At 47.2% G+C, this 72,089-nt stretch overlaps 1 protein-coding gene across 1 annotated transcript; it reads right to left on the bottom strand.

Moving 5' to 3' along the window:
* Positions 1-35,763: 35,763 nt before the first annotated feature.
* On the bottom strand, positions 35,764-70,053 carry LOC140429907 (trimeric intracellular cation channel type B-B-like). The gene is made up of 6 exons (XM_072517460.1): positions 69,740-70,053; positions 54,965-55,121; positions 43,581-43,765; positions 43,067-43,154; positions 40,792-40,909; positions 35,764-37,568 (listed from the first exon to the last, which is right to left on the bottom strand). The coding sequence occupies exons 1-6, from the start codon at positions 69,861-69,863 to the stop codon at positions 37,335-37,337; spliced, it is 906 nt and encodes a 301-aa protein (XP_072373561.1). The 5' UTR covers positions 69,864-70,053; the 3' UTR covers positions 35,764-37,334.
* Between the last annotated feature and the right edge of the window lie 2,036 nt (positions 70,054-72,089).

Below are 72,089 nucleotides of genomic sequence, written 5' to 3'. Positions count from 1 at the left end.
TGTCCTGTGTGTCGGTGTCCTGTGCGTCGGTGTCCTGTGCGTCAGTGTCTTGTGCGTCAGTGTCCTGGGCGTCAGTGTCCTGGGCGTCAGTGTCCTGTGCGTCAGTGTCCTGTGCGTCAGTGTCCTGTGTGTCGGTGTCCTGTGTGTCAGTGTCCTGTGTGTCAGTGTCCTGTGCGTCAGTGTCCTGTGCGTCAGTGTCCTGTGCGTCAGTGTCCTGGGCGCCGGTGTCTTGTGCGTCAGTGTCCTGGGCGTCGGTGTCCTGGGCGCCGGTGTCCTGTGCGTCAGTGTCCTGTGCGTCAGTGTCCTGTGCGTCAGTGTCCTGGGTGTCGGTGTCCTGGGCGCAGGTGTCCTGTGCGTCAGTGTCCTGGGCGTCAGTGTCCTGTGCGTCAGTGTCCTGGGCGTCGGTGTCCTGGGCGCAGGTGTCCTGTGCGTCAGTGTCCTGTGCGTCAGTGTCCTGGGCGTCAGTGTCCTGGGCGTCGGTGTCCTGGGCGCCGGTGTCCTGGGCGTCAGTGTCCTGGGCGCCGGTGTCCTGGGCGTCAGTGTCCTCTGCGTCAGTGTCCTGAGCGTCAGTGTCCTGTGTGTCGGTGTCCTGTGCGTCAGTGTCCTGGGCATCAGTGTCCTGTGCGTCAGTGTCCTGTGCGTCAGTGTCCTGTGCGTCAGTGTCCTGTGCGTCAGTGTCCTGGGCGTCAGTGTCCTCTGCGTCAGTGTCCTGAGCGTCAGTGTCCTGTGTGTCGGTGTCCTGTGCGTCGGTGTCCTGTGCGTCAGTGTCCTGTGCGTCAGTGTCCTGTGTGTCGGTGTCCTGTGCGTCGGGGTCCTGTGTGTCAGTGTCCTGGGCGCCGGTGTCCTGTGCGTCAGTGTCCTGTGAGTCAGTGTCCTGTGCGTCAGTGTCCTGTGCGTCAGTGTCCTGTGCGTCAGTGTCCTGTGCGTCAGTGTCCTGTGCGTCGGTGTCCTGTGCGTCAGTGTCCTGTGCGTCGGTGTCCTGTGCGTCGGTGTCCTGTGCGTCGGTGTCCTGTGCGTCGGTGTCCTGTGCGTCAGTGTCCTGTGCGTCAGTGTCCTGTGCGTCAGTGTCCTGGGCGTCGGTGTCCTGTGCGTCAGTGTCCTGTGCGTCAGTGTCCTGTGCGTCAGTGTCCTGGGCGTCAGTGTCCTCTGCGTCAGTGTCCTGAGCGTCAGTGTCCTGTGTGTCGGTGTCCTGTGTGTCGGTGTCCTGTGCGTCAGTGTCCTGTGCGTCAGTGTCCTGGGCGCCGGTGTCTTGTGCGTCAGTGTCCTGAGCGTCAGTGTCCTGTGTGTCGGTGTCCTGTGTGTCGGTGTCCTGTGCGTCAGTGTCCTGTGTGTCGGTGTCCTGGGCGTCAGTGTCCTGTGCGTCGGTGTCCTGTGCGTCGGTGTCCTGTGCGTCGGTGTCCTGTGTGTCGGTGTCCTGTGTGTCGGTGTCCTGTGCGTCAGTGTCCTGTGTGTCGGTGTCCTGTGCGTCGGTGTCCTGTGCGTCAGTGTCCTGTGTGTCGGTGTCCTGTGCGTCAGTGTCCTGGGCGCCGGTGTCCTGTGCGTCAGTGTCCTGTGCGTCAGTGTCCTGTGCGTCAGTGTCCTGTGCGTCGGTGTCCTATGCGTCAGTGTCCTGTGCGTCAGTGTCCTGGGCGCCGGTGTCTTGTGCGTCAGTGTCCTGGGCGTCGGTGTCCTGGGCGCCGGTGTCCTGTGCGTCAGTGTCCTGTGCGTCAGTGTCCTGGGTGTCGGTGTCCTGGGCGCAGGTGTCCTGTGCGTCAGTGTCCTGGGCGTCAGTGTCCTGTGCGTCAGTGTCCTGGGCGTCGGTGTCCTGGGCGCAGGTGTCCTGTGCGTCAGTGTCCTGGGCGTCAGTGTCCTGTGAGTCGGTGTCCTGTGTGTCAGTGTCCTGTGCGTCAGTGTCCTGTGCGTCAGTGTCCTGGGCGTCAGTGTCCTGTGAGTCGGTGTCCTGTGCGTCAGTGTCCTGGGCGTCAGTGTCCTGTGCGTCAGTGTCCTGGGTGTCAGTGTCCTGTGCGTCGGTGTCCTGTGCGTCAGTGTCCTGTGCGTCAGTGTCCTGTGCGTCAGTGTCCTGGGCGTCAGTGTCCTGTGTGTCAGTGTCCTGTGTGTCAGTGTCCTGTGCGTCAGTGTCCTGGGCGTCAGAGTCCTGGGCGTCAGTGTCCTGTGCGTCGGTGTCCTGTGCGTCAGTGTCCTGGGCGTCAGTGTCCTGTGAGTCGGTGTCCTGTGTGTCAGTGTCCTGTGCGTCAGTGTCCTGGGCGTCAGTGTCCTGTGCGTCGGTGTCCTGTGCGTCAGTGTCCTGTGCGTCAGTGTCCTGTGCGTCAGTGTCCTGGGCGTCAGTGTCCTGGGCGTCAGTGTCCTGTGCGTCAGTGTCCTGTGTGTCAGTGTCCTGTGCGTCAGTGTCCTGGGCATCAGTGTCCTGTGCGTCAGTGTCCTGTGCGTCAGTGTCCTGGGCGTCAGTGTCCTGTGTGTCGGTGTCCTGGGCATCAGTGTCCTGTGCGTCAGTGTCCTGTGCGTCAGTGTCCTGGGCGTCAGTGTCCTGTGTGTCAGTGTCCTGTGCGTCAGTGTCCTGTGCGTCGGTGTCCTGTGTGTCGGTGTCCTGTGTGTCAGTGTCCTGTGCGTCAGTGTCCTGGGCATCAGTGTCCTGTGCGTCAGTGTCCTGTGCGTCAGTGTCCTGGGCGTCAGTGTCCTGTGCGTCAGTGTCCTGGGCGTCAGTGTCCTGTGCGTCAGTGTCCTGGGCGTCAGTGTCCTGTGTGTCGGTGTCCTGGGTCGGCTGCGACGGGGGCCTGTTGCTGTGGCTGCCCTCCCCGTCGCTGGGTGTGGCCCGCCTGCGTCATCGCACTCGCACCAGATGTGGGGGCATCCGCCTGGTGCTCCGGGTCTGTCCCTGGCTCGTGGCCACCCTGGAATGTCCTGGGGGCGTCGTATGCCTGATGGGCCGGGTCTGTCCCCCCCTTCCCCCATATCCACCCTCCCCCCATATGCCCCCTCCCCCCATATCCCCCATATCCCCTTCCCCCAAATCACCCCTACCCCATATCCCCTCTCCCCCCATATCCCCCCTCCCCCCATATGCCCCCTCCCCCCATATCCCCCATATCCCCTTCCCCCAAATCCCCCCTTTCCCCATATCCCCCATACCCCCTTCCCCCAAATCCCCACTTCCCCCATATCCTCCTTCCCCCCTTCCCCCATATCCCCCTTTGCCCATATGGGGGATATGGGGGAGGGGGGATATGGGGGAAGCGGATCTGGGGGGAGAAGGGATATGGGGAAATGAGGGAAGGGGAAATGGGGGATATGGGGGAAGGGGGGATATGGGGGAACGGGGATATGGGGAAGGGGATATGGGAGATATGGGGGGAGGGGGGATTTGGAGGGAGGTGGATATGGGGGAGGAGGGATATGGGGAAATGGGGGAAGGGGAAATGGTGGATATGGGGGAGGGGGGATATGGGGGAAGGGGATATGGGGGAGGAGGGATATGGGGAAATGGGGGAAGGGGAAACGGGGGAAGGGGATATGGGGGAAGGGGGGATATGGGGGAAGGGGGGATATGGGGGAAGGGGGGCTATGGGGGAAGGTGATATGGGGAAGGGGTTTATGGGGGGATATGGGGGAAGGGGGATATGGGGGAAGGGGGTATAAGGGGAAGGGGTGATGGGGAAGGGGGTATTGGAGGCAGGCTGTGGGGGTCTCACTTGGCGCTGCACGGCGGCGTCCATTTTGCTGGGTCACCGGGGACGGGCGTCTTTTGTGCAGTGACGCCGCGCGGCATCACTGATTGCACGCGCGCCCTTGACGGGTGACGCCGTCGCGAATGCTGTCACGCCGCTACTAGCCCATTCCCGGCCGGAGCATTCGCGATGATTCGGGGGGTCCGACGCCGGAGTGATTCGTGCCGTTTTTGCCACCGGGTTCGGGCCATCGTGCCGATGCACGGAGAATCCCGCCCACAGTATGGATACAGTAGACAAGAATAATTGACAGAGTACATCGACAAACAGTGATTGGTTAAGTCAAGTACACCCACAGTGCTGTTCAGAAGGGAGTTCCAAGATTTACCTGATGATATATTTCCAAGTCAGGATGGTGCGTGTCTTCGAGGAGAACCCGTAGCTCGTGGGGTTCCCATGTATTTGCTGCTCTTGTCCTTCCAGATGGTAGAGGTTGTGAGTTTGGGCGTTGCCGTTGAAGGAGCCTTGCTGAGTTGGTGCAGTACATCGTGTGGATGGTACACACGGCTGCTACTGTGCATCAGGGAGTGGATGTTGAAGGTGGGGGACAGGCAGCCACTCAAGCGGGGCTGCTTTGTCCTAGGTCGTGTTGAATTTCTTGTGTGTTGTTGGAGCTGCGCTCATCCAGGCCAGTGGTGAGTATTCCATCACACTCCTGACTTGTGCCTTGTAGATGGTGGACAGGCTTTGGGGGATCAGGAGGTGAGTTACTCGCGGCAGAATTCCCAGTCTCTGACCTGCTCTTGTAGCCATTTTATTTATATGGCCAGTCCAGTTAAGACTGTGGTCAATGCCAACCTGCAGGATAGTAGGTGGTAATGCCATTACATGTCAAGGGGTGATGGTTAGATTCTCTCCTGTTGGAGATGGTAATTGCCTGGCAACTGTTTGGCATGAATATAACTTTCCGCCTATCAGCCAAAATGTGAATATTGTCCAAGATCTTGCAGAATATGGACACAACCTGCTTTAGTATCTGAGGGGTTACAAATGGTGCTGACCATGGTGGAATCATCAGCGAACATCCCCAGCTCTGACCTTACGATGGAGGGAAGGTCATTGATGAAGCAGCTGAAGATGGTTGGGGCTAGGACAATCTGAGGAACTCCTGCAGTGATGTCCTGGGATTCAGATGATTGGCCCAACCACCACCACCATCTTCCTTTTTGCGAGATAGGACTCCAGCCCGTGGGGACGGGCTCCAGTGGATATAAATACGTGGCTGGTGCTGAGCTAAATTGACCAAGGATGTGGGTTCATTTCCGCAGCCAGGATCTAAACCGTGTCAGCTAATTTCAACTGGGACAGGGATATCAATGCTGCAATGAACCTCCACGTGGGCTGATTGGGCTGGATTTAACTGTAACTCTCACCTCTAATTGCAATCCAGAGATACATGAAGGCATGTACTCCATTAAAATAGCAATCAGGAGAACATTGGGCAGCACGGTAGCACTGTGGACAGCACAATTGCTTCACAGCTCCAGGGTCCCAGGTTCGGTTCCGGCTTGGGTCACTGTCTGTGCGGAGTCTGCACGTTCTCCCCGTGTCTGCGTGGGTTTCCTCCTACAGTCCAAAGATGTGCAGGTTAGGTGGATTGGCCATGATAAATTGCCCTTCGTGTCCAAAATTGCCCTTAATGTTGGGTGGGGTTACTGGGTTATGGGGATAGGGTGGAGGTGTTGACCTTGGATAGGGTGCTCTTTCCAAGAGCCGGTGCAGACTCGATGGGCCGAATGGCCTCCTTCTGCGCTGTAAATTCTATGAAATTACTTAAAAGCAGTAACCAGTTCGTTTTTTAAAAACCAGAAGGTATTTGCAGTGAGGATAGATTCAGACTCCAATACAGTGGGCTGAAATAACTAACACTCAGTCTGCGGGTTCACTCGAGGAGAATGGCCACTCGAACATACATGAAAGAGGAAGAAAAGAGCTGCATTTCATTTTTTTAAGCAAATTTAGATTACCCAATTCATTTTTTCCAATTAAGGGGCAATTTAGCGTAGCCAATCCACCTACCCCGAGCATCTTTGGGTTGTGGGGGTGAAACCCACACAAACACGGGGAGAATGTACAAACTCCACACGGACAGTGACCCAGAGCCGGGATCGAACCTGGGACCTCTGCGCTGTGAGGCAGCAGGGCTAATCCACTGCGCCACCCTGCTGCCCTAAAGAGCTGCATTTCTAAAGCAACTTTTACATTCTCAGGAAGCCCCAAAACTCTCACAAGCAATGAGCAACTATTGAAGTCACTCTGTGGTCCCTACAAACAGGCAAATGAGTAAATGACCGCTTTGTTTATTGTGATGTTGGTCGAGGGAGTCTCCTACCTCTTCCTCGAAATTATGCTCTGGGGATCCAACTGAGGGGGCAGATGGGACTTCAATTAAGCTCCCATAAAGACAGCTCCTCCGACAGTAAAGCACTCCCTTCGTACTGTACCTAGGCTGGATTATGAGCTCAGGGGCGGGATTCTCCAATAAAGGGGCTATGTCCCCACACCCGCGAAGAAACGCACACGAATCACTCTGGACTTATCTGGAGTATTTACCAGGGTGATTCTGCGATTTGTAGTGGGCTGGCAGGCCCCCCGGAGTGCCCCTCGCAGCTCCGGCTGCCGGTACGGGCCCTGCACTTCCGGTCGGGGGTCCGCGCATCTGCACGGTGGCCGCCTGCGTCGGCCGCCCCGCTCGACATGGCGCAGCAGCAAAAAGATAGGCCCCCGCACCCAAGATCTCTTGTGCCCGCGGATCAGTGTCCCCCGATCGGTAGCCTGGTCATCTGTGAGCACCCCCCCACCCCCCCACACGGTGAATAAACCCCCCATCCCCCACTAGGGCGGCCGCGGACTCGAGTCCGCAGCCGCCACGCCGAGTGTTCGCCGGGTGGAACCATGAGAGAACCCGATTGGCGGCGATTCTCCGGGGACTGGAGAATCGCGTGAGCGGCGTCGGACTCGATCTCGGGTCTGACGGCCATTCTCCGCCCCCTCGCTGAGCGCGATTTCGGCGGGGAGGCTCGGAGAATCCCGCCCCAGGTCTCTGGAGTTGGACTTGAACCTACAATCTCCTAACTCTTAAGTGAAAGTGCTGTTGTGTTCTGTTGACTTGCTGTTGCAATAATGCACACACAACTGCTGGTGACTTAACTGGAATGATGATTTATTTATTTATTTATTTTTAAATTTAGAGAACCCAATTCATTTTTTCCAATTAAGAGGCAATTTTGCATGGCCAATCCACCTAGCCTGCACATCTTTGGGTTGTGGAGAATGTGCAAACTCCACACGGACAGTGACCCAGATCCGGGATCGAACCTGGGACCTCGGTGCCGTGAGGCAGCAGTGCTAACCACTGCACCACCGTGCTGCCATCTAGAATGATGATTGACTGATGAAGACGTGAAAGGATAACATATAGAATACTGTACAGACTTGGGGCGGGATTCTCCACTCCCGCGCCGAAGTGGCCGCGCCGTCGAAGTTCACGACGGCGCGGAACGGCCCCGGTCCCGACCGATTCAGGCCCTGACAATGGGCCAGTATCGGGGCCGCGTCATCTACCCGCGCCAGGCCTTGTCGCCCGCGTAAAAGCGGCGCCGCATAAATGATGCGGCCGGCGCCACATAACGGACGTCATCCACGCATGCGCGGGTTGGCCGGCGCGAACCCGCATATGCGTGGTTGCCGTCCTGTCCAAATCCGCCCCGCAAGAAGGTGGGGGACGGATCTTGAGGGGCCGCGGAAGGAAGGAGGTCCTCCTTCAGAGAGGACGGCCCAACGATCGGTGGGCACCGATCGCGGGCCACCCCACATTCCAGGTGAAGCCCGGTGCAGGATCCCCCCTCCCCCCCCCCCCCCCCCCCCCCCACAGGCCGCCCCCCCAGCGTTCACGCACCGCCCACGACTGCAGCGACCAGGTGTGGACGGCGCCGGGGGGAACCCGCCGTTTTGGCCAGGCCGCTCGGCCCATCCGGGCCTCAGAATAGCGGGGGTGCCGGAGAATCGCCATTTTGGGTGTCTCCGGCGATTCTCCGGCCTGCGGCCCGCGAAACTCGACCGGGCCGTTCCCGCCGCTTGGGAGAATCGCGGGAGGGCGTCGGACCGGCGACCCCGGAAATTTTGGCAGCCCAGACGATTCTCCCAACCGCCGTGGGAGTGGAGAATCGCGCCCTAGGTCACTCTGGAACTACCCTATGTGCGACTGTCCGGTTGTACGCCAACCGATCAGTGTCCCACGTCGTGTGACCAAGGCCTGACGCCACCAGCTGGTTGGAGGTCGCATTGCTAACTATGTGCAATATTATTCACAGGCACATCACCACAAGTGCTATACACTGACCGACTTGCAGCACCAGTGCAAGAAGGCATCTGTGATCCTGACCACGAGCATTAACCACCAGCCTCAGCAGAGGGGGAGGGGGAGGGGGTGCGAGTACTGCAAGGTGAAAACATACGTTATATATCTATAATTAAAGCAGCAATTCTTTTAATATTTGAATGCAACTCTGCTTCGTTCAATTTTTAATCTTGAAAGCTTGCAGAGCTTATTTACCAGACATGCTGTTAATTCTGGCTGCTGGTTCCATTTTCTAATCCCTTGAAGAAGTGCGGGGACAAAGAAGATTTCGCATGACAGACGTGATTGATGATATCAAATTCAACTTGCAACCATTTTCCTTGGGATGCATTTGTATTCAGGCTTCCTATCGCTGCCTGATCCAGATGAAAATAGGCTGCTTAGATTGCTTTTAGATTTTAATCATCTCTGGACGGTGGCAAAAATCATCGCTGTTGCTTTCTAATTTCACAATCGGTTCTTCTAATAAAAATACTAAATAAAATTCTAATAAAAATACTAAATAAAATCACAGGATTCATCAGATTAACATAAACACTGGAGCGCCTAGTTTGGTCTCAGTTTTACCGTTTTGTTAATGATAAGCAGATAGATTGGTGGTGGTGGTGACCTCACCAGAGTAGCAATCAAGAGGTTCAGCCTATTGCCCTGGGGACACCGGTTCAAATCCCACCATGGCAACTGGTGGAATTAAAATTCAGTTAGTATACCTGGAATTAAAAACTGGCCTCCCTAATCGTGGCCAAAAGGCTGTTGTCAAAATCCACCTGGTTCACTAATTCCCCACTCCTTGCAGAAGGAAATTGAAATGAAAATCGCTTATTGTCACAAGTAGGCTTCAAATGACGTAACTGTGAAAAAGCCCCTAGTCGCCGCATTCCGGCGCCTGTTCGGGGAGGCTGGTACAGGAATTGAACCATGCTGCTGGCCTGCCTTGGTCTGCTTTCAAAGCCAGCGATTTAGCCCTGTGTGCTAAACCAGCCCCTGGGCCACCTTTACCAGGTTTTACGTGACTCCAGACCCCAGCAATGTCGTTGACTCTGAAATCGCCGAGCACGCCTCGCAGCTGTATCAAACTGCTGTGAGTTTCAAAAGGAATTGAACCGGAAGGACCACCTGGCATCGTCCTAGTCATTGGAAACAAAAAGCGCAAACACAACCCTGCCGATCCTTACTAACATCTGGGGAATTGTGCCAAAATTGGTAGAGCTTTTTCATAGACGACTCAAGCAATAGCCTCACAGAATCATATCTCACAGACAATGTCCCAGAGACCACTATCATTATCCCAGAGGTGGTGACACAGTCAGGAGGGACTTGCCCTAGGATTCCTCAACATTGACTCTAGACCTCATCAAGTTTCATGGCATCAGTAACCATGGCACTTCATCGGCAAGGAAACCTTTTGCTGATTACCTCCTACTGCCCCCTCCCTCCATCCCCTTAGCTGATCAATCAGTACCTCCTCCATGTGAAACATCAATTGGAAGAAGCACTGAGGGTGGCAAGGGCACAGAATATGCTCTGGGTGGTGTCTTCAATGTGCATTACCAAGAGTGGCTAATACCACCACAGACTGAGTAGACCGGCTCCTAAAGGACAGAGCTGCTAGACTGGGACTGCAGCAGGTGGTGAAGGAACCAAAAAGAGGGAAAACATATTTGACCTCACCCTCACCAACCTGCCCGCTGCAGATGCTTCTGTCCATGACAGTATCGGTAGAAGTGACCATCGCACAGTCCTTATGGAGACAAAGTTCCGTCTTCACATTGCGGATACCCTCCATCGTGTTGTGTGGCACGACCACCGTGCTAAATGGGATAGACTTCGAACAGATCTAGCAACTCCAGACTGGGCATCCATGAGACTCTGTGCGCCATCATCAGCATCAGAATTGTATCAACCACAGTCTGCAACCTCATGGTCCAACATATCTCCCACTCCCCCATTACCACCCAGCCAGGGATCAACCCCGGTTCAACAAAGAATGCAGCAGAGCATGGAGCAACACCAGGCATACCGAAGAATGAGGTGTCAACCTGGTGAAGCTACAAAACAGGAATATTTGTGAGCCAAACAGCATAAGCAGCAAGTTATAGACAGAGCTAAGAGATTCCACAACCAACGCAGATCTCAGCTCTGCAGTCCTGCCACATCCAGCCGTGAATGGTGGTGGCCAATTAAACAACTCAGTGCAGGAGGAGGCTCCACAAATATCCCCATCCTCAATGATGGAGGAGCCCAGCACATCTGTGCAAAACACAAAGCTGAGGCATTCGCAAGAATCTTCAGCCAGAAATGCCGAGTGGATGATCCGTCTCAGTCTCCTCCGGAGGTCCCAGCATCACAGATGCCAGGCTTCAGCTAATTCGATTCCCTCTATGTGATATCAATAAATGGCTGAACGCATTGGGTACTGCAAAGGCTATGGGCCCTGACGGCAGAGTAATGAAGATTTATCTCCAGAAGTAGCAGTGTCCTTAGTCAAGCTGTTCCAGTACAGCTACAACACTGGCATCTACCCAGCAATGCGGAAAATTGCCTAGGTGTGTCCTGACCACAAAAAGCAGGACAATTCCAACCCAGCCAATTATCACCCTCTCAGTCTACTCTCGATTATGAGCAAAGTGATGGAAGGAATCATCAACAGTGCTATCAAGCGGCACTTGCTCGGCAATAACCTGCTCACGGTCACCCAGTTTGGGTTCCGCCAGGGTCACTCAGCTCCTGACCTCATTACAGCCTTAGTTCAAACATAGACAAAAGAGCTGAACTCCAGAGGTGAGGTGAGAGTGACTACACTTGACATCAAGGCAGTATTGGACTGAGTATGTAATCAAGGAGCCCGAGCTAAACTGGAGCCAATGGGAATCAGGGGGAAAACTCTCCGCTGGTTGGAGTCATACCCGGCACAAAGAAAGATGGTTGTGGTTATTGGAGGTCAATCATCTCAGACTACAGGGGTTCCTCTGTAGCCACCTAAAATGGCTGATTCCCGATTAATTTGGCCAAACCCCGATGTAAAATGGCGAACTGAAAAGGCTGATGGGAAAATCAGCCAACAGGGCACAAACGGACAGCTGCAGACAGAACAGTGTATTCGGCTCTGGGAAAGTCGGCCCAGATCGATACCTGCGACCATTAGCAGCACATCAACCCAGACATCTGCAGTTTAATCGGCTATCCCCGGGAACAATTGCAACAAATTAGCAATTGAAAGCCGATCCAGACCTCTCGCCGCCAGCAGTGGCCAAGACAAAGAAAGGTGAACGACCACCCCCCGATCAAGGAATCGCCCCATTATTGGAGCATATCGAACCCAGTGATTGGGACCAAGTCCAATCACTTGGAACCAGGGTCAAGGTCCGCCCCGAGAGGCGGGAAGCCCCTGGGAACTATAAAGATAGGGGCCAAGTTCAGATCGACCCTTCTTCTCCTACTCGCAACCTTCGAGACCCTTCGACGAAAGAACAAGTAAGTCTTACTCCAGCGATCGCTACCAGATAGGTGTTCCAGACTATCGACCCGTACCAGCCTTTTTGAATACCGCAGGCCGGACCCAATTCGATAAGCCATTCGTTTCCCTGACTAGGTGGGCCATCACCAAAGTTAAGTATTGGCCTTTAGTGGTAGGTAGTAGTCTAGAAGTAGGATTATTGTATAAGTATTTATTGCTGTATATAATAAATGATCGTTGATTTAACATTTACTAAGCGGTGTGCTGTATTATTAATCATTACTTGGACTTGAACCACGTGGCGGTATCAGAAAGATACCTGGCGACTCGTGAGCAAAGGTGACAGAATTAGAGCTAATAAAACTAAGGTTAATAAGAGCAACACCTCAGAGTAGTGTCCTCAGCCCAAACATCTTCAGCTGCTTCACTAATGACCTTCCCTCCATCATAAGGTCAGAAGTGGGATTTTTGTGGATGACTGCACAATGTTCAGCACCATTCGGGACTCCTCCGACAATGAAGCAGTCCATGTCCAAATGCAGCAAGACCTGGACAATATCCAGGCTTGGACTGATGAGTGACAAGTAACATTCACACCACACAAGTGCCAGGTAATGATCAGCTCCACCAAGAGAGGATCTAACCATCTCCCCCTGACACTCAATGGCATTACCTTGAATGAATAAAAGGAAAGAAGTAGGAGGGAAGATGGCTGGGACCTCAAGAGCAAACCATGACATCCACTGTCCACATTAGTTTGAAGAAGAGGCAAAGGGAATTCTTCCTGGTGTCCTGACCAATGTTTATTTCGCAACTAACATCAGTAAAACAAATTATCCCCGATCATTTATTTTACCGCTGTCTGGGTAAGTTTGCCATGCGCAAATAAACTGCTGCTTTTCCAACATTGCAACTTTTGACTACACTTCTAATGTTCCTCATTGCCTGTAATGTGCTTTGAGGTGGCCTGAGGTCATGAAAGATACTACAGAAATCTAACCTGTCTTTTTATTTTTCTTTGACAAAGAGGAAAATTAAGATAGAGGCAGACTTACGTCAAAGGGTTAAATCATGCTGTGTATTATTATTAGCACGTGGCGAAGATATTTGTATGAAATTCTTCTGTCTGTTATTTCAATGAAAGTATTAGAGGAATTAGTTCCAAGAAAGGACTTAATAATCAAGGCGTTTCTGTCCTCCAAAACTAAATTCTCTGGACAGACATTATGTAGGCATATTAACAGCATCAAGAAAGGAATTAGAACAACCCTTACAGAGATAGCAAGGCACACGTGTACAGGGCAAGCATTGTGTGAAGCAAAGTTAGCAGAGAAGGGAAGAACTATTTCTTCACGGCAGGGTCGAGCAGCAGCTGAAAAGGTTAGCAGGAGAACTGGTCCAGAACCACCAGGCTCATTTGAGAAACTGTTAGATGGGAAGAGTTGGTCGTCTGTAAGGATGCATTTAACTGGGCCATTTTCATCTAAACCTGTCCTGCAGGATTCAAAATTGGGAAATGAACAGACTCAACACCAATTGGACGATTCTTGACTGTCAGCCTCTTCACTCATCATCTCCTATATGGGCAGCATGGTAGGACGGTTGCTTCACAGCTCCAGGGTCCCAGGTTCGATTCCCGGCTTGGGTCACTATCTGTGCGGAGTCTGCACATCCTCCCCGTGTGTGCGTGGGTTTCCTCCGGGTGCTCCGGTTTCCTCCCACAGTCCAAAGATGTGCAGGTTAGGTGGATTGGCCATGATAAATTGCCCAAAAAATGTTAAGTGGGGGTTACTGGGTTACAGGGATAGGGTAGATACGTGGGCTTCAGTAGGGTGCTCTTTGTAAGGGCCGGTGCAGACTCGATGGGCCGAATGGCCTCCTTCTGCACTGTAAATTCTATACTGTTTTTTAGAATCAGCAAGAATGTTCTGGTCGTGTATGTTTTTTTCAATGAAATTCACCCAAAATTGATTGATCCAGTGCAAGAGATTGAGGAATTTCAAATCCAAATTATTCCCAGCCCAAATGGAGTTTCCACCATCTGTTTCACTGTAAACTGGCCACTTCCCAGGTTGAGTTAGTTATTCACCACTCGGAGCTTCTGCCATTTCCGCATTTCTTCAAGCCCCGGAAGAAGATCTTCAAATTAATTATCTTGCATTCAGGTACAAGGACCCTCATAGGCACTGTGACATTATGTGAAATGTTCAGAATACAAAGGGTTAATGTCATGTCATAATTAACCACTAGATGGAGCTAGATGCAGAACTATATAAATCACTGACTCACAGACTTCTGGGAGGAGGCTGGAGAGGGGCAGTGAGAGAGTCCAGAGTACAGTTATAGATGGAGTGTCGAGACTCGTGTTAGTAGAGTGTAGATTATTAGATTATGGTTTACTATAGGAGTAAGTGGTCGAGCTTCAATAAGTAATGTAAATAAAAGTTAGCTTCATTAATGAACTTAGCTTCTGGGGTCTTTGTGAACACTACAATATCCATCCTGAGAACAGAATCACAAAGAACACCACAGGTACCTTCTATAAGTTTTCAAAAATTAAAATAATAATTAATTTACTGAGAAACTGACAGCTCTACACTAATGAATCCAGCAAATATTTTGGTACAATTTCTTTTTAGCCATTTCCAGCTATTCAAAATCGAGTTACTTGTACACTTACCAAAAAATGCTTATTTTTTGTGATAAACCTATTTCCGGCCATGTCAATTAAGCGTCGATCGGTTACCAATCTTAAAATGTCGGGCAATATTTTTAGATGAAAAATGCTGGTTAATGGAAAATTTGATGCTGAACCATATGCAGATGTCTTTAGAATAATAGGATTACAGCAGTGAAGGAGGCTGTTCACCCCATCGCATCTGTGTCAGACCTCTGCAAGAGCTAATCACCTGATTCTTTCCACGTAGTCCAGCAATGCGTTTCTCTTTTGTTTGTAAAGGCATGACCGTATTTGCCTCTACCACACTCTTAGGCAGCGCATGACAGATCCTAACCCACCATTACCTATTCGCCGCAATGTTGCCATTGATTCTTTTGCCAATCACTTTTAATCGGTGCCCTCTGGCTCTCGATTCTTCTCCATTGAGAACAGTTCCTCTCTACCTACTCTATCCAAGAGCAAACTCAAGAAAATAAAGTCTGAAAAATAACACAAATCTTGAGAGTCATTTTGGTCCAGATTGCCAATTGCGCCCAAGGCAGAAACTCATTAGAGTTCAAAAGAATGAGGAGTGATCATATTGGAAGACATATGACTAGCAGGGGGCTTGACAGGGTGGATGCAGAGAGGATGTTTCTCCTCATGCGGGGACCTAGACCCAGGGGGCACTGTTGCAGAATAAGGAGTCTCCCACTTAAGACAGAGATGAGGAGGAATTTCCTCTCTCAGAGGTTGGCGAATCTTGCCGAGAGGGCAGTAGAGGACGGCTCATTGAATTTATTCACGGCGGAGTTGGATATTTGATCTACAAGAGAGTCTCGGGTTATGGGGCGGGAGAGGCAGGAAAGCGGAGGTGAGGCCACCATCTTATCAGCCATGGTCTTATTGAATGGCAGAGCAGGCTCGACGGGCCCAATGTCTGCTCCTACTCCTACTTCTTACCTTCTGATGATACAGCTTGAATTTGAATGGAAAGCATGGCGGCAGAAAGGGCAGCAGATTATATAAAACTGACTAGGAGCATACATGTTAACTGCAATGCGGTTACAGAGTGCTGAGGACTGCAATTAACCCCTCAAATGTTACTGTTATGAGAATTATGCCATCAGGTCCTCTTATCTCTGCAATACCTCATCGGGCAACTGCCCGGTTTTTGGCATCTTGCGATTTTTCTCAACTTATTTAATTCAGCAGCTCTATATAACATCTCTAAATACTAACAGCTGACAGCTAAGTGAACACAGCTTCAAAAATCTCAACATCAAAAAATGATGGGATGAATCCAACTTGTTGCTCAGAAATGATTAAGGAAAACCATTTGATGAATAATCCTATTGCCTGACTGCACAATAGTAACCAGCATTTATATAGCACCAGTAACATCGTAAAATGTCCCAAAACACTTCACAGGAACATTATCAAATAACGAGTGTGATACTGAATGACACAATGGGATATTAGGACAGGCGACCAAAAACTGAGTCAAAGAGTTAGCGTTAAAGGATCATCTTAAAGGAAGAGATATAGAAGGAGTTGTGGCGCTCAGGAGCTTCAGGCAACTGAAGGCATGGGCGCCAATATTGGAGGGAAGAAAATTAGGGATGTGTAAGAGGCCATGGAGAAGCTCAGGTATCTCAGTGGGTTATAGGACCAGAAGGTAACGGGGGTGAGGCAAGGATATGGAAACAAGCATTTTGTAAAAAACAATTGAGACAACGTCAGAGTTTTCCTGGGCTAGGGAATGGAGTTTGCAGCTGGGAGCGAAGACACTGGCTGCTGTTTGAATTGAACATTACTCAACAGTGCCAAACAATGACCACCTCCAACAATACAGAATGTAACCACCTCACCTTGACATTCAACTGCAATACCATTCCTGGATCCCCCCCCCCCCCCCCCCCAACCCCACCATCAACATCCTGAGAGTTACCATTGACCAGAAACTGAACTGGCCTTGCCATATAAACACTCTGGTTGCAAGAGCTGGTGAGAGGCTGAGAATTCTGCAGAGACTAAGTCACCTTCTGACTCCCCAAAGCCCGTTCAACATCGACAAGCTGCAGTCCGCAGTGTGATGGAACACTCTCCACTTGCCTGGATGAATGCAGCTCCTAGAACAGTGGAGAAGCTTCACATCATCCAGGACAAAGCAGCCCACTTCATTGGCACCCTGTTCACCACCTCAAATATTCAGTCCCTCCACCGCTGATGCACAGTGGTAGCAGTGTGCACGATGTACAAAATGAACTGCTACAACTTATCAAGGCTCCTTCGACAGTACTTTCCAAGCCAGTGACCTCTGCCATTCAGATGAAAGAGGACACGGAACACCAACAAGTCAGACACCTATGCTGACTTGGAACCATATCATCACTACTTCAGTGCTTTCGTCAAAATACTGGAGCTCCCTCTCTAACAGCACTGTGTGTACCAACATCACATTAACTGCAGTGGCTCAAGAAGGCATCTCAATATGATCTTCTCATGGGTATTTAGAGATGGACATTAAATGCTGGCATTACCCGCAATGCCCACATCCAACACATGAATAAAATAAAAACCTAGTGTCCTCTGCTTAGCATGCCAGTGGAGAGTTCTGATTCTATCAAAACGATTCATGATTTTGAACACCTCTATTCAGTATCTCTTCATTGTTCTCTTCGCTAAGGAGAAAATGCAATCAACTCAAGTCTTTCCATGTTACGGAAGTCCCTCATGCCTAGTGCCATTGTGGTAAAATTCCTCTGCATCATCTCCAAGGCTAAACTAGAGTAGGACCCCACAAGATTCAGCCAGTGGCAGGGCTGTACTGTAATTGAAGTTCTCGGGCTCCAAACTATGGTTGTGCTGAGCGAGTTAATCTCAGATGCTATTTGCAGAGGTGCTATAATTAGCCAAAGTATTCATGGGCTACGGATTGGAAAATATGTCAAGGTTCCTACATGTGATTGCTGGGCAGTGTTCTGTGCTGGAAACGTGCTCGTATTGTTGACGGATAATGAATTCCGGCTTGGCTGTGGGCCCCACCACCACAGTCATGTGACATCCTGACACTTACCATCAGCATTCTGGGACTGAGGTACAAAAGGATGAAAGTTGCATTTGTATAAGGATACTGTTTGGATGCTGCGTTCAATTCTAGGCACCACAACATTCCAAGATGGCGCCGGAGCGAGGCGACTTCTTGCAAGCTGTCGCCAGCATATCCTCTAATCCAATCTTTTACTCTCGTTCTATGCTTCGAAAACTTCATTCTAACTCTTTTAAACTCTCTAACAATGTTCTTATTCAATTACTTACAGATTTAGCGATCCTCAAGAACAGCTTCTTCCCTGCTGTCATTAGACTTTTGAATGGACCTACCTCGTATTAAGTTGATCTTTTCTCTACACCTTGCTATAACTGTACCATTATATTCTGCAGTCTCTCCTTCCTTCCCTATGTACGGTGTGCATTGTTTGTACAGCATGCAAGAAACAACACTTTTCACTGTATACTAATACATGCGACAATAATAAATCAAAAAAAAGGAAAGGAAACACAGGTCTTGGAAAGTGTACAGTACAGCTTCAAAAGTATAATACCAGGGCTCAGTGGATCAAATTATAAAGCCAGGTTGTATAATCTTGGATTGCATTCCATTGAATAGAAAAGATTAAAGGGCATTTTAAGATGATTAAAGGAGTTGATAAAGGTCGCAAGGGCAGCATGGTAGCACAGGGTTAGCACTGTTGCTTCACAGCGCCAGGGTCCCAGGTTTGATTCCCGGCTTGGGTCACTGTCTGTGCGAAGTCTGCACGTTCTCCCCGTGTCTGCGCAGGTTTGCTACGGGTGCTCCGGTTTCCTCCCGCAAGTCCCAAAAGACGTGCTTGATTTGTTATGCTGTAGGTGTAACATAAGCGGCTTCCTTGTGGTGCACTTGACAAAGGAAGGTTCAGACGTGGAGATAACTTCAACACGTTTATTAAACTACTTACACTTCTATTACTCGGGTTTGACACTACTGCTAATCCTACTATAGCTACCCAGACTGACTAACCAGTTGCTGCAATCCACGTGGTAGGTGTAATATTGAATCAACCCTGTGTCTGTACTCACTGACTGTCTCCACTGGAAAGAGGCAGATCATGTGTGTGGTGTCCTTTATATATGGGTTGGTGTATAGCCCCCTGTGGTCAACACGTCTAGTTGCGGTTCGGACTTGGTACTGCGGTAGCCTCCCAAGGTGAAAGGTTCGTCTGAGTCGTTGTCTTCCAGGACCATATCATCATTGTTTGCGTCGGAGCTGGCATTGGGCTCGCGAGGTCCAGAGAAAATGTAAAGGTCGGTTTTGAAGTATTCAAGGTCGGAATCATCGGTTTGGGCGCAGGTAACTGCTTGTTGCAGGGTTCTTCGGAGGTTTATTCTATTTCCTGGTTCAATTTGATGCATTGTGCTGTCATTCCAGGTGAAGGAAGGTTGTTTTACAGCTTTAAAAGATTTGTTCTTTAATTTGGGATGTTTCCCCTTTAAATAGGCGTGGTCCGGGGCCTCTGACGTCATGGCGCATGTGACATCATACGTGGGAAGCGTTTGCACATGCGCAAATCGCTATTCCTGCACCGATGGCCGTTTTCGTGATTGCGCATGTGCGGCGTCTCACGCATGCGCAAACGGAACTTCCCGTTCTGTGTGCTTCTCGCGCAACTGCGCAAGTGCAGTCCCTTTAGAAAGATGGCCGCCGATCACAATTGTTCTCTTCTCCGGGATCTCGGCCTCGTGGTGAGTACTGGCGTTTCTCTTACCTTTTCTTGCTGGTTGGTGTGTGTTTTCCTCACAGTATTTGCCGAATTTGTCCAGGACTGCCTGGAAGTCGCTCCTGTTTTGCCACTTGGAGAACTTGAATTTTTAAAAGATTTCTTCTGCTCTGGCACCAGCGATGGTGAGGAGAAGCTCTGTTTTTTCAGCATCGGCCACATCTTCTAGGTCGGCTGCTACCAGGAAGATTTCAAACATTTGCCGGAATACCCGCCAGCCCTCGCGGAGATCGCCGTGGCATTGGAGCTGCTACGGAACCCGGATCTCGAACATCTTGCCTGGGTATCGTTGCTGGTTGTCACTGTACGCTGAGGTATGGCTATGTGGATTGAAACAGTTCACTCCTGGTACCATGATTTGTTATGTTGTAGGTGTAACATAAGCGGCTTCCTTGTGCTGCACTTGACAAAGGAAGGTTCAGACGTGGAGATAACTTCAACACGTTTATTAAACTATTTACACTTCTATTACTCGGGTTCGACACTACTGCTAATCCTACTATAGCTACCCAGACTGACTAACCAGTTGCTGCAATCCACGTGGTGGGTGTAATATTGAATCAACCCTGTGTCTGTTCTCACTGACTGTCTCCACTGAAAAGAGGCAGATCATGTGTGTGGTGTCCTTTATATATGGGTTGGTGTAATGCCCCCCTGTGGTGGTGTCACCTCCTTGTGTATCGTGAATGCCCATTGGTTGTGTCCTATCTAACTGATCTATTGGTTGAGTGTGTGTGTGTGACATCTCCGGGCGGCGCATGCGCGGGAGCATCAGCGGCCGCTGACAGCATTCCCGCGCATGTGCAGTGGAGGGAGTCTCTTCCGCCTCCACCATGGTGGAGACCGTGGCGGAGGCGGAAGGGAAAGAGTGCCCCCACGGTACAGGCCCGCCCGCGGATCGGTGGGCCCCGATCGCAGGCCAGGCCACCGTGGGGGCACCGCCCGGGGTCAGATCGCTCCGCACCCCCCCCAGGACCCCGGAGCCCGCCCACGCCACCTTGTCCCGCCGGTAAGGTAGGAATATTTAATTTACGCTGGCGGGACAGGCATTTTGGCGGCGGGACTTCGGCCCATCCGGGCCGGAGAATCGAGCGGGGGGGCCCGCCAACCGGCGCGGCGCGATTCCCGCCCCCGCCGAATCTCCGGTGTCTCCACTGAAAAGAAGCAGATCACGTGTGTGGTGTCCTTTATATATGGGTTGGTGTAATGCCCCCCTGTGGTGGTGTCACCTCCTTGTGTATCGTGAATGCCCATTGGTCGTGTCCTATCTAACTGATCTATTGGTTGAGTGTGTGTGTGTGATGTTTCTGGTGCTCCCTCTAGTGTCTAGCTAGCCTACATTCATTTACATTGATGCACATCACCACAGTGCTTGTTAGGTAATTTGGACATTCTGAATTCTCCCTCTGTGCACCCGAACAGGCGCCGGAATGTGGTGACTAGGGGCTTTTCACAGTAACTTCATTGCAGTGTTAATGTAAGCCTACTTGTGACACTAAAGATTATTATTAAAGAGAAACCGTTTCCTCCAGTCAGGGAACTCGATAACAAGGGAGCATAACCTTAAAATTGAACGAAGGCTGCTCGGTGGTGACGTCAGGAAGCATCTCTCCACACACACTGGGTTGGATTCTCCGTCGGCAGGAGCTCCGTTTTGCCAGCAGCCCGGGGGTTTCCCGACGGCATGGGGCTGCCCCACAATGGGGAGCCCCATTGACCAGCCGGCGAAACGGAGCATCCCACCGGAGTGCTGAACCAGAAATCTGGCGCGGCGGGACGGAGAATCCAAAAAGGATTCTTCCCCAAAAAGGTGTTACAACTGGGACGGTAAAAATTCAACATTGATAAGGTTTTTGTTGGGTAAGGATATTTAATGTTATTAAGAACCAAGATGAGGAGCCACGATATATCAGCCATGATCTAACGGAATGGCAGAACAGATTAGACGGTCTCCGTTCTCCGTTCCTTGTGAATCTTCAAGCAAAAATGGGGTAAGGTATCAGCAGGTGACTAGATGATATGGAACAATAGCCCAGTAAAAAGCAGAACAGGGGATGGGTGGCACGGTGGCACAGTGGTTAGCACTGCTGCCTCACAGTGTCAGGAATCCGAGTTCGATTCCAGCCTCGGGTGACTGGGTAGAGTGTGCACTTTCTCCCCGCGTCTGCGTGGGTTTCCTCCGGGTGCTCCGGTTTCCTCCCACAATCCAAAGATGTGCAGGTTAGGTGGGGTCAAGGGATAGAGTGGTGGAGTGGGCCTAGTGCTCTTTCAGAAGGTTTGTGCATTCTTGATAGGCTGAATGGCCTCCTTTGGCACTATAAAGATTCTATGATTACGAGATGGAGTGGAATTGATCAGAAGAGAAACCCATTTATGTTTTTTTTAAATTAAATATTTTTAGTTACAGTTACAGAACTACGATGAGCATCGCTGGTATCTGTAAGAGGAAATACATAATGTAAAACATGATGAAATTGCAGCGCTTTGAACGGTGATACCGCCCAAACCTGTGACCTCTACCACCTAGGACAAATTCAACGGTCGTATGGGAACACCATCACCTGTAAGTAACCCTCGAAGTCACACACCATCCTGACCGGGAAATATATCATCGTTTATTCACTGGGTCAACCAGGCACTTCTGACCTGACAGTACCCCGAGCGCTCCTACATCAGCTGGACGGCAGTGGTTCAAGGTGGCAGCTCACCAGCTTCCTCGAGGGCAGCGAGGGACGGGGAATAAATGCTCACATCGCATGAATGATTTTATGTTTAAATGGCACATCGTCACCATGGATGGAATTATATTCATTAGCATACATTTGATATTTTATAAATATTTCAACAATTGTGGTTTATAATTCTACGCACGTTCTCTGTAAGGCTTGACAAGTTGAGGTGGCGCAACAGAGGATAAACTGTACATTAGCTCATATGATGTCAGCCTGGAGCATTCTATGAGATACTGGAGTATTGTAAGTATTTTGTTTGCTCTATATTTGTTAGTTTTTATTGCATTTTGCAAGTACCAATATGCAATATTGATATTTCCACTTCTAGCCTGGGAATGAATTAATTTGGATCTGTATCGCAGTGGACAGTTTTCTCGGATGTTACAATTACTGCATGATCTTATATTGTGGGGGATAGGAGACTGCCTTACCTTGAAATAAAAATGAATCTGATGCCACCTACAGGCATTTATTGGAATCCAATTGCTTGCTCCGATTATGGGTTTCTGGAGCTTTACCTAACACATGCAATTCTACATTAAACCGCTGGGGATAGTTTCTGCAAAACATGCTTGAAATTGCTCTGATTAGGTTACAATCCCAGTAAACCCGATTTCCATAGTCAGAAACGTAAAATCTTCCAACTAACCCAATCGGGGAACATCGGAGAATGCAATTCCTTTCATCAAAATGGACTGCTTGTTGTATTTAAGGACAGTGTTTTTTTAAATAATAATAATCTTTATTGTCACAAGCAGGCTTACATTAACACTGCAATGAAGTTACTGTGAAAGACCACTAGTCGCCACACTCCGGCGCCTGTTCGGGTACACTGTGGGAGAGTTCAGAATGTCCAATTCACCTAACAAGCGGGACATCTGGGAGGAAACCGGACCACCCGGAGGAAACCCACGCAGACACGGGGATAACGTACAGACTCCGTGCAGACAGTGACCCAAACCTGGAATCGAACCCAGGTCCCTGGCGCTGTGAAGCATCAGTGCTAACCAATGTGCTATCATGCCACCCATGTCTGATGTTGTGTCATTGATATAGGAGCAGAATTAGGCCATTCGGCCCATCGGGTCTGCTCCGCCATTCAATCATGGCTGATACGTTTCTCATCCCCATTCTCCTGCCTTCTCCCCATAACCCTTGACCCCCTTATTGATCAAGAACCTATCTATCTCTGTCTTAAAGACACTCAGTGACTTGGCCTCCACAGCCTTCTGCGGCAAAGAGTTCCACAGATTCGCCACCCTCTGGCTGAAGAAATTCCTCCTCGTCTCAGTTTTAAAGGATGGTCCCTTCAGTCTGAGGCTGTGGCCTCGAGTTCTCGTCTCTCCTACCAGTGGAAACATCCTCTCCACGTCCCCTTTATCCAGGCCTCTCAGTATTCTGTCAGTACACAGCTGAAAATGGATTCGTCGCCAAGAAATAAGTATCTTTAGTAAGTGTCTGGTTCTTCACCCACGGATAACCTGCTAGAATCACTGAGGATAACTAAAAAAGAAAAACAACCATTTTATTGATGTACATAAATATAACGCTGAAAGTTCCCCAAACATTTGCCCTGGTTTAGCCAATTCTTGGAAGGAAGACAAAAATTAGTCAAATCCTTCAGGAAACAATTATACTTACAGGTAGCCAGCATGAGACTGGTATCTGCTCACAGAGATGTGAAGCTGGCCAAAATGGTGTGAAGACTGTTGAGGTCACAGCCCGTTCCCAAGTCAGTGAAAGCAAGAGCATCCTGGCATCTACACAGAGGTTACACCTTAACAATGCCGCAATTGGAGTTGTGCTCCTGTTGCGAAGATTAAAAATTAAGGTTCTAAAAAAAAAAACTCTGGTGTGCCAAGTGGGCATATCTAGGGTTTTCCCAGCACACCACTTCCAGATGTATTGCAGCTGGTACATTGTGAAAGTGTTGTGAGTGTTGAGGTCGAATCACACCACATGCCTACATTTGATTTGGATGATCTGATCACAGAATTTCGATACACTTGCCATGTCAGCTTGAGGTGAAAAACAACCCACTGCTTAATAGGCGAGGTGTTATTTTTATGCAATAATTATTGCTGTGGCGTTCAAAAATTATCACCATAAACTCGGTGGTAACAAAACGTTCCTGGCCCTGGATGTAGCATCCAACATCAGGCAGATAAAACAATGCAGTTTAGATTTTTGGCTAATTGAATGCAGGCTGATAAAATGAGCAACTTAGGAGCAACACATATAGACAAGTGTGAGTTTACACTCATCTTATACCCCTTGAATTTCTCTCGGCTTTCTTAAATACATCATAGAAATTTACAGCATACGGGGCCATCTGGCCCATCATCACTGAATCGCAGAGTGCAGAAGAGGTCCTTCAAGTCTGCAGCCTCATGAGAAAAACACCTGACCTGCCTACCTAATCCCACTTACCAGCACTTCGCCCATTGCCGTGAATGTTAAGACGTGCCAAGTGCACATTCGGGTACTTTTTAAAGAATGTGAGGCAGCCTGCCTCTACCACCCTCCCAGACAGTGCGTTCCAGTCCTGTCTGTGATGGGTGATGAAGAGCTTTCTGGCTAATTCCACTTTCTAGCTTTAAGGTCCCTGGGTCCGTCGGTTAGAGCATCTCAAGTGACTATTCAAGTGCCTTATAACATGAGATGAGGGTTCCGAATTCCCGCTACTCTTTCAGGCAGTGAGTTCCAGACCCCCATCACGCTCTAGGCAAAAATAATTGTCAACTCTCCTTTAATCCTTCCACCAACTCAAACCCCCTGGTTGTCGATTCTCTACAAAGGCAAACAGGTCCTTCCTATCCATTCTATCTCAGCCCAGCATAATTTTATTCACCTCAATTGATTCCCCATCAGCCTCCTCAGTTCCAAAGAAACTAACAGTGATCTATTCAGTCTATCCTCATAGCTAAAAGTTTCCTGTCCAGGCAATATCTGAGTAAATCTCCTCTATACCCTCGACTGAAATCATCTTTCTTGCAATATGATGACTAGAATGGTATCCAGTACTCTAGCTGCAGCCTGACTAGTGTTTTATGCAGTTCCAGCACAGCCTCCCTGCTTTTAAACTCTTTGCTTTGATGTGGAGATGGGGTGAGCACAGTAAGAAGCCTTACAACCACCAGGTTAAAGTCCCAACAGGTTTGTTTCAAATCACTAGCTTTCGGAGCACTGCTCCTTCCTCAGGTTAATGGTTTTTCAGGACACAAGGGAGGACCACGAATTTCCCCAGTAATATAAACACTCGTCAAATGACAGGAATAGCAGGCTAAAAGCAGAATACTTTAAATCCCTTTCACGTGGACCTGATGATTCTCTCCTATTGATCTATCACAGCAAGGGGAAAGAGGAGCATGAGGATAAGTTGGGTCCCACTACTTCAGACAACAGTTTCAGCCACAAATTCCACTTTCCCGCTCTCTCCCACACACTTACCTAGAGACAGGGAGGGGAAAGGTGAGCAGGAATGAAATGCTGAGCACAACACAGGGGGAAGTGGGAGCAGATCCTACAGCAGAAGCTCCGGAGAGAGGGGGGGGAAGGTCTTGGCTGACGAACCTACAGACTCAGATCTCAAGAGTCCTGCTCTGGTCTTGCTAAACATGACATCGACAAACAGGCATGGAGGCCAACCTTGGGTTGTGCAGCAGATGACAGGAGTCACAGTTGAGTCTACGGCCGGGAAGGGTCATGAATCTGTGGAATTCGCTACCTCAGAGTGCGGTGGATGCTGGGACAGTGAGTAAATTTAAGGAGGAGTTAGACAGATTTTTAATTGGTAATGGGGGTGAAGGGTTATGGAGAATGGGCAGGGCGGGGAGCTGAGGACAGGATGAGATCAGCCATGATCACATTGAACGGTGGAGCAGGCCCGAGAGGCTAAATTGTCTACTGCTGATCCTAGTTCTTATATTCTCAGAAATAATTATTCTGTCTAATTCCACCTTTCATTTCTTAGTCTGTAGCCTTGTAGGTAACAGCACCTCATAGAATCATAGAATCTACAGTGCAGAAGGAGGCCATTCGGCCCATCGCGTCTGCACCGGCTCTTGGAAAAAGCACCCCACCCAAGCCCACACCTCCACCCTATCCCTGTAACCCAACCTAACCTTTAGGACACTAAGGGGCAATTTATCATGGCCAATCTACCTAACCTGCCCATCTTTGGACTGTGGGAGGAAACCAGAGCACCCGGAGGAAACCCACGCAGACACGGGGAGAACGTGCAGACTCCGCACAGACAGTGACCCGAGGCCAGAATTGAACCCGGGACCCTGGAGCTGTGAGGCAGCAGTGCTAACCACTGCCGCCGTGCTGCCCCTCCCTCAGTATTGCACTAGAGGTGTCAGCGTTGATTGGGTGCTCAGGGCTCCGAAGTGGGCCATGAACCCATGACCTTCTGGATCAGAAACAAGAGTGCTAATGTGTTGAGCCTCAACTTTGAGCTCTAAAATTCATCATTACAAATACTCATCGAAAATGTTGAACATGAATCTAACTACAGGTTTTACCCTCCCAGGCACAGAAACATTAAATTAAATCCACTTAAAACTTCACCTTATTTCTAAAGTTTACCAATATAAATCCCTTAAAACTATCTTTATTTTCTCAACACCTTCCCCTTAGAAAGATTGAAATCTCCATAGACTTGAAGATTTCTTTACACTGACGTTATATCCACTTCACACGAACTTAGCTCGACAAATATCTAACCACATAACCTATTACATCATACAAGTACAGTTTTCTTAGTTCACAATTACACGTGTCATATTATATAATTACAATAATTAAACCAACGCGATGATTTACCCAAAACAAAACAGCAACAGCGTCATCAGAATCAATAAATGGTAACATTATCATAACTCAAGTCGTGCTTCTTTTCCTTCTAATTTCCAGTTTTCAACTCAGAAAGGAATGTTTCATTTAAGTCGATACAGCGAAATTGTCTTTTTTGTCACTTTTAGGCATAGTTCTGTTCTCAAACCCACTTTCCAAATTCACACGTGGTAAATTTAACACAGTAAAAAGGCCACTTTTGTGCATTAACATTTCATTTCTTCTCCTGTCAAAATCTCTTTTAGTTGTTTCAAAAATATTGTTAAGGTGCTTCTCAAAATAGTAACGTGCACTTGCTTGTTTGTTCTTTGAACTTTTTGTGATCCTGTTGTTGCTCCCAGTCCCATTTCAAATGCGTTTTCAATTTTGTTCGTAGGTTGGTAGGATATAGGAGCAGAATTAATTAGGCCATTCGGCCCATCGAGTCTGCTCTGCCATTCGATCATGGCTGATCTCATCCTGGCCTTGACTCCACCGTCCTGCCCGTTCTCCATAACCCTTCAACCCATTACCAATTAAAAATCTGTCTAACTCCTCCTTAAATTTACTCACTGTCCCAGCATCCACCGCACTCTGGAGTAGCGAATTCCACAGATTCACAACCTTTTGGGAGAAGTAGTTTCTCCTCCACTCTCTGTTTTAAATTTGCTAACCCTTATCCTAAGATTATGACCTCTCGTTCTAGAATGCCCCACAAGAGGAAGTAGCAGCTCCACGTCTACTTTATCCATACCTTCTGTCATCTTTTATGCCTCAATTTGATCTCCCCTCATTCTTCTAAACTCTAGAGAGCATCGGCCTAAACTGTTCAATCTCTCCTCATACGACAAACCCCTCATCTCTGGAATCAATCTCGTGACCCTCCTCTGAACTGCCTCCAATGTCACTACATCTTTCCTCAAGTAAGGGGACCAAACCTGTGCACAATACTCCAGGTGCGGTCTTACCAATGCCTTGTATAGTTTCAACAACACTTCCTCACCTTTATACTCTATTTCTTTAGCTGTAAATGCCAGCATTTCATTTGCTTTCTTTATAATCTGCCGTACCTGCATGCTCGTTTGCTGTGACTCATTAACAAGCCATGTCAAATACTTCCTCTTTCTGAAGTTTCATAATTCATTCTCCCCTTTCAACCTTCTTGCACAAGTTCTGAACTATTTCAGTCCACTTCGCAGTATAACTTGGATGGTCTTTGGCAACCTGTTCACTTTCCGTCCTTCCAACTACTACATCTGGTGTGGATTCACTGACAAGTGCGGTAGCACAGTGGTTAGCACTGTGGCTTCACTGCTCCAGGGACCGGGGTTCGATTCCCGGCTAGGGTCACTGTCTGTGCGGAGTCTGCATGTTCTCCCCGTGTCTGCGTGGGTTTCCTCCGGACGCTCCGGTTTCCTCCCACAATTCCCGAAAGACGCGCTGTTAGGTCATTTGAATATTCTGAATTCTTCCTCCGTGTACCCGAGCAAGTGCTGGAATGTGGCGACTCGGGGCTTTTCACGGTAACCTCATTGCAATGTAAGCCTACTTGTGACAATAAAGATTATTTAAAAAATCAGAGTATCTGGTCATTGATTCAGAAAGATGGTATTGCAATTTCAGCACTTTTCGTTGACAATTCGGACTTTTCAATTCTACAGATACTTCAGGAGTTTTCTTATTGTCCATTACTGACTCTGATACATCAGTATATTACTAGAATCAGCTCTTTGCTCAACTGGATCACTATTTAACAATGAGCTTTCATTCACAAGAACAACTTTCGAATTATGACCAATCAATAACATCCATCTTCTTCTTCAGTCCCTCTGTTTTACTTTGAAGTTCCAAAATCTCACTGTCCTACTCACGATGAAGTCCTAACAAATTGTTAATTTTGTTTTTTAAGTTCTGCATTCAACCAATTATTCTGATTTACCAGAACCTCCTTTTCTTGCTCAAGGCATTTTCCATGATACTTCATGAATACCTCTGATGCTTGAAGTTCACCACGTTTTAACTATGATCAACCTTTGCTAAGTTTGCATTTTCAAGTTTATGTTCAAATCCTCCGTCAACTGTTCCACTTTTCCTGACTATTTCTCTCAATTGTTCTCACTATTCCTTTTTTTTTCATTCACCAACTCGTCTTTCATACATGAAAGTTGATTTTCAGTGTCAATCAGGTTTTCCTTGAATTGCTTGTTATAGAATCATAGCATTTACAGTACAGGAGGCCATTCGGCCCATCGAGTTTGCCCGGCCCTTGGAAAGAGCACCCTATCCCCGTAACCCAATAACCCCACTCAACCTTTTTGGACACGAAGGGCAATTTAGCGTGGCCAATCCACCTAACCTGCACACCTTTGGACTGTGGGAGGAAACCGGAGCACCCGGAGGAAACCCACGCAGGCACGGGGAGAACGTGCAGACTCCGCACAGACAGTCACCCAAGCCGGGAATCGAACTTGGGACCCTGGAGCAATAAGTGTCCCATTTCTCTCCACAGTAGCTTTCAGAAGTTTGTTAAAATCACCATGATCAACTGCCTGTTGCAATGCAGTTGCCAACATATTACGGTCTCCACAGGCCAAATCATTACCTAGTATGAAACCTATTCCTCCTACAAGGAATTCATGAATAATCCCACCATAACAGTTTGATTTACATAATTACTTCTTAAGTTAACTTCTCACAAATAAGCAGGTCCATCCCTTCCATTAATATATCTTACTACATCTTCCTTCGTAACGCTTCCTGGAATACAAATTGTATCATCAGCTACCATCTGCCCTGTATCTCTTAAAAATGTAATGTTTACTTTTTGTTAGACAAGAAGGGAAAATCGCTCCCTTTGAAACAGAACATCCAGAATCTCCACTAGCCTGACTTCCTTAATCAGTACTCAAACAATTCTCTGAACTGCCTTGTGATCTAACCCCTTTTCTCATTGATTCTGAAGGAACATGTTTCACCCGGATCACTGCTAGTTTAACAGCCATTTCCTTTTCAAATGCTTCCTTCCCTACTACTACAACTGGCCTTCCCTTGAGTTTCCAACAACCTGTCTGACTGTGTCCAATTTTGTTACAATGGAAATGCTTAGGCCTCCGAATGTCACTTCAACCCTCAGCACTTTCCTTTATGGGGTGGTGAAATTTTCTGACCATTCCCAACTGCTCCATCCCTTCCTTTACTGTGTGTTTTTTTTTTCTCCCACTTTCTATACTTCTCTTGTATAAAAGGATGATGGAAAAAAGGTTTGCTTCTATGGACCAGCTCGTGATCATAGTCATAGAGTTTTACAGTACTGAAAGAGGCTCTATGGCCCATCATGTCTGCGCCAGCCGTCTAACACCTATCTATTCTAATCCCATTTTTCAGCAGGCTATGGCATTTCAAGTGCTCATCTAAATGCTTCTTAAATGTTGTGAGGGTTCCCGTCTCTGCCGTTCTTTCAGGCAGCGAGTCCCAGATTCCCACCACCCTCTGGGTGAAAAGGCATTTCCTCAAATCTCCTCCAAATGTTCTGCCCATTACCTTAAACTTATGTCCCCTGGTTATTGGCCCCCCTCCATCAGCTAGCTCTGCTGCCTATCCGGCAATTTAAACATCTGTTTTCCTCAACATGCATCCTAATGATCAAAGGATGTGAATCTTTAAATTCTTCAAAAACAATCACCTCCCGAAGAGCTACAACTGTTCTCTCTACCTTTAACTCTCATATCCAACGGTCAAAATTACCTTGCTTCACTCTCAAATTTACTTGGTTACATAGCTTAGCAGTCAGCTCTCTCAGGAGTTGAGGCTGGGGGGGGGGGGGGGGGGGGGGGGGGGGGCGGTTCAGAGTGCTGTTATGTTAAGAGTGGAGTACTGATGAGGAAGCGGGGACATCTTCATAGACTTGCGGACGAGGAATGGATGGTTGTTCATCAGATAGCGGCACCCCCCAAATATCGTGGCGAAATACTGTGGACGACAGGACATGAGAGAGTTCGGAAAACTCAGGCATCAGTAAAGTCATTTTTCCTGACTAGGACTGCATAAAGATGCAATGCAATTCTGTTATGTAATAGGTAAACTATAACATGTGATTAGACCAGGTATTAGTAGATTGTGTAGGACCATTGCCTAACACAAGGGCAGAGCATCAGTACATTCTTACAGTCATGGATGTGACCGCCCAATTTACGGAAGCTATACCTGGTGTGATGAAAATCTTAATGCATCTATGTGCAAAAGCTGGAGTGTTGTTATTTTACTTAGTTTGGGTTAAGTACAATAAATATCCTCTTTACTTTTTAAAAACTCAAAGAAACTGTTGTGTTAGGATTATATTCATTGGAGTTTGGAAGAGAGGGGATCTCGTACAAACGCACAAAATTCTAACAAGGTTAGACAGGGTAGATTCATAAAGAATGTTCCCGATGGTAGGGGAGTCCAAGACCAGGGGTTATAGTTTAAGGATTAGGGGTAAACCTTTTAGGACTGAGGTGAGGAGAACTTTCTTCACCCAGAGAGCGGTGAATCTGTGGAATTCGCTACCACAGAAAGTAGTTGAGGCCAAAACGTTGTAATTTCAAGAAGTAATTAGATATAGCTCTTGGGGCTAAAGGGATCAAGGGATATGGGGCGGGGGGGGGGAGGCGGGATCAGGCTATTGAACTTGATGAACAGCCATGATCACAATGAATGGTGGAACAGGCTCGAAGGGCTGAATGGCCTCCTCCTTCTTCTATTTTTGATGCTTTTATGTGTCTTTTACAGTCACCGTGTGTAAACAGTTAAACACTCACTGAATTGGCAAGCATATCCTTTTAAAAACCTGTTGGTCACACAAGCAGTGGGAAAAGAGGGGAGCCAATCTACCCCCCTCACCAGATGGGAGCACATTTCTCAGGCACCTAGGACTGCCGTACTCCTGATGTGTTCAGGTGTCCTTCTGTCAAATGAACCTTGCCCTCTTCTTTTGGGGCTTCCTTGATTTTTGGGATTGAAGTTGTTCAGCACACAGCAAGCTTCAATGTGTGTCAAACACATTGTCAGTCTACAGAGCAGCACACTTCCCCACCCCAGAAGAAACCAATCTACATCTGGAGCAACTTTCAATTCCACAACCGTTCTCTCACTGATTACACAAGCAGTTGGATGCGCCACATTTAACCATAGAGAAACATTATGGTTGGCTCGGTAGCGCTGTTGCTTCACAGTTCCAGGGACCTGGGTTCGATTCCCGGCTTGGGTCCCTGTCTGTGCAGATTCTGCACGTTCTCCCTGTGTCTGCATGGGCTTCCTCTGGGTGCTCCGACTTCCTTCTACAAGTCCCCAAAGATATGCTTGTTAGGTGAATTTTACATTCTGATTTCTCACTCAGTGTACCCGAACAGGTGCCGCAATGTGGTGACTAGGTGATTTTCACAGTAACTTTATTGCAGTGTAATAAAGTTACTGTGTAACTTTGTAATTACTGTGTAATAAAGTAAATAATATAAGCCTACTTGTGACACTAATAACGATTATTATTGCTGCTTATGGAATTGAAATTCCCTCTAGTTAAGAAAAATTGAACCCATATACCACCCACAGCTCTTTATACTCCTGTAAAACAGCATTTTAATAATTAGATAATTGTTACACTGCTAGGGTGCGCCTCGAATGAATCGACAACGAGCTCGTTCCCCTCGGCATTATTTATCTAAATAATTAGATAATTGTTACAGTGAGAGGGGAACTGATAAGAGGTGCATAGGGTGGATAGGAAGGCACTTTTCCATTAGTGAAGGAGTCAATAACCAGGGACATAGAATGAAGGTGAGAGGTAGAAAGCTGAGGGGAGTTGAGGAGAATCTTTTTCATCCGGAGTGATGAGAGTCTGGAACGCACTGCCTGATGGGGTGGTTGAGTCAGAAACTCTCAGGATTTGAGTTGTATTTTGATATGCACTTGTGCTAACATAAATCACCTCCAGAGCTATGGGCCAAGCTCTGGAAAATGGGGTACGCAGTCAGATCTCATGAGCCAAATGGCCTCTTTTTGTGCTGTCAACATCTATGAATCGATATCACACCAAAATGAATGAAATGCCATTTTGTGAAGCAACCAATGGCCCAGTGAATGCAGGAAAGGAATGCATGATGACTAATATTGCAGGGATTCCCATTAAGTCCAGGAAGGAGCCAGAGTAAGCCCTGTATGTATTGTAGATAGAATACAGGTCTGCTGTAAAGTATGGCACAAAGGCTTCCTTTGTCACTTAAGCCTATGCCCAGGCACAAGGGTCTGCAAAGTAATGAAGAGAGGGGGAGTTACAAATTCCCAAAATGAAGCTGCACCTGTTGTTGCTCCCGACAAATTTTCTCTTCTTCCAATAAGAAAGCTCAATTCTACCTTTATGGCAGGTAGGAAAATGTGGGTCTCCAGGGGATGTCAGATCAAGACAGGGGGAAGGTAAAATTCAAATCACTCCAGGAAATTACTAAGGAATATTCCCTTTAAAGCTTACATAGAAACATAACAAATAGGTGAAGGAGTAGGCTATTCGAGCCTGCACCACCATTCAATATGATAATGGCCGATCATGCAAATACAGTGTCCCACTGCCGCTTTCTCTCCATACCCCTTGGTCACTTTAGCCACAAGGGCCATGTCCAGCTCCCTCTTGAATATATCCAACAAACTGGCTCCAACAGCTTTCTGTGGTAGAGAATTCCACAACTTCACAACTCTGAGAAGAGGTTCTTCCTCATCTCAGTCCTGAATGGCTTACCCCTTATTCTTAAGCTGTGACCCCTAGTTCTGGACATCCCAACATCGGAAATATTCTTCCCACATCTAGCTGTCCTGTCCCATCAGGATTTTATATGTTTCGATGAGATGCCCTCTCATTCTTCTAAACTCCAGTGAGTACAAGCCCAGTCGATCCAGTTTTTCTTCATATGCCAGTCCTACCATCCTGGGAATTAGTCTGGTGAACCTTCGCTGGACAACTTCAATAGTAAGAATGTCCTTCCTCAAACTAGGAAACCAAAACTACACACTCGTGTTGTGGCCTCACCAAGGCCATGTATAACTGCAGCAAGACATCCCTTCTCCTATACTCAAATCCTCTTGCTAAGGCCAGCATGCCATTAGCTTTCGTCACCACCTGCTGTACCTGCATGCCAACCTTCAGCGACTGTTCCATCACACCCAGGTCTCATTGCACTTCCTTTTCCTAAACTGCCACCATTCTAATAATCTGCCTTGTTTTTGCCACCAAAGTGGATAACCTCACATTTACCCGCATTATATTACATTTGCCAAGTATTTGCCACTCAGCCAGCCTGTCCAAGTCACCTTGCAGCCTCTTTGCATCCTCCTCACAGCACACACTGCCACCCAGCTTAATGCCATCTGCAAATTTGGAGATAATGCATGCAATTCCTTCATCCTAATCATTAATGTATATTGTGAAGAGCTGGGGTCCCAGCACTGAACGCTGCTACCTCACTAGTCACTGCCTGCCACTCTGAAAAGGACCCGTTTATTCCCACTCTCTGCTTCCTGTTTGCCAACCAGTTCTCTATCCATGTCAAAACATTACCCCCAATACCATTAGCTTTAATTTTGCTCACTAATCTTTTGTGTGGGGCCTTGTCAAAAGCCTTTTGAAAATCCAAAAACACAAACATCCACCGGTTCACACTTGTCCACTCTACAGGTTACATCGTCAGAAAATTCCAGATTTGTCAAGCAAGATTTCTTTTTAGAGAATCCATGCTGATTTGGACCGATCCTGTCCCCGCTTTCCAAACGCTCAGTTACTTCATCCTTAATAATGGGCTCCAGCATTTTCTCCACCACCAATGTCAGGCTAACCAGTCTCAGTTTTCTCTCCCTCCTTTTTTAAAACAAGTGGGGTTACATTAGCTACCCTCCAATATATTGGAACTCTTCCAGCGTCTATAAAATGCTGGAAAATGATCATCAGTGCGTCCATTATTTCTAAGGCCACTTCCTTAAGTACTCTGGGATGCAGAGCATCAGGCCCTGGGGACTTATCAGGTTTTAATCCCATCAATTTCCCCAATACAATTTCCTGACTGATAAGAATTTCCTTCAGTTCCTCCTTCATGCTCGACCCTCTGTCCACTCGTATTCCCGGAAAGTTACGTGTCCTCCTTAGTAAATACAGATCCAAAGCATTTGTTCAACTGATTTGCCATCTCTTTGTCGCCCATTATGAAATCACCTGCTTCTAACTGTAAGGGACCTACATTTGTCTTCACTAGTCTTTCTCTTCACATATCGATAGAAGTTTTTGCAGTCAGTTTTTGTTTTCTGCAAGCTTACTCTCTTGTTCTATTTTCCCCTTCCAAATTAAACCCTTTGTCCTCCTCTGCTGAATTTTAAATTCCTCCCAGTCCTCAGTCTTGCTGCTTTTTCTGGCCAATTGATATTCCTCCTCTTTGGCTTTAACACTATCCCTGATTTCCCTTGTTAGCCATGGTTGAGCCACCTTCCCCGTCTTACTCTTGAGCCAGAAAGGGATGTACAATTGTTGAATGTTCATCCATGTGTTTTTTAAATGTCTGCCATTTTCTATCCACCGTCAAGGTATCCTTTCGACAGCTTATCCTAGCCAATGCACGTCTCATACCATCAGTTAGCTTTCTTTAAGTTCAGGACCCTAGTTGACTTAATTGTGTCACTCTCCATTTTAATGATGTAGAATTCTACTATATTATGGTCACTCTTTCCTAAAGGTTCTTGCACCACAACATTGTTAATTAATCCTCTGTCATTATACAATATCCAGTCTAGGATGTCTGCTCGCTAATTGGGTACTTCTGCCAGAATGAACAGATGTGGCAAGCATGTGCACCTGCTTTATACAGGCAGGCACTATTACTAATTTCTGGTCTACATGAGACTTTCTACCCCAGAGAGCTGTAGAAGCTCAATTATTGAGCATGTTCAAGACAGAGATTTCTAAATATTAAAAATGCATTATGGGGTATTGGGACATTGCAGGAAAATCACACTGAGGAATAAGCAGCCATAATTTAGTTGAATAGCTGAGCAGACATGAAGGGCAGAATGGCCTCCTCTTATTTTCTACTTTCTTCCGGTTCAGTGAGAGTGAAACAAGACGCGAGAGTGAGGTAGCAGCATCTTGAATGACTGAACAACACTGCTAGAGAAAGGAAAGTTGAACTTTATTTGCATATCCTTCAGCAAAAAAACGCACATGTTTTAAAATGAGTGCATATAGATCTGTTACATTCAAGTTGCTATTAACCCAGAAGTTATAAAAAGTGATCAAGTTATTAATCTGGTGTGTACAGAATGGTGATGGTGAATTCAAACAATTTTCCCACTCCAGAGATTACCCAAACACTCAGTTAATATCTTGCTTATCTAGGCAAGGTATGACTCCTGGTAGCACATGGTTTTAAGTGCATTCTGATGTAGAGCAAGCAACCATTAGGTATTATTTCACCATGGAATATATAAAATCAAGCATTGAGAATAAATTCAGATGTTCTCTTGCATCATAGTTTAGGATGAAATTTTTCCAGACTCATCCTAAAATACATTATAAAGTAATTTTTGTCTACCTCATGTTGCTATCACTGCTTTTTTTTGCAAAACATTTGTAAAATTGTACATCTTTGAACAGCAAACAAAGAATGGTGCCACAAAATAGTGTGTTGAATTAACAGTGTGAAAAGAAAAAGGACAAACTTTGAAAGAGCAAAAGAAAACCATTTCATATTCAATGCACAGAAGTTTGAGGTTAAAGTGAATTCCTAATTTACAGTACACAAAAATATAAAAACAAATTGATGCTCTAGTAGAAAACCAGTACTGAAAAGTCCAGTTTGACTATGCCGTAAGTGTCATGGCTAAAAATTCTTTGTTTCTTTCCCAATGAATTTACGAAGGAAGGAAAGTTCAACTGGACTGCAATGGCTGACAGTCCACTTGGACATCAATGAACAAACTACTGACAACAGGAAGAACAGTACCTCAAATATTGTTTAAACATGACTATAGAACCAGAGTAAAGAATAAGGAAAGTATTAGTAAATAAGTCAGTACCTGTCTGAGCTACCCCCACCACCCTCCATTCACATTCATCAGAACAAAGAGTCAGTCTCCTGCATATTTTATTAGCTGGAATATTGGAAGAAGTGCTGCAGTAATGTCAATCCAAGCTGTATTGCCTTCTTTCACCAACAATCTACTTCAGCCTGCCAACAGGAATGTCAGAGCTGGCTCTCAGTTGGGACTAGGCTTCACTTACCAGAGTTTTAAAAGTTTGTTTTTCCCGATCATTTAGCAATTCATCATTGCATTGTGGAATGTACAATTTCAATATTTTCTGGCACTTGGAAGATTTAAAAACAGGAATAATTACGTAGGATTTCCAATTGGTCACATTTTTTGAAACAATATTTTAATCTTATAAATACTAAATTACAGCAACTTTTTCTTTCCACTAAAGGATCCTCAAATGCGGTGTGCAGGCATTTCCCACTTAAACCCATAGTAACATTGTAAAAAATAAAACCAGCACCAACAAGGGTCAATAAGTTGTTTCAATAACTTCAGTCTGTTTTATGTCTACTTGAACTCTGCAGGAATTTTCAGTGGCACCTCAAGTTAATTTTATATTGCAGATGACTATTCGTTCTGCAAGAGCTTCTCAATTTCGAAACTGGAATGGAAAGATAATGCTGTGGATCCTGCAATTCTCGACAAATGTGTTATTCAGCCTTCTTGGTCCTCCTCCTTTTGATAGTTTCACTTTCTTCAGAAGTTGCGCCCAAGGAAGCAGGGCACTGTGCCCCCAGTGCCTCCCTCTTATCAGAAGCTTCTGCTTTAAAATGCGATTCAGGGGGTTCAGTGAAAGTGGACTGCCAACTAAATGCCATATGGTACAATGCAACTTCCATAGGTGCAAAAGGGGAATGATGAATGTTAAAGAGCACCATTGCAACCTAAAATACAAAATGATATATTTGCGAAATTGTACAGAGAAGCCTGAACAATGCCAAAAGAATACAAACAAAAAACAGCATGGCAACCTACAAAAAAAAAGGATACATGTTCACGGAGCTCAAAATGAGCAGCTTTCAAATGTAGCGTAGCCTGGTAAATAAAGTCTCCAAAACAAATCCAAAAAGTTATTATGTTAGTGTTGAGGTCACAGAGTTGATCTAAACAGGTACAGTACAGTATTAATAGCAACTTCTTGAAATAAAAAAAACTTTAGGCAAACTCGGAATACGAACAATAATTTAGAAAACTGCTAAAGTTCCAAAATGTTGCAGATGCACTAAATAAAAAGGGGAGAAAATAAAATATTCTTAAATGTTATGAACTGAACAGCTGTTTATCGCAGTCTCGCTCCAGTTACACGACACTGCACTACTTATTGTTAGCTGCTCAGCTAGATTTAACAAGTCATTCAAAAATTTATTTTTGTCAATAAATTAAGTCATTCAAAACAAATAGGGAATGTATGTATCCAATGCTGGCAGGATAATACCTGCCTTCAGTTATCATCGTTTTTGTGGGCCTTTCGTTTGTAATCATAGAATCACTACAATGCAGAAGGAGGCCATTCGGCCCATCAAGTCTGCATCGACCCGCCGAAAGAACACCCTACCTAGGCCCACATCCCCACCTTATCCCTGTAACCCCACCTAACCTTTTGGACACCAAGGGCAATTTAGCATAGCCAATCCATCAAACCTGCACAACTTTGGACTGTTGGGAGGAAACCGGAGCACCCAGAGGAAACCCACGCAGACATGGGGAGAACGGTGATCCAAGGTTGGAATTGAACCTAGGTACCTGGCACTATGAGGCAGCAGTGCTAACCACTGTACCACCCCACCACCAATGAGTAAATAGTCACAAAAATAAAATCACTGAGAAAACAAATTCAGCCAGAAATGTCTTTAACCACACTTCAGGAATCTTGCAAATTGGTTTTGTTTAACATAAGAAACACATTTATCTGTACTGGGTAAACAAAACACGCACTTAGTTCAATGTGTCTGAAAATATCACCTTTTCCAATCCTTACAGCAGAATGTGCATTCACCCCAATACAAGAGCACACCTTCCAAATTGTTAGAAGCAACAACAATCAGGAGCTTCTACTCTTTAGAAGATCAAATCATGTACTCTAGAGCTTGCATTTAGAGCAGTATATGGAAATCAGCAGAAGGAATAGTGAAGAAACTAGATCAGAATGCTGTGTATCCCACTGAAGCATCTCATTGTTTGTTGAGCAAGGACTTGTTGACGCCAACGGGAAAACACATCGAGGTGGAGGACCCAGTTTTGATCCTTTAAGTGTTCCAAGTCAAAGTGGAATGTCTGATGAATATGAAATAGGAATGTGCTTCTTCTTTGGGAAATGACATAGAAAGTGATTACTTTTATTAAAGAAGTCTCCTAATCAAACTCCCAGAAATTTAATTTGATCTTTCAAAAACTGTCCCTTACGAAATTCGATAAACAAATGCACAGAAATACTTAAATTTCTATTTGTGACTTATTCTGAAGGAAAGCTGATTTAATGTTACTAGGTCAGATTATAAATACTTCAAAATATTTTATTTCTAGCACTGTACAAATTTGAGGGAGTACACATCAAAACATGTATAAATGAACACAATTACGAAACATCCAAGCAGGCTTAGTTTTCACCATGGCTGTTAAGTCTTCCTACAATCCTTGCCTTAAATCAAGCATGCTCTTTTGTCCCACAAACCTGCCAGACAAGCTAGAGCACAGAAAAGGTACATTCCAAGCTGGAAGTGCTACACCGGTGGCATTAAATTAGCTAGGCTGTGTACTCATTGTCATCGATTAATAGGGAATCTCCAGTTTGTTTCAATTAGGTGTTTTGTTGTTCTAGGAAATGCACCAATTTCAAGATAAATCCTTCGAGGTCATTTGTTTCAAGGGCAGCAAACTTAACTCTTTCCTCTCTCTCCCTCTTCCCTCCCACCCCCCACCCCTAGCAGGAACAATTTTAGCAAAACCTTATCACTGGTGAAGCTTCAGAAAAATTTTCATCTTCACCTGGCAGCATTGCAAATAAAGTTGTTTCCAAACGGGAGAGGGAAAACAACCTCCCATTTCCCCCTTACATGCTATTCTTGTGTTTTCAAAGCACCAAGCATTTATAGGGAAACATATACGGGCAGCCCCAGCGATAGCAGCATTACAACAGAAAATGCCACCACATTGTAGTAGCAGAAGTAGAGCACAGCACCCACAACTTGGAATAATCCTTTTTCACACCAGTCTTTATACTTCCGAGGGATATTTGAAAGTGGAGGCGACTAATGAACAGAACTTGAGATATATAATGCCACACCAGGGCAACATGGATAGAGGTTCTGAGCAGACATGTATTACATCTGAACCACATGCATCAAGGCTGAAAAATAGATCAAATGAACTGCAAATTACAAAATGCAATACTTCCATCATAGAAATGGCATGACATTATTTTGCCTAAACAGGCATCCAATTAAAACACTGTGCATTCCTTTACACCTGAATACAATGCCATTTGGATCATGGGAACTTTCTAGGACAACAAATTCACCAACATGAGTTATGTATTTTGTAATCAATTGAATACTCCTTTGGTTATTGATAAAATTGGTGTTCATTTAGGATTAAGGATGTGCTGTGCCAGAAGGGGTAAAACATAGGCGGGAAGAAGAAAGCAGGCATGAAACAAAAATGCAGAAGTGCTCAGCATTCTAAAATTTTCAAGAACATTGCGATTTTAGATTAAATAAAGTAAGGATAATCTTGGGACAAATCTAACTTTTTTTGTAACACTCAAGATCCAAATATTGCTGTCTACAGAAGGCTTAAGCAAACACGAATTCAGCATTTATAAATACATCAGATACTGACAGTCCCAGTGGTACAATAAAAACGAACACCTGTCTAACATCACAATAAATTTGCTAGTTTCCTGTCTGCAAAAATGTTAGAGAATACAGAAAGTCAGACAGTGCAATGCAGACTCAAATGAATTTGCAAGTGCTGCAGAGAAAAAGTGTTAAATGGTCTCACAAGTGAAATAAAAGGGATTACCTACAGCCCTATTCCTCAGTATATATTTTTCAAAAGACAAATTTATATAACTATAGCAAAATTACAAGTTTAATTACATTTACATACCTCTGTGGAAACTACAAACATAGTGTACAAAAAGATCAGGTTGTGTCTGGTAATAGGCAGATAATTCATCTGTTGTAAAGTAAAGAGTACAGCTCCTATCAGAGTTACCTTTGTTCCACTGTAACAGAAACAGGATAATTAGCATATGTATCAATCAAAGGTTGAACCCATTCCACGGTAACTCCATAAAGAGGACAAATCAGAGTTAACTCTTCCTTTGACCAACTCAGTTACATTGGATATTCAGTAGTGCTAATAAGCTATTTTTAAACCTGTTGAAAAGTTGCCAAAGCTTTTCATCTCACAATTATCAGGGCAAATGCAAGAATGCCAAATTTCAAATGATCACAACAATTTACACTGCAGGAGAAAAGGATGCCGATTGGTTGGCAAGTCAACTCTGATTGGCCATGACATAGCTATGGAGAAACAGGGAACTATAGGCTCCCCAAGCTCCTGGGTAATTCCAAAAAGACTTGAACATATTCATTTTGTTTGCAGGGAACGGGTCATTGCTATTCTTTGACCGTCTGTCACAAACATTATCCAGGCACCGCCAACATCCACAAGTCGGCATTTTCTGGTAGCAGTAGGAATCCCAGCTAACTTTCCCCCCTTTGGCACAAGGATGTTTTCAACATTATCATGCAATGACGAGATTGGTGTGTGGCACATTTGCAACACGTCCCAATTGATCACTTTACAGTTGTCCACAGCAGATGTAATCTTCCTCAGTCTTAGGTTGAACTTCAGTACTCACTTACAAATGGGAATTACTGATATCTGGGGATTGGTGGAAAACAAAGGAGAGAGATGTCATCTGGGACTGGCCCTTTTTAAGAATTTTGTTATGCAACTGTCAATTCATCATTCCCATTCTCATTGCACTTGGACCCTTATCCCAAAGAATACAGCATTTTTTATGATAATAATATTGCACAAGAACCCAATTAACAAAAACATCCCAAAGATACGCTGGGTCAGAAGGTGAAAAAGCAGAGAGGATTTGTTAATGGTTGCTCAACTTTTTTCAAAGCATGAAGTTGATCATTTGGCAAGTCATTAATATTCTTACTCTTGGTTTTAAAAGTCGACATAGAAATAGGATGTCAGTAATAAAAGTTGGCTGCAGGATTCTGAACAATAACACCTCTAGAACAGCGAACATGGCATCAATAAAACAGTTGTACCGAGCTGTCAAGATGCGAAAATAATTTCTGGCAGAAACAGGAGTGCTTCACCACGTCAGCAGAAACCCTCTACACTGTGCTCCAAAATATAAAATAAGCTCAAATTTCCCATACCATAGACGTGCATTATATACTACTGGACAATTTTCTAACCCCTTTTTAATAAAATTCTTAACCGAAATGTTGTCTCAATTGCCTAAATGCCAACCCCCATTAACCAAGTAATATTTCTCAGTGGAAGAAACACAAGTTGAGAAAATGTGCTCTACTAAAATTATGTTCATTGTCGGATTAGAGAATGGAGTCACCGTTAATATTCCTGCAGCCAGAGTAATTTTCCAGCAACTAAGTTACTTCAGACTCTTATGTTGAGTTTCACCAGGCTCCAAAAGTAGTGTGACAATGGAATATGGTGCTCAGAGAAGGGATCAGTGAGGCAATGCATGTTCGATAACTTAGAGTCAGCACTAGCTGAAGGTCAAGGTGGAGGAATCTAGCTGGTTGGGGTAAGCTGTAATGGAGAGCCCTCAACATGGCAATGGTTAAATTAAAAATACAACAGAACTTTGCAACCTGGAAAAAAAGATCAGCTTCATCACATTGGTTCAATAATATATATTTTTTTAAAAGGTCATGTTTTATGCTGTTTCTCATTGAACGAGGACAGGGCATTCCATCAGTTTGGAAACATTGATGAAATGGGGAAGAATGTAACATCTTTCACACTGACCAGAGGGAAAATAAATAACTTGAATGTAGGGTGTGGAAATAATTGATCTTGCATATGAATTTAGGATTGTCGGACTCTTGGCCAAGCCTTTTTCAGTGAGCTTTAGATCATTATAATTTTCTTTTCAAAACTCCACAAGTAATGGATTTCCAACAAAACTATACTGCCACAGTTTACAATCTTTATCACATTAAGTACGGCCAACTATGGAAAAATCATTAATTGGGCAATAAGGTCCAAAGTGATTCCTTGATAGAAGACAGCCAAAGAATCTGAAATGATGAGATTTTTCATCTTTACCTCAGTTTAAAACTGCTTAGAACAAATTCAATGCAATTTTAAAACTGCTACGTACTAGGACATTCTCAGCAACTCATTTCTCTCAGGTATCCAGACACCCCGCACTAGTTGTTCAAAATTAGCTATCAGCCCAGAACCAGCACCTGTGGAAAGAGAAATTTTGTACATACTATAAATTGAAAACAAGAGTTTATTTCGAAAACACTCTATCCAAAATTATATGCAGAGGTAATATTAACAATGTCAGTAGTGATAATAACAGGCAATTACTTCAAAAAGGTCGCAACATCTAAAAGTTTCCCACCATTATGTTATTTCGCAATGTAATTGCACCCCACCCAGACTTATTCAACTACACATTTCCTGGTGGCACAGTTGGTAGTGCATTTTGTAGGCAAAATGTAGCTGGAGTTCCTTTTCCAGATTTCTACCAGGGTGGAGGAGGCCACTGATGCCAGCTGAACAGTTGCCACAACACGAATCAGTGGTTTCAGAAATGAAAGGCAAAATAAAGCCCAGAACAAAAATTTCAAACCTGACGCGATAGAAACCCAAGAGAGCCCACTTACCTTTAGCCCAGCCAACAGCAATCACGGCCAGCCAGCCATTTCTGTAGCGACTGTGTGCATCCATTACACCGCCAACAATTTTGCGGGCTCTTGTCACTTCCTTCATACCAGCTATAAATAACTTGGATGGCAAAAAATTGCAGCATTTGTAGAACTTGTCATAGGGACAGTAGAATATCAAATACCTAAAAATATTGAAAAAAGTAAAGGGATGAGCACAGCACAATGTGTCGCCAATGAAAATTTATATTCTGCAAAATTCATATCCGCTGACATCTTTCAGGAATTTTTGGTTCAACCTTTTTGCCCATTTCATGGCGTTGTAGAAACATAGAAACAAGAAGCAGGAGGAAAGCTGGCGGCCCTGCTCTGCCATTCCTTATAATCATGGCTGATCATCCAACTCATGGTTGTACATGCCGGGGTACAAATCCACTAAAACTGGACTTCTTTTGACACCTGGGCCAAGTGGCATGTGTTAGTCCAGGACAATTATTTGACAGAAGGGAGAGTTTCAGGAAACACACATGCACTTTACAGGTGCACTTTCCTCCAAAGTGTAGCGAACTGCAGGATAGTTGCTCCCAAGTCAAATTGTCGTATCTCGACTTGGATCTTTTGGTGTCCACAGGTCAGTTTCCCCACTGCACAGTCATAATATGAAGGAGTCCCCAGTATATTCAGTTTCTAATTCAGATAAATGGTTTGATTTTCTGCTTAATGAAAGTTTTCTAAAAATAACATGCTGAAATCAAGCATCCTGGAATGCATCGGGATCTTTCAGGTGAAAGATTACGGCTATATTTTATGGTATTTATCACAGCACCGATCCTCTTTTATCAGAGATCTTTAATGCTGGGTAAAAACATTTAAGAATCCATCCAAACAGGAATTGTACAAATACTTTTCAAATTAACTCTGGGCTGCTGAACAGGGCAAATAAAGTCCTAAATGTTTCCTCTCTGCTAAACAATGGAAGCAATAAACATCTGACATGTATCAATGACCTGCTCCGGTGAAAGCATCTTTGCGCCCATCCACCACCGTAATGATATGGTGCTGGGTTTAGTGTTTCTCGGCAAGGTGAGGAAAGCAGAATGGAAACGGAATTGCCCCCGTCTTCTTTGCTCGTTCAATCAAGTGGTGGCTGGCCAATCAATGGCCATTGGGTGGGAAGGAGGCCAATTAGAAGAGTAAAGGAGGCCACGGCACCAAATTGGCACTGATGTTACACAGCAGAGCGGTACTGCCATGAACTGGAAAGTCAGCAATGGCTACAATAGTAGAGGCTCCGCGCTCTCAGAATCAGTCTTAATGCCAGCTTTCCCAGCAGAACCTGTGGCATATTCAATCATGGTCCCGGTGTTAGGCCTTTTCTACCGCCCTTGTGCTGCCTCATTATACCTGGCGGAAAAGACTCCCAACCCTTTCCTCATCTGGTGCCTGAAAAATGCACGGTGCAAATAAATATTGTATACTATTGTCTCATTAACAAGCTTCATGATAACAGCTTATTAGCGATTTGAAAATGACAGACAAGTTGCTAAGTTCCCCATCCTCTTGTCTCCATATTTGGGAGACTGGTATGCGACATCATATTGCTGACACAACACTGTCACACCAAAGTTTTAACAGCATGGGGAGGGAGCAGTGCACCCATTTTGGGAATGTAAATTCAGCCTGATTACATTTAACGCAATGGCCAAATGCATTTTTTTTTAAAAAAGGTCCTTTCTCACACAATAAACAAATTCAAAATTTGACCCGAGAGAAGTCAAGGAAATCACATGTACACTGTTAAAAAATAAAATACTGCGCTCCCAAAATAAATTAAACAACAGGCAAAAATCATCTCTGAAAAGCAGCAGAGTGCAGCGTGGTCTCACTTATTGCCCTCTCCCAGGACTCTATTTAATGCTGCAGATACCCACCTGTAAAAGCAGGAAATAGGGATAGCCAAACAGAAAAAAGGACTATTATGGAGGCTGTTCATGAGGAATCAAAGTTTTCAGTGCGAGTCAACTCAAGAGATGCGTAGTTTAACTACAGGAGCAACCCACACAATTGAAATCAGAGAAGATATCCAAAGCAAACTCAAAACATGGGCCAGGATTCTCTAAAAACACAGCTAAGTGTTGACGCCGGCATAAACACCGCAGTGTTTAACACCGGCGTCAACGGGCCTCTTGGCCCAGCGATTCTGTAGCCCACAGGGGGCCAGCACGGCGCCGGAGTGCTCCGCGCTTCCCCAGCTGCCATACGCGGCCGTGCACTGCTCGCTGCGGATCCACACGTGCGTGGCGGCCGCTTCCACGGCGGGTTCGCGCAACATGGCGGACCCACTCAGCAGGCCGGTGTGGAGGAAGGCAGGCCCCCCCGAGATCGCACGCCTGGCCGTTGTGGAGGCCAACCCCGGAGACTGATCCCCCCCCCCCCCCCCAACCAGGACGGCCATCGCAGCCGCGACGTCGAGCGGAACCGTACGTGAACCACGTGGGCGGCAACTCGACCGGTCAACCGTGGTGAATCGCTGCGGGGGCCTCTGTTAATGGCCCCCGACCGATGCTGCGTCGGCCACGCACGCGCGACTGGTGGTGATTCTCCGGTAGCCGGAGAATCGCGTCCTGGTGTCGGACCCGATCGCGGGTCTGAGGCCCCATTCTCCGCCACGGCGCCGAGCGCCATTTCGGCACGGAAGCTCGGAGAATCTAGCCACGGAGTATTCTGGAAAGTTGTTTTTAAGAAGGTTGCACATGGGATGCTGGTTGACAACATTTAAGGTGCACAGTATTAACGAGACCGCACAGGAATCCGGTTCAGGAAACAGCGATGAGCACATTTCTCTGGACAGAGATGAAGTGCCACAATATCAAAACTTATAAAAATAGGAAGCATGGTGAAGACAACTATAGTATGTTTCAGAAGGAAAATAAATTAGTAGATACAACAGGCAGATAAACTATAAACTCCATGCTCACAGTTATTATAGAAACTGTCACACTGTAATTAAACTCTCCAGACAGTGATAGAGTTGTGCCATCGCATCCTGCTATGTATGCCTCAAGAACCTCAATGCAGCATCACAAGAAGTTCAACAACTTCACAAGTGGTCAAAGTTAGTGAATGCATCTTCGAATGTCACATCCTACCAACTGCAGGACTAACCTCGGGCACCGGGTCCCACTCAACCACCAATAATCAGACTTCAGACCTAAACATTCATATTCTTCACACTTAGCACTGCTGCAAGATGCATATCCACATCTCAAAAGATTGCATACATACTGCCAACTAATACGATTCAACCATGACAGCCTCATCACGCACATTGCATCACACTCACTGTCACACTTCCCTTCCGCTTGTAGGACAAACATAGGAATTTGGATCAGAAGTAGGCAATTCAGCTCTTCAAGTCTGCTCTGTCATTCAATCAGATTATTATTTTTTTTTTTTAAATTTGTTTACGAGATGTTGGCGTCGCTGGTTGGTCCAGCATTTATTGCCCATCCCTAGTTGCCCTTCAGAAGGTGATGAGTTGCCATCTTGAACCGCTGCAGTCCCAGAGTTGCAGGTACACCCACTGTGCTGTTAGGGAGAGATCTCCAGGATTATGTCCCAGCAACAGTGAAGGAACGGCGATATCCTTCCAAGTCGGGGTGGTGACCAACTTGGAGCGGAATCTCCAGGTGGTGGGGGGTTCCAGGTATCTGCTGTTCTTGTCCTTCTAGATGGTAGTGGTTGTGTGTTTGGAAGGTGCTGTTTGAGGAACCTTGGGGAGTTCCTGCAGTGCATCTTGGAGATGGTACACATGGCTGCCACTGTTCGTCGGTGGTGGAGGGATTGAATGTTTGTGGATGGGGTAGCAATCAAGTGGGCCACTTTGTCTTGGATGGTGTGGAGCTTCTTGAGTGTTGTTGGAGCTGCACTCATCCAGGCAAGTGGGGAGTATTCCATTACACTCCTGACTTGTGCCTTGTAGGTGGTTGACAGGCTTTGGTGGGTCAGGTGGAAAGTTACTCGTTGTAGGATTCCTAGCCTTTGACCTGTCCTGGTGGCCACAGTATTGAGATGGTAATGCCATTGAAAGTCAAGGGGCGATGGTTAGATCCTCCATTGTCAGAGGTGATCATTGCCTGGCACGAATGTGACTTGCCACTTGTCAGCCCAACTCTGGAATTTGTCCAGTTCTTGCTGCATTTGGACATGGACCGCTTCATTATCTGAGTCGTGAATGGTGTTGAACATTGTGCAGTCATCCGCAAACATCCCCACTTCTGACCTTATGATGGAAGGCAGGTCATTGATGAATCAGCTGAAGATGGTTAGGGCCGAGGACACGACCCTGAGGAACTCCTGCAGTGCCGTCCTGGAGCTGAGATGATTGACCTCCAACCACCACAACCATCTTCCTCTGTGCCGGGTATGACTCCAACCAGCGGAGAGTTTTCCCCCTGATTCCCATTGACTCCAGTTTAGCTCGGGCTCCTTGATTACATACTCAGTCCAATGCTGCCTTGATGTAGAGGGCAGTCACTCTCACCTCACCTCTGGAGTTCAGCTCTTTTGTCCATGTTTGAACCAAGACTGTAATGAGGTCAGGAGCTGAGTGACCCTGGCGGAACCCAAACTGAGCGTCTGTGAGCAGGTTATTGCCGAGCAAGTGCCGCTTGATAGCACTGTTGATGTCTCCTTCGATCACTTTGCTGATGATAGAGAGTAGGCTGACAGGGCAATAATTGACTTGGTTGCATTGTCCTGTGCGGCAAGTTCTGGAGCACAAGTCTTCAGTACTATTGCCAGAATATTATCAGGGCTCATAGCCTTTGCAGTATCCAGTGCCTTCAGCTGCTTCTTGATAGCATGTGCAGTGAATCATATTGGCTGAAGACTGACATCTGTGAAGCTGGGGCCTCCGGAGACGACCAAGATGGATCACCTACTCGGCACATCTGGCTGAAGATTGTTGCGAATGCCTCAGCCTTGTCTTTTGTTCAGATGTGCTGTGCTCCTCCATCATTGAGGGGGATATTTGTGGAGCCTCCTCCTGCACTGAGTTGTTTAATTGTCCACCACCATTCAAGGCTGGATGTGGCAGGACTGCAGAGCTTAGATCTGATGCGTTCATTGCGGAATCTCTTAGCTCTGTCTATTACTTGCTGCTTATGCTGTTTGGCACACAAGTCGTCCTTTTTTGTAGCTTCACCAGGTTGACACCTCATTTTTCGGGATGCCTGATGTTGCTCCTGGCATACTCTCCTGCACTTCATTGAATCAGGGTTGATTCCCTGGCTTGGTGGTGATGGGGGATATGCCAGGCCATGAGGTTGAAGACTATGGTTGAATACAATTCTGCTGCTGCTGATGGCCCACAGCGCCTCATGGATGCCCAGTCTGGAGTTATTAGATCTGTTCGAAGTCTATCCCATTTAGCATGGTGGTAGTGCCACACAATACGATGGAGGATATCCTCAATGTGAAGACGGGTCTTTGGCCCCACGAGGACTGCGCAGTGGTCACTTCTACCAATATTGTCATGGACAGATACATCTGCGGCAGGCAGATTGGTGAGGATGAGGTCAAGTATGTTTTTCCCTCTTGTTGGTTCCCTCACCACCAGCTGCTAGACTGGGACTACAGCAATGTCCTTTAGGACCAAACCTGTTTGTTCTGTGGTGGTACTACCGAGCCACTCTTGGTGATGAACATTGAGGTCACCCACCCAGAGCAAATTCTGCACTCTTGCCACCCTCAATGCTTCCTCCAAGTAGTGTTCAACATGGAGTAGTACCGATTCATCAGCTGAGGGAGGACGCTATGTGATAATCAGCAGGAGGACTCCTTGCCCATGTTTAACCTGATGCCATGAGACTTCATGGGGTCCAGAGCCAATGTTGATGACTCCCAGGGCAACTCCCTCCCGACTGTATACCACTGTGTTTCCACCTCTGCTGAGTCTGCCCTGCCAGTGAGACAGGACACACCCAGGAATGGTGATAGTGGTGTCTGTGACATAAGGTATCATTCTGTGAGTATGACTATATCAGACTGTTGCTTGAATAGTCTGTGAGACAACTTTACCAACTTTGGCACAGAGCCCCCAGATGTTAGTAAGGAGGGCTTTGCAGGGTCGACAGGGCTGGGGTTTTTAAACTGTTGTCGTTTCCGGTGCCTGGGTCGATGCCGGGTTCATTCCTTTTTTCGTAGTGGTTGAATACAACAGAATGGCTTGGTCGGTCATTTCAGAGTCAACCCCATTGCTGTGCGTCTGGAGTCACATGTAGGCCAGACCAGATAAGGATGGCAGATTTCCTTCCCGAAAGGACATTAGTGAACCAGATGGGTTTTTACGACAATTGACAATGGTTTCACAGCCATCATTTTAATTCCAGATATTGAGTTTAAATACCACCAACTGCTGTGGTGGGATTTGAACCTAGGACCCAGATCATTATCCTGGGTCTCTGGATTATTAGTCCAGCGACAATACCACTACGACTACGCCACCGCCTCACCGGCATGGCTGATCTCGTCCTGGTCTCAAATCCACCTCCCCACCTTTTGCCCATATCGCTTTAACCCGTTTTTTAAAAAAAATCAGAAATATATACATCTCCTTCTTGAAACCAATTAAGGATTCAGATTCTACCGCACTATGGGGCAGCGACTTCCACAAATTCACCACCCTCTGCGACAATTAGTTCCCAGTCATCTCAGTTCTAAATCTACTGCCTCTCAACCTATACTGCCTCTCAACCTCTCATTCTAGATTGCCCCACAAGGGGCAACATTTGGTCTACGTTTACTTTATCAATCTCATGTAGTATTTTATACACTCGCTGTAATGTTCTATGTTCTATAAGGGCATTCAAATGGTCATTGGATAGACATATGGACGATAAGGGAATAGTGTAGATGGGCTTTAGGGTGGTTTCACAGGTCGGCGCAACATCGAGGGCTGAAGGGCCTGTACTGCGCTGTAATGTTCTATGTTCGATCAGATCCCCTCTCATCCTTCTAAACTCCAGCGAGTATAAGCTAAATGCCACCACATCCTTCCTCAAATGAGACGACCAAAACTGGACAGGGGCTGGTTTAGCACACTGAGCTAAATCGGTGGCTTTTAAAGCAGACCAATGCAGGCCAGCAGCACGGTTTGATTCCCGTACCAGCCTCCCCGAACAGGCGCCGGAATGTGGCGACTAGGGGATTTTCACTGTAACTTCATTTGAAGCCTACTTGTGACAATAAGCAATTTTCATTTTTCATTTCAATACTCCAGATGTGGTCTCACTAACACCTTATACGATTGCAGTAACACTTCTCTACTTTTATACACCAGTCCTTTTGCAATAAACGCTAACATTACGTTTTCCTTTTTAATTATCTGCTGTACCTGCATGCCGCCTTTCTGTGATTCATGAACAAAGATACCCAGATCCTTCTGCCCAGATGCATCTTGAATTTGCTTTCCATTTAGATAATAATTTGCCTGTCATTTATGCGGCACCTTATCAATCGCCTTCTGGAAGTCTAGATATACCACATCCACAGGTTCCCCATTATCCACCTTGCTGGTTACGTCCTCAAAGAACTCAAGCAAGTTTGTCGAGCATGACTTACCTTCGTAAAACCATGCTGACAATGGTGGATTGAGCTTTATCTTTCCAAATGTTCAGTCATCTCCTCAATGATTGATCCCAGCAACTTCCCCACCACAGAGGTCAAGATAACCGGTCTGTCTATAGTTTCCTACTTATTGCCTCTCTCCCTTTTTGAATAGGTGTCACATTAGCATGTTTCCAATCCACCGGTAGCACATGACCAGCGTGACAGACCACCCAGATTATGTGTCTGAATTGGAGGTCATGGCAGCAGTGAGGCTGAAACCACTGAAGATGACAGTATCCTCGCAACTGACCCACATTCCACACACTTTCTGATTTACAAGTTACAGACGATGTAAGCATGCACCTCTCATTTCCGTCCCCTCCTATCATTACACCGTACTATTCTCCTTTCAGATACCCAAGACTGCCACTTGGCCAAGCAGTGCAAGAACACCAAAACGACAAAGAAGATACACCATCACACAATTTCACAAGCACAGTGTTATTAACACTAAGTTATTAAAGGATAAAATGGAGGCAGGATATGCACATGGCAAGACACCAGGCACAAGTGGGCTGAAGTTGGTGGGGGGGGGGGGGGGGGGGCAGGTAGAGACTAGAAGAAGGTGACGTTGCACAGGAACTCTGCTGCAGAAGATTCAGATTAGAATTTCAATGTAGAAACCTACAGAAGGACAATGATGGATACGTACAATAAAACGGTACCCTGAGAAGCCTGCCAGAAAGCATGTGGTCAATGTCAAGGAGCATGGAGGAGTCCAGCACCATATTGGCTCAGGGCTGCGCATAAAGCCTGGACCGATCCTTTCCAGCATTGAAGCAGTGTCCAATTCCTTTCACACAATCAATCCAACCATGATGCAACCAGGTAGCTCATAGCGCAGCTTCCATTGCAGCACAAAACCATCCATCACCCAAAGTCTGAGTGATGCAGTGTAAGCCAAGACTGCTGTCACACCATGTCAGCCAGCTCCCATCATGGCTACAGATTATAGTGTGCAAAGGGACATGCAGGGTGACACATCAATCAAACAGATTACTAGAATTAATGAGGCACCAGCTTGGGATAAAATGTTAGTGGCTCCATGGAGTATGAACTTGCTGTCTTATCTCAGAAAGGCAGCATTCATCCCTATTGTCCTACAAATGCCCTTAACTGCCCAGACTGCTCCTGCTGAGATGGTGCAGTCTGTAGTTGGGCCTTCTAGGTCTAGCTGTTCAGGGGTGTATTCCAAGGCCATCGGTAGTCTTCTCCATTTAAAGTCAGCAGCCTTCCACCGGCCATTCTGCATCCATTAGGGTAAAAACGCAAACACTATAGCAGTCAAAGACACACTGAATATAGGGAATGCAAAAAGGTGGTTAGTTTATTTTTAATGTACGACATGGTATGGTTTCATTTATAAATTAGCATATGTTGTTTTATTTTGTATTACCTTTTTTTTTTAATTGAGGCCAAACAAACAACATGGTGGTTAATAACAGGGGAATTAAAGTGTGGAACTATTGGTGAATAGGGAAATGAGGTTGCAGTTACCAAAGTCACACTGAGATTAGTTCCTCACAGTCTAGTTGGTAAGGGCATACCTAGATTTCTCTCTCTCTTCCTCTTCTCCTACTTCATAGCATGTTAGCCAATCGCATGGACTGTACCATCATAATGGTCAGGTTCCACAGGATACCATCACGGACCCGACACCTGCACTGCCAAGTACTGCAGGGTTTCTCTAGAATGGTTTGTTTCAGCATGCCAATGGCTTTCTTTTTCACATTTCATGTGGCACCAAAGGTTGTATTGTGTGCATGCAGTCTACGTACTGTGCACCGGACTATCTGTGATTGTCCAGTGACCACCCTTTGGTCGCGTGGCCTACAAACCAGGCATCTTATCAGCACAGAAATGCATGTATAATGTTGCTCAATTATGTGGTAGGCAGAAAATTCTTTTGGACTGACAGCAGAATTAAACATGTTCCTCCGGCTGTTTGCAATAGGCAGAGTACTGACCATATTCAACCAGCCCCAATGTTTGCAAAATCAAAAACTAAACGTGAGATGTGATTCTGTGATTGGGCAGCACTGGTACTAATAACCAATTAAGATAATCAGTCAAGCTCGTAATGTGGCTCATTTACGCTTGCTAGAAGTGACATGCATTATGCGCAAGGATCCTTTATCCTCAAACAAGTAATATGCCCAAGCCTTGAGCCTTTTTTAAATGCCCAGAAGCTTTGGCAAACTTTTTGTTTTCTCCATGGCAATACCTTGGTGTTAGGAAAATAAAGGTAGTTTTACAGGATTTGGTAAACATTAGAAATAAGGTATAGTTTTAAGTGGATTTATTTTAATGTTCCTGTGCTTGGAAGGATGCTGGACAAAGGTGATTGCAAGCGTGGGGGTTGATTAAGTTCCAACTGCAGTTCTATTGTGCTTATAGAGAGCTACAGTGTGAAGAATAAATAAACCAGCAGTGGTTGCTTAGCAACTGGGGCCTTGTGAGGTAGAGAAACTTTTAAGTGTTAGTTTAGCTAATTTGATTGTAGTTGGAGATAGGTAGTGAGAGAGAAGGCAGCTCTCACAGCTATGCCCGAAGCAGTTGGTTTTAGAAAGCTAAAGGGGGAACTTATCTCTCAGTCGTGCTGGAAGAAAAGCCATACTATGGAGTAACGGTTAAGAAAACAGATGCCAGAAACTTAAGGAAACTAGAGAAATTAAGAGATGTCTCCAAGTCATCCGAAGTTAACGGAACAGAGGAAATTAGGAACCAGAACAGATTACTGCTTAGTAAAAGTCACAGGGAGTTGAAAAAGCCAGAAAGATATCTGCATTACTGAGAAATTACTACAGTTTGGGAGATATTGTTTGAAATAATTGTGGAAATCACTGGCTGGACCTTGGAAGTTTGTGTAAAAGCCTTTAAGATAAACAAAACCTCGGAGAGATGTAAAACCTGAGAACGAAACCTTGATGGAAGCAGTGGAGGGAAATTTAATTAATTTAAAAGAAGATTTGAAAGTGTGACTTTTGAAAGCAGAATTTGAAATAACTCGTGTGGAAGCTGGAGTTCAGTGAGACAAGGCGGCTCGCGGTATAACAATCATTTGGTGGGATTTTGAGGCAAAATCCACAGACATTAGTTTGGGTTCAGAGGGGGGGGGGGGTCTTACCACAAGTCTTCTTGCGTACTTAAAAGGGGCTTGTGTTAATGAGACCACTGTAGTTTAAGATTTACTTTGTAATGTACGTTCATTTTTAAATCTGTATTTGTTAAGCTAAGTGGGAGCAAAGGAGTATTGTATCACAATCCAATTTTCCTTATTTAATAAATATTTTTTTCTTGTTAAACGTAATTAGCGGTCCTGTGACTCTGTTCCTCCAGATTTTATAAATAAAAGTTACATTCTTTTGAGCCAAGGGTCCGTTCTGGGATCTTTCCATCCAGTTACATCAACTGAGATCGTAACACTCAGCCAATCAGAATCGACTAGCCAACCAATCAGCATTCCTTTTCTCCTGTAGCATAAGATGTCGTAACTGTTTGAAATTTGGCATTCTCTAGTTTGTCCCGATGATTGCGAGATGTAAACCTTATTCAACATGGCTCGCTTTTCAGAATTATTAAAATGGCAGGTAATAGGGATTAAAAGACAATTCTTTCAGAAAGTCAGCACAGATGAGATGGCCACATAGCCTTCTTATTTTTAAAGGTTGAAAGCCACTAATAGTCATTATATGTTTATTTGCCACACTTACCAAATTACGGAAGCCAGTATTATATTTCTGTTGTTTGTGAAAGGTTCAATGGGAGGTTCACCTAGAAGCACAGATGCCAGAATTGCTCCGCCAAAGCAGCAAAGCATACCACTGAACCAACATGCAATTGGACTGCGATGTGCTACATCTACTGCTCCTGAAACATGGAATATTGAAATAATACTTTTAAGATCAGGCTTAAATAGCAAATCATAAACATAATTCAATCAACGTAGTCTGTTTCAATGATTATTGACCTTAGAACTAATTTCTATAATTTTCTATGCTTAGGATGGTTAAGAAATGCCATAATAGTCATATGCCCAGCAATAACTCAGCAATATTTGGAAACATTTTAATGTCCACACAAATAAATTTGTAAATACAGAATGGCGATTTTCGTACTGGTGAACAAGATTAGAATTTACTGCAGAATACTAATGTCCTCACAAACCGTAGCTTCAGTGGAACACGAGATGCCAACATGATTGATGCCTCTGTCTCTAATGAGTGGAAAATTTAAATTTTTGACACCTAGCTTCAAGGTAAAGTAAACCAAAGTAAGATGTAGAAAAACGCCTCCACTACCTCAGTAATGTTCATGTACCCATGCTCATTATATTGAAGAGCACTTTATTACATTAATATTAAAGTTTTACATTTTGCAAAAAGCTATCTTCGAGGCTAGAGTCAGATTAGTCACAGATAATCTGAATAATTCGGCAGTAAAAAAAACTCACCTTACATAGGACTTTAACAACCAAAGATAGGGGGCGCTGCGCGCCAGTTGGGAGAATCGCCTGCCGCGCCATTTTTCCCCGCGACGCCAGGTCCGACGCCCTCCCGCGATTCACCCAAGCGGCGAGAACGGCCCCGTCGGGTTCTGCGCGGCGCAGGCCGGAGAATCGCCCGGGACACCAAAAAGACGATTCTCCGCTACTGTCCGGCTCGGATGGGCCGAGCGGCCTGCCCATAACGACGGCTTCCCGCCAGCGCCATCCACAACCTGGTCGCTGCCGGCGGGAACAGCGTGGGAATGCTGGGGGTGGCGGCCTGTGGGGGGGTTCTTTCACCGGGGTAGGACTGAAAAGGGGTCTGGCCCGCGATTGGTGCCCACCGATCGGCGGGCCGGCCTCTCTGAAGGAGGACCTCCTTTCCTCCGTGCCCCGCAAGATCCATCCAACATCTTCTTGCGGGGCAGCCTCGGGGAGGACGGGAACCACGCATACGCATGGCGCCGGCCAACCCGCGCATGCGCGGGTGATGCCAGTTATGCGGCAGATGACACGGCGCCGCTTTTATGCGGCGCCAATGCCCGACGCGCACTGACGACGCTGCTTTCACGACCCCCCCCCCCCCCCCCCCCCCCCCCCCGAGTTTCTTGCGGCCCCGATCCTAGCACATTTTCGGGCCCTGCATCAGTCGAGAACCTCGACGCCGTTCACAACGGCGTGGGCACTTAGTCGCGGGAGCGGAGAATCGCGCCCAGGGTTTCTTTTATTCGAGAGCTACAAAAATTCATATCAAATCAAACATTTGTTATCCAACCATCATAAGCCCCCAAGAAGAGTTTTTCTTGTATTACTATTTAAAAGGTAATAGAAAAACTTCTAAATTTCCTTCTAAAAACGTTAATGGCTATTTTGCTCCATCTAGTGTGGTGAGAAAACCTCTCTCTCAGCACAAAGATGGAATGAGATTTACCACTTTCTAGTATTCAGTAGCCTACTTCATTTATATCAATGTTGGGAGATTCAGAAAGTGTACAGTCTTGATAATTGCACAATTCTCAAACAGTTATATATATTACTACACAGTTGCTCAGTTCCTTTCATCGTACAGTGCTAATCCTCTTCAAACTTCCCTTTAAAAAGTTAGTATCAATGGCTACATTTTTACTTAACTGTGAAACTAGTACATACACCAAGCACACAATATTTTATATTAACTAAATGAAGCCTTATCTTTGGTCAATTCCAGAGTTTACCTGTCCTATAGGGCAGTTTCATCGTCCATATGGAGCAAGAGTAAACTGAGGCTGACCAGGGGTGGTGTCGGAACACCTTTAAAACATTACCCAATGATTTTCCCTTTCCTATGTCACAGAAAGGCAACTCCACATCTGATACATAGATTTACCACAAAGCAAAGATTTGATGTTACAACTGTATTAGATATTGATCAAGCCACAGCCAAAGTATTGTAAAATTTTGAATATTTCAACCAAGGGCAGCACAGTGGGTGAGCACTGCTGCCTCACGGCGCCGAGGTCCAAGGTTCGATCCGGGCTCTGGGTCACTGTCTGTGTGGAGTTTGCACATTCTCCCCGTGTTTGCGTGGGTTTTGCCCCCACAACCCAAAGATGTGCAGGGCAGGTGGATTGGCCACGCTAAATTGCCCCTCAATTGGAAAAAATGAATTTGGTTCTTGTTATGGGCGAGGTGTTTCAGAACCCCAAAATGTATCATGAAGTTCAACCAACCTCTCCCTTTAATGTATTTGTTGCTTTGCCTAGCACACGGCTTTTTCCCTAGGTGTGGGATTACAATTATGGACACGTGGGTTTTTAAAACACAAAACACTGTTTATTCCATGAACTCAACTTAACATCTTAAATAAACATTGGATCTCTTAACACCCCTTACTTCAAAGATAACTCAGAAAATATTGCAACAGTAAATAACTCCTTAAAATGTTCCTTCAAACTTCCAAGAGACTTAACACCTTTAAACAGTATCACATCAGGTTAAAGGATATATATATATTCTGTAGAATGGCAGAGATATATTAGCTTGGTTAATTTCAGCTCCAGCAAAACAGCCAGGCACTTTTAAACTGCTTTTTCCAACTGCAAAACTAAACTGCAAAATGGCTGACCTGACCTCTGCTCCACCCACTCTCTGACATCACTGTTTTCTTAAAGGTACATTGCTTAAACATTCATGTCTTAAAGGTACCCTCACATGACAGCACTCTAAATTAAAAAAAGAAAAAAAATATTTCAACCAAACTTTAAGAAACATTTCATTGCCCAAGAAAATCAGTTGAAGCCAAGGTGTCATATATTTCCATCATACGTTTTCTGTGCCCAATTAAATAAATATGTAAAATGCAAAGTTGTAAAACTACAGAGATCGTCAACTCCTTAATTAGATGAGGATTCGTTGCTGCTGCGGATTCAGAAGCCAAAAATGCTAAACTAAATTATCATGAGTATTAGGTGCTTTAGTATCTTGTAAGTTAGTAAGCTAGCCTTTTCCAGCACAGCAATTCAAATTTCAGGAAGCTCTCCAGCCTGGTAGTGCATCAGTAACATAGAATCACCTAACTGCATCTTATTTGCACCCCATCCCTGTATGAGGTGGTAAATTTTATTTTTCAGATGAACACAATGTCGCCTGCTACCATACTGGAATCACAACAATGTTTCAAAGTGGTGGTTTCCAACAGAAAACTCAGACCCAATACTTGGGAGGGTAGACATTTTATAATGCTATTAACCTTTGACTTTTTAAACCCCTTTAGTTTGTTCATTCTATCAGGCAGTTAGTAAATTAGAACCAGTCTAATTTTATGTACCTCGTTCACAAGATGTTTGTGTGGTTCACAGACTGCTGCACTATCACAGACCTGCTGGTGACACTGGTGAGCTGATTAATTACTTGTTAAGCAGCACAAAGCGCCATCTACCGGCACGAAGATACTTCCCATTATATGACAGAACTATACCCAAATAAAACAGACGTACAATTGGAATACGAGTCACTATTTTACTCTTTAATAAATACAGCTAGAAAATAGCCAGTAAGTAAACGGTTTCCATCGTCGATTTCTACCTTGTTCTCTAAATATGGTTATAACTGGGAAATGATTCAATGTGCTTAAATATCTTTGTTTATATTTTGTGCCCGCTTTGCAACCTTGAATTTAAAAAAAAAAAAGGTTTCACTATATTCCTTCTAAATCCTCTCCCTTTTCAAGAGCTCTTTCCTTTCTTATCTCCACTTCAGTTTCTTTTTTTCATCCATTTCGAGTCTGCTCATTTTTAGCTTGCCTTTCTTATTTTGCACATACATTTGTTTGCATATTTAGTAAATAGTTTTCCATTTTCCTCAGCTTCAATGGAAGTAAAGTCTAACCTTCTCTGCTAATCAGGATTCTGTTAATGACATTCTGTAAATGACACTTAATCCCTCAGAAAGCTTTTCAGCAGAATGCATTCCCAATAAACTGCAAACCCCTCCTGTAAGTCCCTTGTAAGCACCGTTCCTGTAAATATAGTAATACATTCAAAAGGAATGGGAATCAGTAGTCGGAAATCAGTTTACACTGTCTCACAAAATAACAACTGCCATGTTTGGTTTCACTCGTGCCAATCAGATTATAGCAATAGTTTCTTATCCCATCCCTACACTCATTTTTCCCAATATTTATTGTTCACCCGTCTTCCCATTTATGTGCTGCATTCTGGCAACATTATCCAGGAAGTCAGCTGCCACAGAAAGGCTGACAATACACAGCTCCACTATCTTCATTGATTCCTGCATTGGGTCTATATTGCCAAACTGAATGTTCAATATCCAATCTTGGAATAACCAAAATTTCTTTCAACTGAACACTGGGAAAAAGGAAGTCTTTGTTGGTGGCATCACTGAAATCCATATGTCCATTCTACTGTGCAGACACACTCCTGAGCTCAACCAGACTGTTTGAGCCCAAGCTGAGCACCCAACTCCTTAATTTTCTCCATGACAGAATTCACCGACTCACTGCAGAATGGCACACACCCTTATCTGCTCAGCAACACCAAGCCGCAATTTAAAAGTTCAGAGTTTCTGTTTTAGATACACATAGGGAAGAGTGGGGAAGGCAAATTATACCATAGTTCAGATCAGGTCTAGTTGGATTATTTTTTTAAAATAAATTTAGAGTACCCAATTCATTTTTTCCAATTAAGGGGCAATTTAGCGTGTCCAATCCACCTACCCTGCACATCTTTGGGTTGTGGGGGCGAAACCCACGCAAACTTGGGAGAATATGCAAACTCCACACAGACAGTGACTCCACACAGGACCGGGATTGAACCTTGGCCCTCGGCGCCGTGAGGCAGCCGTGCTAATACTGCTCCACCGTGCTGTCCCAGGACTAGTTGGATTAGTTACTGAACCACTATTTCAACAGGCAACACCAAGAGCATACAGGATGGGTTATGCAAAGATAAAAGCTCAGCGAGATATAATATAAAAACTTAAAAAATATAAAAAAGAACAATAATATATATATTAGAGAGAGAAAATGAAAGATTTTTACTGCAGGATAGAGAAGATAAAAATAGAGTGACTGAATCCATGCACCGAGGGAAATGAAGGTTGTGTGTATTGAAGGTCCACAGCTCAAGAAATGAGATGAATGTAAAGTAGAAAGAATCAGGAGTCAGTGGAGAAAGTGGAAAGAAGAGTGGAGGAAGTCACTGGTCTGGAGAAGTAATATCGAGTGGGAGAGTCAAGCTCCAGATAATCTTAGAGAAGATCAAGTACTGAGTCAGAGCAATCAGTTACAGCACAGAAGGAGCAATCTGGGACAGAAACTAGCACCTTGTTGCAACACTGCTTGCTCAATATCAAATTAACAAGAGTAACCCATTATTACTGCAATCACCTCATTTGCTGCCACCACATTCAAATCAGGAACAATTGGCAAATATTTGTTAAGCATATATTAACTGAAGGATGTTCAGTCAGCTTGTAAAATCTAAGGGTAGTTAAGCAAGTAGGATCCAATTTGGGTACAAATTGTTGAGATTAACTTTTACATCATTTGCTGATTGGGGTAGGCAGCAGCATTTTGATGTAAAGCAAACATTTCAATTGAAAAATACCAGTGAGAAACCACATCTTCAGTTTAAAACTTCAAGTGTTGTAAACAGAATGTCAGGACCAGTAGTAAAACATAAATATTTCAACATGCAAGGCTGATCACAAGTTCTTCCGTTTTACTTCCCAGCTTGTCTCACTTAGTGATAGACATCCTGCACAAACTCGATGCCATCACAAAATGCTCCTGTCCAGCCAACAAACAGATAGTCAACAGTGAGAGATTACCCTGGAGAACACACGAATATTCCCTAATCATTTTGTGAAGCTTTACTGATGCCCTGGTGTTCAGATCATGCGCCTCTTGACTAAATCTGCCTTAAAATGTAACATCACCGCAGAACAATACCGTTGTATCTCGCATGGGACTTGCGGGGTGGGAATCTTCCCTGTGGTTCTCACGGAGTACGAGCTCCCCCGTTGAGGGGCGGGGGCACTCCATTCAGCTAGGTATAAAATGTCGGCCAGTAAGGCACCGACCGTGACGATACCTGGTAGGGATCTCCCGGGAGTTTTATATAACGCAGCTCACTTGGCTAGACGGCTGGTTTATGATACAGAGCAAGGTCAGCCGCAGGAGTTCAATTGCTGTACCGATGAGGTTATTCATGAAGGCCATGCCTTCTTAACTTAACCCCTCACCCGAGATGTGGTGATCCTCAGGTTAAATCACCAGTCAGCTCTCCCCCCTCAAAAGGGGAAAGTAGCCTCTGTTCATCTGGCACTATGGCGACTTTATCTTTAATTGTAAATAAACCAAAGTTCTTTATTCTTACTCAGCGTGGACTCCCCGAGTCCTTATTAAAAATACCTTGTTTTATTATTTAAAAACTTGTATTTATAGGTGTCTTTAAACAAAGAAAGATAACCTAAATATTCGGTTATTCAAGCTTTTCTAGGCGACACGGTGATGCAGTGGTTAGCACTGCTGCCTCATGGCGCCGAGGACCCGAGTTCAATCCCGGCCCCGGGGCGTTGTCCGTGTGGAGTTTGCACATTCTCCCCGCGTCTGCGTAGGTCTCACCCCCACAACCCAAAAAGATGCGCAGGGTAGGTAGATTGGCCACGCTAAATTGCCCCTTCATTGGAAAAAAATTGGTTACTCTAAATTATATAAATATTTTTTTAATTTGAGCTTCTTTTCTTCAATAGCCAACATATAAATTACAATCTGGCACATTGGGCTGATCATCTTGATGTCACAGCTTTGATAGCATTTGGCAGTCTTGCAAAATTATTTACCAACCCTTCAGGGAGGGTTCTGAACAAGCAGCAAATTAAATGTGAGAAAGCTTGGCATCAAATCTATTGGGCTCTTTTCAAACATCAACGGACTCTAGCTTTAAAGTTATGCCATGCCCAAAGTACATTCTGGAAATTGATACCAGTTGATGTTCAAGGCCACACTGCTCACCATTTCACTGCAGCAAATTATACCCTAAATTCAGAGCACAGCCTGGGGCTTTTAGTTGTCCCATCAAAATCAACTTTGCATTTCTGTTTTTCAGAAAATGAAGGACTAGCTAGTGTAAAAACATTCACACTGCTGTGAAATTTCTAAAGGACTCATTGTATCACAGAGTTTCAAAGCCATCCTTCCCAAGAAGTATATCTGTTAGAATTAGAAACACTGCTTGATCTACGAATTTCAGCTTTCACTAAGGCTGCGAAATGCCTTCAACAGTTTGCCTGTCGGTAAAGAGATCCAGCTTCCAACTCGCTGGAATGTCAGCATCCCAATGTCACATATAGCAATGAGATCGAGGAAGACAGAATCCTGGTACTAATCTTGATTGGCTTCACACAATCCAAAGTCTGCACAGTGAGCCAGTCAGACCTGGCCACCATAAAAAGCAGAGGTAAGCTTAAAAACTGAAATTTAATGAAGAGTGTTTCATAGATTTTTCGAGAAGGTGACTAGGTGTGTAGATGAGGGCAGTGCAGTTGATGTAGACTACATGGACTTTAGCAAGGCTTTTGACAAGGTCCCACATGGGAGACTGATCAAGAAGGTAAGAGCCCAAGGATTCCAGGGAAATTTGACAAACTGGATCCAAAACTGACATAGGTGGCAGGAGGCAGGGGCTGATGGTCGAAGGTCGTTTGTGTGTCCAGTGATGTTCCGCAGAGATCGGTGCTGGGTCCCTTACCGTTTATAATGTACATTAACGATCTGGACGTGAAGGTGGAGGGTATGATCAGTAGGTTCACAGCTGACACGAAGATTGGTGGTGTGGTAAACAGCAGGAAAGCCTTACAGATTGCAGGTTTCGAGCAGAAACTTATCGCCAAGTTCCGCACACGAGTGCGGCCTCAACCGGGACCTGGGATTCATGTCGCAATTACATTCATCTCTCACCATCTGGCCTGCGAAATCCTACCAACTGTCCTGACTTGACACAATTCACACCTCTTTAACCTGGGGTTACCCCATCTCTGGATCTGTAAAGATGTAATCACCTGCTAATGCTCGCATTCCAAGCATTGTCTGGCATCTTTGAATTTGTCTATATATATGTTTCTGGAACATACCTCATTCACCTGAGGAAGGAGCAGCACTCCGAAAGCTAGTGATATCAAAACAAACCTGTTGGACTTTAACCTAGTGTTGTAAGACTTCTTACTGTGCTCACCCCAGTCCAACGCCGGCATCTCCACATCATAGAATAGAAGAGCAGGGAGGTTATGATGGAGCTGAATTTAATGTTTGTTCGGCCACAGCTAGAGTACGGTGTGCAGTTCTGGTTGCTACACTCGAGGAAAGATGTAATTGTACTAGAAGGGCTCAGAAAATTCACCAGGATGTTTCCTGGGCTGGAGCATTTGAGCTATGAAGAGAGGCTGGTTGGGCTGGAGCTGTTTTCCTTCGAGCAGAGGAGGCGGAGGGGACTGGATTGAGGTGTACAAAATTATGAGGGACATAGATAGGAAGGAACTTTTCCCCTTAGTAGAGGGGTCAGTAACCATGGGACATAGATTTAAGATCAGGGCAGGAGATTTAGAGGGAGTTGGAGAAAAAACCTTTTCACACAGAGGGTGATGGGAATCTGGAACTCACTGCCTGAAAGAGGGGTAGAGGCGGGAACCTTCATGACATTTAAGGAGCATTTATATAAGCACTTGAAATATCATACCATACAAGGCTACGGACCAGATGCTGGAAAATGGGATTAGAATAGATAGGTGCTTGATGGCCGTCACATACATGATGGGCCGAAGTGCCTCTTTCTGATCTGTAAAGCTCTATGACTACGCCTCTATTAAGGAGCTGGCTTTGGGGGCAGGGCGAGCCAGGGTGGGTGCAGTGAAGTAATAAAATCAACACAGATAAACTTATTAGGGAGTGAAAAAATCCTAAAGGTGGAAACATGTAAATTGTTCCCAAGAGAAAAATAATAAGCAACATAAAATTATCCCAAATGACAGTCCCCCTCATTTTCTGTTTTGAATGAACATGCATGGTCCTGGAAAATCCCATTACTTTTCATCAATTTTGTTCACAGCATATTGCAGCAACCTCTTGTGTTTATAATGTCACTGGTACAAATATACATGTTAATTTTATGTTAAAAAGAAAAAAAAAACACTTGCATTTATATAGCTACATTCACCTCGCGGTTTTAAAATGCTACACACTTTGTGGCCTACGTTTGGAATACAGGCACCGCTGTAAAATAGTAAATGCTGCACAAGCAGCGATGTGATAATGACCAAATAATCTCTTTCTGGTGATTGTTGCTGACAGATAAACATGGCCAGCACAGAGGGTAGAACTCCCCTGATCTTCTTCGAAATAGTGCAATTGGATCTTTCCCCCCACCTGAAGCGGCAGATGGGGCCTCAATTTAACACCTTATCTAAAAGTCAAGGTCTCCAACATAAGACCATAAGACATAGGAGCAGAATTAGGCCACTTGGCCCATCGAGTCTGCTCCGCCATTCAATCATGGCTGATATTTTCTCATCCCCATTCTCCTGTCTTCTCCCCATAACCCCTGATCGCCTTATTAATCAAGAGAGCACACCCTCAATACTGCATGAGATTTACTGAATCGTACAGGAGTACACCTTGGGTTACAAGGCCTCTGGGCAATGACGTGATGTCCCTGGAGTGGATTTTCTTAGTTTATCTAGAATGTGCACCTTGATACTTAACAACTGATTTAACAGAAACAGGTCATGGACATACAAAGGTTTGATATTGGTATGGCAAATGAGGGATAAATAAATCGTAAATTATATATATTTAATAACATGGGTCCTGTATAAAGATAAATGGCCAACAGCAATTCAATTGCAATCCGATAATGAAATCAAATCATGAAAGCAAAATTCCAGTGGATTATTAATGCTAGTGAAAATGTAATTACTGCCTTAAAACTCTGTTTAAGGTTTCCTAATACATAATGGGCAGCTTAATTCCAATAAAGTCCAGTATGTTAAAGTATGCCAAAGGACAGCAAACATGATAGTGTTAGGATCTAAAAGTATATGGGGCGAAATTCTCCCCCAACGGCGGGATGCCCGCCGACTGGCGCCAAAGCCGGCGCCAATCAGACGGGCATCGCGCCGGCCCAAAGGTGCGGAAGGCTCCGTATCTTTGGCGGCCTACCCCAACATTGAGGGGCTAGGCCGACGCCGGAGGGATTTCCGCCCCGCCAGCTGGCGGAAATGGCGTTTGTTGCCCCGCCAGCTGGCGCGGAAATGCGGCACATGCGCGGGAGCGTCAGCGGCCGCTGTCAGTTTCCCAGCGCATGCGCGGGAGCGTCAGCGGCCGCTGTCAGTTTCCCGCGCATGCGCAGTGTGGAGAGTCTCTTCCGCCTCCGCCATGGTGGAGGCCGTAGCGGAGGCGGAAGGGAAAGAGTGCCCCCACGGCACAGGCCCGCCCGCGGATCGGTGGGCCCCGATCGCGGGCCAGGCCACCGTGGGGGCACCCCCCGGGGTCAGATCGCCCCGCGCCCCCCCCCCCAGGACCCCGGAGCCCGCCCACGCCGCCTGGTCCCGCCAGTAAATACCAGGTTTGATTTACGTCGGCGGGACAGGCAATTCCTGGGCGGGACTTCGGCCCATTCGGGCCGGAGAATCCAGCGGGGGGTCCCACCAACCGGCGCGGCCGGATTCCCGCCCCCGCCCAATCTCCGGGAGCGGAGACTTCGGTGGGGGCGGGATTCATGGCGGCCAACGGCCATTCTCCGACCCGGCGGGGGGTCGGAGAATGACGCCCATGATGTGCTGCAAATAGCTTATTCTCCTCAACAACAGATATTTACACAAAGATCAAACCATTGCCTTCCATGTTAGCATAGGTCACCGACATTGAAAAGGGACATAAGGAAAGGCACCTGCATAAAATATTCATCTTTCAGGAATCAAAGAAAAATTACAAATGCATGGACTAAGAATGAATTTATCCAAAAATGACCCCAAGTAATCCACGAATTGACCACAGCTACACATTGTATCGTAATGCATGTGGCTCTGCTATACATACAGCTGGACTTGGTACTAGGGAGTACTTAATTCATCAAACATAAAACTCTCCATCAGGTAAACAGGAACAACTGTGCATCAACTGTACCCTGTTCTTCCTTGGCAATTACTGCCGTCCTTGGATTTTCCTACTCTATTTGTTGGCAAGAGAGAATTAGAGTAAATGCTCCAGGAGGGACTGAACTCGACACCTGAAATTCTACCTGTTGGATAAACCATCTGTTCCTAGACTTAGTCCTCCCTTGGGCTTCTACCAATTACATGTCTGTATCGGTATAACAGCAAGTCTTTATTCTTGAGATCTCTGAAATAAAAAACAAAAATGCTGGAAATACGCAACAAGGCAGGCAGCATCTCTGGAGAGGGAAACAATGCCGCAATCTTCCCAAAAGGAAACAAAGACCCCTAGAAAGTGGGTTTAGCCGTGTGTTTCCTGGCATTCGCAGTGCCAAGAAACACATGGCTATTCAACGTGACTCGCTTTAAATAAGGGGCCTGAACGGGGAGACATGCAGCCAAGGCCACACATAACCCCATTTTTTTTTTACAATGGAGAGCTCCGCTTGCTGGAACTCACCATTGTAAGTGATAACTAAGGCTCCTGAAACAATCCCTGACCTCCCCCGCCCCCCACCACTACCCGAATACAGCATGAAAGGTTCCTCACCCTCCCCGGGCAACACCCTTGCTGGGCAATCCTCGCCCAATCACACGCATGCAGAAAATGCCAGCTTGGCAGTGCCAACCTGGCAGTACCCATGCCAACTGGCAGTGCCACCTGGGTATCTTGGTTGTGCCAAGCTGGCACTGACAAGATACGCACGTGGCACTGCCAAGTGCCCAGGTGACACCAGCAGTGCCAGGTCATCACCCTGCCCAAAGGACATGCAGCTAGGGGCCACAGGTCCCCTTGGAGACCCCCGTCTGTGCCGTTCCGTCTGGTCCCCGTTTGTGGGGACCAGGACCAAACAGCACTCGCCCGAGGTTTCTGAGGCAAAGGGGTTGAAACTCAAAGCCTCAAGAATCTGCACATTAGAGTGAGGCTTACTGCCCCGCACTAATATGCAGATTTGCCAAAAGGTGACCCTGCGCATTGTGGGCGGGATTCACTTTGCAACGTCTTGCGAGACTGCGTTGAATCCTGCGAGGCGTTTGCGAGTGGGTAGATCCCGGGAGCGGGGTCTCCCAGCTTTCAACGGCCACGCTGCGCCCCGTCGAGCTGCTTTTCTGGTGCAGCGTGGCCGTAGGATCGCGGCCAATGTTTCAGGTTGATGGCCTGGTCAAAGTTAAAGATCACTCCGGTCTTCCATCCCATTACAGACCTTCCTTCCTTAATCCATTCACCCCTTGCTCAAATTCTCTAACTTATCTCAGTCCTGATGAAAGGTCATTGGCCGGAAATATTAATTCTCTTTCCTCCTGCACAGATGCTGCTTGATCTGCTGAGTATTTCCAGTATTTTGTGCTTTTAGTTCCTTTTTGGACAGTAAGAAGTCTTACAACACCAGGTTAAAGTCCAACAGGTTTGTTTCGATGTCACTAGCTTTCGGAGCGTTGCTCCTTCCTCAGGTGAATGAAGAGGTATGTTCCAGAAACACATATATAGACAAATTCAAAGATGCCAAACAATGCTTGGAATGCGACCATTAGCAGGTGATTAAATCTTTACAGATCCAGAGATGGGGTAACCCCAGGTTAAAGAGGTGTGAATTGTATCAAGCCAGGACAGTTGGTAGGATTTTGCAGGCCAGATGGTGGGGGATGAATGTAATGCGACATGAATCCCAGGTCCCGGTTGAGGCTGCACTCATGTGTGCGGAACTTGGCTATAAGTTTCTGCTCGGCGATTTTTGGAAGCCGACGACTGAATCTACAACACCGATCCCGCAATGTTAAAAAAGAGTTAAATTTAAACCGAGACCCGTCACACTGGCAATGTGTGAGATTGGAGGGCACAGTGCTCACCCCGGTTTTGCAGCCGAGGGGGGGGGGGGGGGGGGGGGCTACAAGCCCTGCCGTCACTGGTGAAAACCACAAAGAAGATTTCATGGCCTTACTGCAAAGTGCCTAGCCAGCCTACTCCTTAAAATCAATCTCCCTGCTTCCATGCAGCAACCCTCACCAGGGCACTATAGTCTGAATACCACCCCCCCCCCCCCCCCCCCCACCAGCAGCCATCCCAAGGGCAATATTGTTCACCCCCAAACCCTTCCTCCAACCAGTACACCAACCTCTGGACACGATTGTCCACCCTCCCACCCAGCACCGCCCTCCTCCATGGGCACTATTGTTCACACCATACCCCCACATTCGGGGCACCATTGTCCATACACCCCACCCCCGCCTCGTGGCATCATTGGCCACACCCGTCCCTCGGGGCACCCGGTCCCTCCCTCGGGTCACTATCATCTGCACCCGGCCCCTCCCTCGGGCACCATTGCCAACACCCGGCCCCTCTCTCGGGGCACCACTGCCAACAGCAGACCCCTCCCTCAGGGTACCATTGCCATCACCCCGGCCACTCCCTCAGGGCACCATTGCCAACACCCCGGGCCCCTCCCTCAGGGCACCATTGCCAACATCCCCAGTCCCTCCCTCGGGACACCATTGCCAACATCCCGGCCCCTCCCTTGGGCACTATCATCCACCACTCCCTCAAGACACCAATGTCCACACTTCAGCCCCACCCCATCATCGCACAAGAGCCAGTAGCTCAAAGCAACACCCACTTTGTCTTGGACAGCTGCCAGCCACCCACGCCCAAGCACCAGCTCAACGCAACATCCCTTATGCTAATTGTCTGCAGGTGCCCCTATCCACACATAGCAGCACTACCACCACCAGGCCGCCAAGCCCTCCCACCACCCCATCCACATGCACCACCCTGCCCCCACCCCTTAGACTGCCCTCCCCCAGAACCCTCAGACTGGGGTACTGAGACTGTCCCCCTACCACCAATGCTTCCCCTCCCCCCTGCCACACCCCTGCGGCCCAGCCCCTCCCACAGCCCATCCCCCTCAGCCCCGCCCCTCCCGCGGCCCCTCCCCCTCAGCCCCGCCCCTCCCGCGACCCGCCCCTCCCGCGACCCCTCCCCTCCCGCGACCCCGCCCCCTCAACCCCGCCCCTCCGGCGGCCCCGCCCCCTCAGCCCCGCCCCACCCGCGGCCCCTCCCCCTCAGCCCCGCCCCTCCCGCGACCCCGCCCCCTCAACCCCGCCCCTCCGGCGGCCCCGCCCACTCAGCCCTGCCCGCGGCCCCTCCCCCTCAGCCCCGCCCCACCCGCGGCCCCTCCCCCTCAGCCCCGCCCGCGGCCCCTCCCCCTCAGCAGCGCCCCTCCCGTAGCCCCGCCCCTCCGGCGGCCCCTCCCCCACGGCCCCTCCCGCGCGCCGGCGGCTGTCGGTTGCGCCGCCTCACCTGGCTGCTCCTTGAGCTTCATGATGGACAGGGTGTAGTGAGCCATGTCGAAGAAGGGGTACATGGAGATGCGGGAAAACTGCACCACGAAGTTGGTCAGCCCCAGCGTCGACACGATGTCCATTCTCAATGCCCCACACCCCCGGCTTTAAATAAAATTAAAGCCGCGGCGGCTGTCAGGACGTGGCAGCGAGGGAGGTAGACCGCGGGCGGGGGTGATCCCCCTGCGCCTGTGTGCCGGCGGGCGGGCCGGACGGAGCTGCGGCCGGGCTGAAGCAACCGGGACTCACCTCGGCTTCAAATGGGGAAGGAGGCGCGCGCAGCCAGCCCGGCGGCACTGCGCATGCGCGGCGGGCCCGCCACCTCAGCATCAGCACCAGTCCCCGGCCACTCGGCCCGTCCGGCCCCTCCTACCCCATCACCCAGTCCCCGCCCACTCAGCCCGTCCCGCCCCTCCTACCCCATCACCCAGTCCCCGCCCACTCAGCCCGTCCCGCCCCTCCTACCCCATCACCCAGTCCCCGCCCACTCAGCCCGTCCGGCCCCTCCTACCCCATCACCCAGTCCCCGGCCACTCGGCCCGTCCCGCCCCTCCTACCCCATCACCCAGTCCCGCCCCTCCTACCCCATCACCCAGTCCCCGCCCACTCAGCCCGTCCCGCCCCTCCTACCCCATCACCCAGTCCCCGCCCACTCAGCCCGTCCCGCCCCTCCTACCCCATCACCCAGTCCCCGCCCACTCAGCCCGTCCGGCCCCTCCTACCCCATCACCCAGTCCCCGGCCACTCGGCCCGTCCCGCCCCTCCTACCCCATCACCCAGTCCCGCCCCTCCTACCCCATCACCCAGTCCCCGCCCACTCAGCCCGTCCCGCCCCTCCTACCCCATCACCCAGTCCCCGCCCACTCTGCCCGTCCCACCCCTCCTACCCCATCACCCAGTCCCCGCCCACTCAGCCCGTCCCGCCCCTCCTACCCCATCACCCAGTCCCCGGCCACTCGGCCCGTCCCGCCCCTCCTACCCCATCACCCAGTCCCCGCCCACTCAGCCCGTCCCGCCCCTCCTACCCCATCACCCAGTCCCCGCCCACTCAGCCCGTCCGGCCCCTCCTACCCCATCACCCAGTCCCCGGCCACTCAGCCCGTCCCGCCCCTCCTACCCCATCACCCAGTCCCCGCCCACTCAGCCCGTCCCGCCCCTCCTACCCCATCACCCAGTCCCCGCCCACTCAGCCCGTCCGGCCCCTCCTACCCCATCACCCAGCCCCGGCCACTCAGCCCGTCCCGCCCCTCCTACCCCATCACCCACTCCCCGGCCACTCAGCCCGTCCCGCCCCTCCTACCCCATCACCCAGTCCCCGCCCACTCAGCCCGTCCCGCCCCTCCTACCCCATCACCCAGTCCCCGGCCACTCGGCCCGTCCCGCCCCTCCTACCCCATCACCCAGTCCCCGCCCACTCGGCCCGTCTGGCCCCTCCTACCCCATCACCCAGTCCCCGCCCACTCGGCCCGTCCGGCCCCTCCTACCCCATCACCCAGTCCCCGCCCACTCAGCCCGTCCCGCCCCTCCTACCCCATCACCCAGTCCCCGGCCACTCAGCCTGTCCCGCCCCTCCTACCCCATCACCCAGTCCCCGCCCACACAGCCCGTCCCGCCCCTCCTACCCCATCACCCAGTCCCCGCCCACTCAGCCCGTCCCGCCCCTCCTACCCCATCACCCAGTCACCGCCCACTCAGCCTGTCCCGCCCCTCCTACCCCATCACCCAGTCCCCGCCCACTCAGCCCGTCCCGCCCCTCCTACCCCATCACCCAGTCCCCGGCCACTCAGCCCGTCCCGCCCCTCCTACCCCATCACCCAGCCCCCGCCCACTCGGCCCGTCCCACCCCTCCTACCCCATCACCCAGTCCCCGGCCACTCAGCCCGTCCCGCCCCTACTACCCCATCACCCAGTCCCCGGCCACTCTGCCCGTCCCGCCGCTCCTACCCCATCACCCAGTCCCCGCCCACTCAGCCCGTCCGGCCCCTCCTACCCCATCACCCAGTCCCCGCCCACTCAGCCCGTCCCGCCCCTCCTACCCCATCACCCAGTCCCCGGCCACTCAGCCCGTCCCGCCCCTCCTACCCCATCACCCAGTCCCCGCCCACTCAGCCCGTCCGGCCCCTCCTACCCCATCACCCAGTCCCCGGCCACTCGGCCCGTCCGGCCCCTCCTACCCCATCACCCAGTCCCCGCCCACTCGGCCCGTCCGGCCCCTCCTACCCCATCACCCAGTCCCCGCCCACTCGGCCCGTCCCGCCCCTCCTACCCCATCACCCAGTCCCCGGCCACTCAGCCCGTCCCGCCCCTCC

This window comes from Scyliorhinus torazame, chromosome 9, assembly GCF_047496885.1.
Source record: "Scyliorhinus torazame isolate Kashiwa2021f chromosome 9, sScyTor2.1, whole genome shotgun sequence".
In the NCBI taxonomy this organism is placed as follows: Eukaryota; Metazoa; Chordata; class Chondrichthyes; order Carcharhiniformes; family Scyliorhinidae; genus Scyliorhinus; species Scyliorhinus torazame.
This window is presented reverse-complemented; position numbering and strand designations above follow the sequence as displayed.

What these genes read in the sequence shown, in the direction of transcription:
- LOC140429907 (XM_072517460.1), bottom strand. Translation starts at nt 69,863, where the DNA reads ATGGACATCGTGTCGACGCTGGGGCTGACCAACTTCGTGGTGCAGTTT. An exon ending in GAAGCTCAAGGAGCAGCCAG is followed by an intron (nt 55,122 to 69,739) that starts GTGAGGCGGCGC and finishes TCCATGTTTCAG; the next exon opens with GAGCAGTAGATGTAGCACAT. An exon ending in TGTTTGTAGTTTCCACAGAG is followed by an intron (nt 37,569 to 40,791) that starts GTATGTAAATGT and finishes TTTGTATTTTAG; the next exon opens with GTTGCAATGGTGCTCTTTAA.